The following is a 72,089-nucleotide window of genomic DNA, read 5'->3' as shown; positions in this document are numbered from 1 at the left end:
TGGTGTAGGGAATTTAAGCCTTCATAGCATGCAGTCAATGATACAGACATTGCTGGGTGGACTTAACAAGACTGACCATACGATTCAGGGGATTCTCAAAGCAGAAGGATTCGAGAAACAAGAAAATGAACAAATTGAGAGCTGTGGGCAAGGAGGGTTTGGCTGTCAGAGAGACCCAAACTAACACTTTTTACTGGGACAATAAGAGACCAGCTATGTTAGTTACTTTTTGTTGGTGGAGTAAAGCACCACAGCCCAAAGTGACCTCTGAAGAAAGAGTTTGTTTGGCTTAAATCCTGAAAGGGGTGTCCACAATGGTGGGGGAAGCAAGGCAGCAGGAGACTAGGTCAGGGACTGGGAAATCACATCACATTCATACGCAGAAATCAGAGGGAGCACATTGGAAGTGGAGCAAAGCTGTGAAGCATCAAAACACATCCCTAATGACTACTTCCTCCAAAAGACTCTACTTCCTAAAGGCTTCATAGTCTTTCTAATTGGTACCACCAACTGGGGAACAATTGTTATATCACCCAATGCTATGGAGGACATTTTTATTTAAACCACCACACTGACTCAGCCCTACCTATCACAAGTACGAGAGTGTTAAACTCTGCACTCATTGTAAAGATTTTTCTTTAAAGCAAGACTACTACCAGGGTGCTCTGCTTGGCACTGGACCACTTATAGAAGCCCTGTTCTTGGATTAGCCACCCAAAAAGGAGAAGCCACTGCAGCCATGGTCATGGAGATCCAGCTATTGCTTAGACTTGGCTCATATTTTAGCATCATACATACTGTTAGCATTTGGCAGTCATGCAGAGTACCAGAGTTATGAGTTCATAGGAGCTTCTACCAAGATTTTAAGGGCTTGCCTTAAAGGGCAGAAAACATGTCGCATAATAGGATTCCCTACAAGGAGCCTCTGAGAAGATAAGCCATGAAGCAATAAGGGCAAACCCTAAGGCATAATAGAGAAATTAGAATGTTAGAGACACCAGAAACATAGAAGCCACAGGCCATGATTGGCATTAATTCAAAAGAGACAGCAAAAAAAGGCAGTCTGGAAATGTCAAGACCAAAGTGGGAAGCCTGCCCATATCAGTAGCAGTTCAAATAATACCCCTTCTCCATTCTCAACCTTTAGGGATTGAGGAAGGAATGACTTAGTCACACAGTCTCATAAGTATAAGAGCTAGAATAGGAACCAATCTAATATGATTCCATTAAACACATCAAACTTCCAGGGAAAGTCCTCCAAAGTCACAGCTAAATCACCAAATACCATGATCAATAGCCCTATGGCCTCTGAAGAACTGGTTGTCTAGAAATGTTGAAAATAAATAGAAACACTGAAGGAGAAGGAGAAATGGACAGATGACCTTGGGGCAGTCAGTTTCCATGTCTCCTTAATGCCTGAGCTGCCCTTGAACATGAAAGCCTGTGGTTATTGACACTGTCCAGATGTTCAGTCAACGCAGCAAACTCTGAGCCAAGGACATACTCATCTCCCAGGTAACAATTCAGGTGCTCTGCCATGACAGGCACATTCCAGAGTCTAAGGAACATGGTGTGTGTGGGGGATGGAGGTAGTGGAGCTGGCACAGGAAGCAGCACTTCTCAGAAAGATGCTCAGAAGTCATGCACAAAAGCTACATTTGCCTGCCTAGGATTTGCAGTTCCAGGATTTCCTTGTCTGCAAACATCAGGGCTGAGGTTACAGCCATAGACACAGGTGAATGCAGGCACCTCCTGTTGTGACTTGTTGTGTTTTTCAGGTACTGTAGAAGTCTGTCTTTCAAGGCTGCTCCCCTCCTTCCTGCCTCCTGACTCTTGTCCTATGCATGTACAAAAATGTCTCTAGGGAGACAATTGGCCGGTTAATATGTACCGAGCACCCACCGTTCTTTAAGCGCTGTCTTTTAGGGATCCGCTGCTTTCCTTTGAGTCTCATGCAGCCTCATGAAAAGGAGGCTAGCGTCCCAATGGAGGGCAAGGATCCCTAAGTCCAAAAAGGTTGAGTTACACGCCTGAAGCAGCACTCTGGTTGAAGCTTGTATCCAGATGTTCTCAGATTCCCACCCTCTCAGATTTAACTTCCCAACAGAAAGGTAAATCAAAAAAAAACAAACATTGGGGAGTACTTCCTCAAGACCAGAACTTGAAGTGAAACCTCTTCTGCCTAAAGCCTTACCTGGGACTTAACTGTGCCACTGTACCCAAGTGACAAGCAGTTTAGGGACAGGCTGGGTCAGGATGACTCCTCCTTTACTCATTCAGGCAGGTGGACCTTTTCTGAGGTCTCGAGAATCATAGAAGTTCAAACTACTAAACTCAGGATAAGGATAGGAGTTTGGTAAAGGAGACAATTCGATTTAATCATTTCTACGAATGCCAATCATGCCTCTTCCATTGTTATGTTAATGAAGATAAAACAATGAACCAGTGGAAGATTTTACTCTCTTTTTACTTAATTTTAAACCATATCAAGACATCGTTAGCATGGCCACCTTGTAGGGGAGACAGCAAGAGTCACAGTCTAGGCAGTCGTCCAGGGACTCAACTGTTATCCATGATTGTAGAGGCTAGGCAGTTCCAATGAGCACCAAGTTCTCACTCCTAATGAGAGATGCTTTCCTGGAACAGGAAGTGGAAAGGTCCTTCATTTAGGACAGCAAAAATCAATTATTAAAAGCCTTGAGGTTTTTCTTTTTTACTATTTTTGTCTCATATCTTAACAGTGAAACAAAATATTCCACTGTCCAGTCAAGCATGTAAGTAATCCGGTTACTAAGGGTTAAGACATACACAGAAGCTTTAAACCAGCACATTTGAATTATGTCTTTATAAATGACTTATTTGTCACAAAAATTAGCTCTAAGCTTTTCCAGTATGTAACTGGTGCCCAGTTCCTAAGGACTTGGCTAAATATCTCTGATTCAAGAATGAATTAGCAATCTTTGAGCTTGCTGCAGAGGCCGTTGCCACCTCCGCCCTCCTCCGCTGGAGCAATTGGTGATTGCTGAGTATCGCTGTGGGCAGGTACTGTGCCAGCCATGGAGAGTCTGTGCTTTAGAAGGTGTGATGATTAATTTTAGGTGTCAACTAGACTGTGTTCATGGGTGCCCGGAGAGCTGCTAAAAGACTTCTGGATGTGTCTGTGAAGAGTTTCCCAAGGTTAGTGTTGGAACCGGGAGACTGAGCAAATGAGAGCTGTTCACACCAAAGTGGGCAGATATCATCCATCTCCAGGCCCAGCAGTGGAGAGCAGGGCACAACTCAGATTCTCTCTGTGAACTTCTTCAGCGCCTCCCCCTGCTCTTGAGCACCAGAGCCTTTGCAAGCTTCCAGAATTTGACTGAAGAACAGTCGTTAGCTTCCTAGATTCTCCATCTTGCAGGCATCCTACCTGGAACTTCTTGGGCCTGGCAGTAATTATATTCTCCATTTCCCATGAGAAATCCCTCCTATGTTCGTATACACAGCCTTTGCTGCTCTGGAGAAATGTAGCGAGTGCAGGAGACAGAGAAGAGGAGAAAGAAGTGAAACACAAAATTATTTCAAATACTAAAATACTCTTCTAAGACAGTAAATAGCGGGTTTGATGGGAGGAGAGTGTGTGTATTGGGGTGAAAGGAGCCCATGTTCCGCAGGCTAGCCAGGAGCTTTTACTGGCAGAGGCATCTTAAAAGCAAGAGGAATGAGTGAGAATTAATGGAGAGTCATGTCCCAAAGAGACAGGAGAGGAGGATCCTGAGGGATGGGAGGAGGCATGGGGAGACTTTGGAGAAGGGAGATAGACTTTCTGTGTACAACAGCTTGAGGGGACGTGCATGTTGTTGGCTTTCCAGGCTGCTCACCGTGCAAACTTTTAAGGTGAGAAGGAATATATTCCGATTGACTTTTTATAATAGATTATTTCTTACTGCCACATTGGGAAGATAGTGGTCAGAAAGGATTAGTGGGATGTCCTTGAAAATGCCTGGAAGGGGCAATTACCAGGTGTAATCTTATAGGCAAGACTTTAGAGGTGGGGGTTGGGGAGGGAGAAAAGAGTCAAGGCATCTTCTGTCTGTTGTTGAGAATAGACGATGCAACTGTTTACTAGAACAAGGAAAAGTGCTGTTGAGAAATACTAGAGATGGAGTCTGTTTCTCTGTGCGTCAGTGTATGTACGTTTATGTGCCTATGTGCATAAATGTGCATATGTCTGCAAGTACATGTATTCATATACATGCATATATGTGTACTGTGTGAGCATGTGTGAACAAGCATCTGTGTGTATGAACACATACATATGTGTATGTATGTGTGTTTGAACAATGTAACATTTTCATTTAAGATAAATTTTAAAATGACAAGGTAAAAAACGTTGCTTCCGCTCCCACAGCCCAACAATGTCATGGAAACATTGCTTATCCTTCTATTCTTTTTTCTTAATACTTACGTTCTATTTGAATAATAGTAGGCAGTTATGTGCAACATGACAAAGTGTGTCTTACTACTTAAGATTTAAACAAGCCGAGCAGAGGTGGTTCATGCCTCTAATCCCAGTATTTGGGAGGCAGAGGCAGGCAGATCTCTATGAGTTTGAGACCAGCCTGGTCTACAATAGCTAGTTCCAGGAAAGGCTTCAAAGCTACAGAGGAATGCTGTCTGGAAAAAACAAAACAAGCAAACAAAAAAGATTTAGACAAGCTGAAATTCCTTCTTACTGGTCCTACTGTGTAGCCTTGGGAATCTGTTCCTGACCTTTGCAAACCCCATTCTTTCATCTGTAAAACAAAGGTAACACGGATGTACAATTCTAGACCTCACTGTGGAGATGCAGGCAACGTCTCCAGCTTAAACCCTGGCACAAGCTAGGCATAGGAGCTGTTAATTATCATTACAGTTATATGATTCATATAGCAGTTTCTCTGTAATAGACTTTTAGAAGTGAAATTGCTACCCTCAACTACTGGTTAACTAACAAAAAAGAGATATTAAAAAGAAAATAAATTTCCAAGCTCTGAAGTGATTCCCTAAAATTTTCCTTGAAATTCCCTGAATTTTTGTTGTAGTTCAAAAAGATTCATGGAGAGTATTTTTAAAAGAAAATAAAACATTTATATAATAAAATAAATATCTGCGTTTTTTTTCAGAATCTTCAATTGATGGAAACTGTATGTTAGGACTATCTTCAGTTCTTAAGTTAATCTAGTTATTTCATTCAAATTTCATCAGAAGTTTTTTATTTCCACAAATATATGTCATGTTATTGTTCCATGAAGTGATATCCTATCTGAAATAGACAAACTAACAGCCATCTCAAGTTGGTTGGGATGTTTGCTGGCAATAATAAACACACACAAAGGCAAAGCGGGCCTGAGGCCACTGCAGGGAGACAGCCTCTCTATAGCCCACACCACAATGATGCTTCTTATCCCGCTGGCAGCTAGTTGAAGGACAGGCGACCAATCACAGAACAGGTGACTGACTAGACCAGAGGCTGAGCTGGAAAGAAATGAAACTTTCAGTCCTGTACAGGAAGAACTCATGAAGTCTAGTGCAACATCAAAGTGAGCTGTAGGGTCTGCATCAAGGACCAGAAGTGGCTTGTGGAAAGTCGTAGCAACTTCAGGGCATTGGAAAGTCAATGTGAGCCAAAGAACCAGAAAGGTGCTAGGAAGGACTTAGGAACCTAGCTAACACTGGGTCCTGTTCTTGACCAATCAAAGTAAGTAACCTAAAAGCAAAGTCAGTTGCAACATTTGTTTGCTAATAAAATAATGGTGTTAAACAGGCCCCTCTCTGAGGACATTGAAGATGATTTGAGGACAGGCATAGAATCATGGAAGGAGCTAAAGGCAAAGGAAGAATACAGTAGAGATCTAATACGGACACCATCATGGTGTCTTGTTTCATAGGAATTGGGATACACTGTTACGACAACAAAGGGTAACGCAATGTCGGCAACAGGTTGTAACCTGTACAGTGTTCACAAATGTATCACAGATTGTAGCTAAGAGATCTACACATTGTATCTATGGTACCTCTGCAGAACCCCAGAAGACTGGAACTTTACCTGTTAGTCAATTAATGTAAATAAGGGTCTAGTACATTTTGAATTAAAATTAATTGAGCAGTAGAAATATTTTTTTGGTATTCCTCAGAAAATTATCAGTTTAAAGAAAATGGTAGGAAAATGCTTTGATTTTTTTTAAATTCATCTCTCATATAATAAATCCCAACTGCAGTTTTCTCTCCCTCCTCTTCTACCCTCTCTTCACTTCCTCTCCCCACGTCTCCTTTATTTCCATTTAGAAAAGAGCAGGGCTATGAACTGAGCACAACATAACAAGTTACAATAAGACTAGGCACAAACCCTTGTATCAGGGCTGGGCAAGGCAAACCAGTAGGAGGAAAAGAATCCTAAGAGCAGTTAAAAGAGTCAGAGACACCCCCACTCCCACTGTTAAAAGTATCATAAAAACACCAAGCTAACAACAAAACACATTTGCAGTGGACCCAGCACAGTCACATACAGGGTCTACGATTGTCCCTTCAGCCTTTCCTGCTTGCAAGATGTGTTGGGGCAATGGAGATGTAGAACTTGTGGGAGTGGTCAACCAAATAAACATATACATGTAAAGAATTCATGATTTTAAAGTGAGCATAAATAAAATTAAATTTTATTAATAATAAAAATGCTAAAATACACAAGGACTTGAAGTCTTAGTGGTTAGCATGACAGAGTATATTTTAAAATAGCTAATATTATCTCAAAAATAGAACACCAGAAGTTATTGCATTGAATTTGAGGACAACACCAAGCTCTGAACGCTAATTATTTAAGTGTGTGCACATGTGTTAATGTTCAGTGCTAGCCGCCTTCCCCAGTTTTTCTCTCTGCACTGTTGTTGGAAATAGAGTTTCTCTCTGAGCCTGCAGCTCAATGATTCTGAGAGTCTGGCTGGCCAGTGAGCTCCTGGAAACTTCTCACTCTATCCCTGAGGTTATGGGATTACAGCACTGTGCTTGACTTTTGCCATAGGTGTTGAGGATCCAGAGTCAAAGTCCCCTGATTTCATATCAAGCACTTACTTATTGACTAGGCCGTCTCCCTAGCACAGAGGGATTTTCGGCTTACGAAGGGTATGCTGTTGTGTCTTTACCGTCTGTCAAGGCTGGAGTAAAAAATCACCCTGTCCCTACCCAGAAGCCGAGAAGAATCTGATATTAAATATTAACTCAAATGAGAACCATCTTGGAGGGCTTTTCCTCCCATTAGGTATTAGTATCAACAGATGAGAAACCGACCCATGAATCTGTTTGCTGGTCCTAAGTCACGTTAACAGAAGCGATGTTGCTGCATACTAGAGAATTAGCCTAGAGTTTGTCTATTTTTTCAAGGTACAGACACCATGCAATTTTATGTGTGTCCCATGAACCACATACCAATGAGCTAAGTCAAGAATGGCTCCTTGACAGCTTCAGAACAGAGCCTGATCACTAAAGAGATCAGTCACATGACTAGAAGGTTGGGATTCTGAGTCAATCTGAACCCCGGAGAGGGGGGAGTAGCCGGAGAGTAAGTACAGTTGTTTAATGATTTAATCTATCATATGTATTCAATGAATAACAACTCCTATAATAAATAGGATACTTCCTATGTTTTCCTAGGAACCCTGTAATAAACAGGGCATTTTTGAGAAATCTAGGAATAATTCTAGAAATGGTTGGACTGGAAAGGTTACAGGAAATTCTAATTTGAATCAATTTATCTGAAGTGCATATGGCTGACATAACTACTTTTAGCCGGTGTCTAAAGGGAGGATAATGTTGTTAGGTGAGGTTATGCCCTTTAACCCACAGGCCTGCACTAACCCTGGTGATGAATGCCAGGACTGATAAGTACTTATCAGACTGTGTAGAAACCAACTTTCCCTGCATACATCATAATGTTTATTTGTCTTTCCAACAGCTTTACAGTATAACGTAAGTCTTTAGTAATTGTTTACTTATATTTTTAGACTTTTTTTTTATCAGAATTTTAAATTTGTAGCCAAGGGTACACTAAGACTTTTAAAAACACTGGTAATTTCTCACAGCCAGCCACTAATGTTTTTGTAGCGGTACATATGAAAATGTATACTAAGATCATAGCTTGGTAGCCTCGCTTCAGCTAAACTTACACGCTACCATCATGTGAGAGAAATAAAATAGCAGAGCTTTCTGGACTTGGCAATTGTGGGTGAGGCATGCCTATGAAAGTAGGCTGTTTGTCTGCTGGAAGGTTCTGGAATGCAGCCTCCATTACTTGACCATAGAACATGAGCTTTTTGTTTAGGAGCCAGTCCACCCTCCCCCCAAAAGAAGAGATAACAGTATTAGAGACAAAACAAAATGTGGAATGTACAGAGGCAGAGCCGATCCTTGGAGAGATCTGTCACTCTCATCATATAAAATTACCAACAGATGATTCAGCATCCATCAGCTCCTTCTCAGAAATAACTTTTTATGAATTTACCGTAGTCCCATGTCACCATCAAAGGAACTCAGAGGGCCAGGCTCTTAAGCTCTTGAAAACAAAAAGTGTTTTAGGGATAACAGAAGATTGAGACGTGGGATAAAGGTGTGGTGACCCTATACACTAAAGGGTGCATAGGCGTTTCCAGGGACCCCTTGGACACGGGAGGTTTTTAAAGGCAGCAGAAATGGAGGAGGCAGAAGTGTTCCGTAGCAGCCTGGAGCTGGGAGTCTCCACGGGCCCTGGGAAGTGCAGAGAGTGGAAAAGCTCCATTTGTGTCAATTAGCTTCATGGGAATTTGTCAAGTATGCTGCAGAATGTTCTTGGCAGTCTCCACATGTGCACAGCTGGGCACAAATCATCCGCCGACAAGTTGCTACACCCCTCCAAGCCTCAATTACAGAAGTCCCCAGATAGAAAGAAAGATCCTCAAAACACTAGGGACCAAGACTATGACTGGCAGGCTGAGGGGTTCCAGACTGGGGAATTCCTGTACATGCACACACGCGCGTGTGTGCACACCCCCACACCCAAACACAAACACAGAGAGAGATGCATGAGTGTGCGTGTGTGCATATGTGTGTACTATAATATGTATGTGTGGATGGCATAGGTCATGAAACTCAACAAGTGAAGTAGGATGATATATTTAGGAAGGGAGAGTGGTAAGAAAAATAGAAGAGAAATGGATTACATGTGACACCAGGGCTGAGTAGGCCTATTTGGGAAAGAGGATCTGCAAGAGAACCAGAGGGATAGGGAGGTAGCTGAGGGCAGAAGACAAGTGAGAAGATGCTTGGGGGAAGGTAAAGGAAGGACTATGATGGGGGACATCTAGCACGAAAGGCCATTCGAAAAGTTATATGGAAACTCACTCATTACTGTAGAGGCTCCCTAATATGTGAAAAGGATTTAAATGAAGTCACCATAAGGAAGTCACAAAAATTAGGATGCTCATATCTTGTGGGGGGGATGTAGGTTTGGCAGGCTTTGAAAGACAACAAGAATTTGTGACTTGGATAAAAGTGTACCTTTTGATATTATTATTCCACTTGGCAAAGTTCCCTAAGAAAATACTTCCAAATATGTAAAACCCTTTATGCAGGTAGACAGTGAAAAATAAAAATAAATCAAGTTCGCCACAGGTAAGAGGAAGCTAAGTCAGCTACAGCGCCTTTGCTCTCCGCTGGTACAAGTACTAAAAGGGGTGGCTGTGAAGACTGAATGAGTCATGAGGAATATCTATAATTTAGTGTGAAGTGATGATATGGAATCAGATAGCCATAATTATATTCTTGAAAAAATAGCAAATAGTGATAGTGGTGTATGCAAGGAAATGTTATAATTCCCACGCAGTGGAATAGAAATGATGTTGGAACTGAATCAAGGGATCGTTTCTATTCTAAAACTTTTAAAGTGCAGCTAGTATAGTGAATAATTTTTAAAATACTGATTTTTTTTGCTTAAAAATGTAAATGATTTCATCTCACATCACTCAAGTTTCTCTAAAGAATCAGAATTAAGCAGGATCGACAATAAACAAATGATTAATATTCATTTTCTAGACATGGGAAGGTGGCTCAGTGGCTAGACGCTCTTGTTACTCAGGTCTAATAACTCAAGTTTGATCCCCCAAATTCACATAAAACCTGGGACTTCCTAGCACTCACCTGTGCTCCCAGAACTCCTGCAGAGAGAGGAGAGGAGACAGAGATAGGAGGGGCAGCTGGGAGCGTATGTACTAAATCAGGGAAACAAGAGAGACAAGGTCTTGTCTCAAAACAAGGTGGAAGGAGAGAAGTTACTCCTGAAAAATTGGCCTTTCATCTCCACCCATATATCAGGGCACCCATTCATGCACCAAAGCCAAAAAATGAAAAGATGCCTGATGTTGAAAAGCAAAAATATAAAATCGCTTTCTGTTCCTTGGAGATCTCTAAGTGGTGCTGCTTGTTTTGACAATATCTGGAAATATGTGCTCTAAGAAATTCTGTATCCACAGCAATCTTCCAGCCGGGGAAGCATGACGAGAGAGGTCTGGCAGGTGAATGACTTCAGCCCAATTTGACATTTACCAGTTTCACAATCTTGGGAAAGTTACCCTGCCAGTCTGAGCCCTTCCTGATCTGTAGATCAGGGATCCCAAGAGCAGCTGCCTTGGGAAGTTGTTCAAACAAGCAGCCAGCTGACATGTGATAGGGGCTGTTTTCTCACAGCGATCCTGCAGCCCCAGGAGTCTGTCTGTCCATCACTGTCAGCTGCCAACGGTGGCTCCTCTTTTCTCCAGTGGACGTTTGCTTGGTAGACATATCCTGGTGTACACTGAGAAGCCTGGGGAGAGAAAGGGGCACACTTGGCTCTATTTCTCCTCCCTAGCTGTTCCTTGTTCTTCTTCCAAGACGGTTTCTCTAAGAGTCTCATGTGTCTCTTTCAGAGGGAGGCGCTTTTATTCAGTGACCTATTGAATCTGGTCGAAGAAACGTGACAGGACTAGCCACTTCTCAGGTTTCAAGCCGCGACAACGTGAAGCTATTTAGTCATAGTCAGGGCAACAGACGACCCCCAGTTCCGCCGTGGTCCTGGGGAATGCTTCGCAGCACTGTGGAGACTTGTGTGGTAACCTTATTCTGAGTCAGAAAATCAGTTTCTACTGGTAGTCACAACACTTTCAACCTAGAAAACTATCTGTCAAATCCTGAACAACAGGCTCTGTTTTGGGTTTACTACCAGAAAGCCAAACCCAAGGTTCATGGGTCTCTGCATCTCTTTCCACGGCAGCCTGTAGTTTTGGAGCATGTAGCACAAAGCAGCCGTTTGGAAACTTCTGACTCTCCTTCACTTTGTGGTGGAGATTCCCTGTGGTTGAGAAGTTTTCCCTGTTAGTGCCGCTACCTTTAGTTAGTGGACACATTTCTTGCACAACATTTAGGTGCATCCCAGTGCTGTCCTGCAGGCGACCTCGTGAAGGGATTTGTTGTGACTTTCCCAGGGAAAATTGACTTTCTGCCTTTGAACCAGAATGCTCATCAAGGGCCACCATGCAAACCTCCACGGTGCTGCAAAGCTCTTATCAGTACTACCTTGAACTGGTGGCCTCGTGTTGCTTTGTGATTAGGCAAATTTCTCATGCTAAATCCAATAACTTCCTTTTGCTTGGAACTTAAGAATTCACTAGATATATCACCGGTGTTTTTCTCTACCAGACTCGATGGGTCATTGATGAAGAACGGAAGTGTGATGGGTGCAAACTTTTCTTTTCTCGGAAGGGTATCTCATACAGACTAGACCTCAGAGAGGCAGTCACAGACTTTGGGGAAACATTCTAAATATTTGTCACTAGATTCCTTATCAACCCTCCTTTGAGAAGAGAGAGAGAGAGTAGGCAGAGTCAGAGAGAAAAGAGGCAGCTCGGTAGGCCACAACTACGTGGCAATACACAGATGAACAGAAATAAATTTATTTAAGATATAAGAGCTAGCCAATAAGAAACATGAGCTAATAGGCCAAACAATATTGCAAATAATATAGTTTCTGTGTGATTATTTTGGGTCTGGGCAGCTGGGAATGAACAAACAGCCTCCTACTACAGGTGAACTATTCTTTTTTGTTTGTTTTTTTGAGACAGGGTTTCTTTGTAGCTAGTCCTAAAACTAGCTCTATAGACCAGGCTGGTCTTGAACTCACAGAGATCTGCCTGCCTCTGTCTCTGGAATTAAACGTGTGCACTACCACCACCCGGCAGTATTATTATTATGTTTCATTTTTACAAACTATATAAACCTATCTCGATTTTAGGGTTTAAGTTTACGTGTATATTTTATATTTGTATATGTGCATGCATGGGGTAGAGGGAAGGAGGGCTGGAGGCCAGAAGAGGTTGTTGGGTCCCCCAGTGCTGTGCTGAGCTTTCTGATATGTGTGAAGGGAACCCAACTCTAGCCTCAGGAAGAGTATCAAGTGCTTTGAATAGGTGAGCATCTCTCAAGGGGGCCCCCTCTATCTTTAAGTTTCTGTGAATGCTACATATATTATACACATTCAGAGTTTTATATGATCCTCGCCCCATCCATCACCACTTCACTTCCACCCCAAGGTCTGAACCAAGCAATAACTCCCCAGACTTTGGAAAACTCCATTCTGTTGTGTCTGTAAAAGTCACTACTTTTGGTACATTGTATTATGGAATACTTTCTTGGTTTTGAGCAATTGAGTTATTTTTCTTAGTGCAATGTCTTCAACGTTCACCTGTGTTATAGAACGTGTCAGGATGTCCTTCTGAGAAGAGTAACATTCCTTGCACAGTTAATATCCCAAGTGTTTTGCTGATTTTCCATTGACAGACACAAGTAGCTTCCCTTTGTGTACCGTGACTAGTCTGCTATCATCGTACACATAGACTAGGCTGGGTACTCACTTGGAAGAAGCTCCCATTTCCTGGCAAGAGTTTTAAAATACAGTGTGAATTGATGTTGAGTGATATCATACAATTCTAAAAATGAAAGAAGTCTTGAAGATCTGGAATTCAGGTCCTCCTCTAAAAAAAAAATCTGAGACCTGGGTTTCGAATTTCTTCCCCCTCTCTCTTGTCTTATCATCGGAGCAAGCATTTGCTTTTCCATCTTCCTTAAACTACACTTCATTAGCAAGATAGAAAACACGTGGATGTGAGTGGAGAGAAATGCGTCAGGATGCTCACGAGAGGAGCACTGTGGCCTGAGCTGTGCATGCCTGGTACATCTGAGAGGAAAACATGCTGATCATAGGAAGTCAGTCATAACTGAGGGGCTGGGAGACAGCTCAGCTGACTGCACAGTCCTGATGACCTCTGTTTGACCTCAGGAACCCACATGAGCAGAAGTGCAGTGTGACAATGTGTGAACTCCCCATACCTCATACACCACACACACACACACACACACACACACACACACACACACACACTAAAAACAGTATCTTGAACTCAACTGAGCAAGGTAAGTTTGGTCCTTAGTGATGAGGAAGTAAACTATGCAACCATATGAAAGAGGCAGAACCTAAAAGATTAAAGTGGTCACCTAACTGAAATAGAAATTTTACTTTGTAATGATACATTAGATGGCCATCTTTGCCCATGACTGAGACCTAGCACCATCTTTATTTCCTAAATATAACACTTCCTTCTGGCCTTCAAATACACGTTTTTCTTTTAAAAACATTTTTATTTGTGTATGTGGAGAGGGAGGACACATACACACACACAGAGGAGAGAGAGAGAGAGAGAGAGAGAGAGAGAGAGAGAGAATACGTAGGAAGAGGGTATTATATATACCCCTGGAGTTACAGGCACTTAGACCTGACCTGAATGCTGGGAACTGAACTCTGGTCCTCTGGAAGAGCGAGGAGTGTTTTTAACTGCTAAGTCATCTCTCTAGCCCCATATAGATAGTTTAGAAAGGTTTGTTTGGTGTTAAACTTCTCATCCCCCCCCCCCACGGTGTGTGTTGTGTTCATGTATATGTGCAGTTCAGCGGTTAGTCTCAGGTGTCTCCAGCTAATTTTTTGATAGATCTCCAAGTGAACATGGAGCTCACAACTGACTAGACTGTCTGACCAATATGCTCCGGGGTTCCTCCCCATTTCCATTCCACTTCCCACAGAACTATGGTTACAGATGCTTGTCATCATGGCTGGTTTGTACGTGAGTGCTAGGGCTACAGATGCCTGCCATCATAGCTGGTCTGTATGTGAGTGCTAGGGTTATGGATGCCTGCCATCATGGCTGGTCTGTACGTGGGTGCTAGGGTTACGGATGCCTGCCATCATAGCTGGTCTGTACGTGGGTGCTAGGGTTACGGATGCCTGCCATCATGGCTGGTCTGTATGTGAGTGCTAGGGTTACGGATGCCTGCCATCATAGCTGGTCTGTACGTGGGTGCTAGGGTTACGGATGCCTGCCATCATGGCTGGTCTGTACGTGGGTGCTAGGGTTATGGATGCCTGCCATCATGGCTGGTTTGTATGTGGTTGCTAGGGTTACGGATGCCTGCCATCATGGCTGGTTTGTATGTGAATGCTAGGGATCCGAGCTTAGGTATTTATGTTTACACAGCTGGTACTCTACCCTCTGAACCATCTTGGGCCCAACTACATTTTTTAAAAAAATGCAAAAATTTAAGACATATTCTTCAACATGAATTTAATGAAGTCAAATTGTTTCAAGAAGCAGTTCTCTTTCACATCAACCATATTTTCTAACTTGTTTTATCTTCTGTAGTGTATTCCTTTGTGTTTGAACTAAACTGAATTTTCACTTCTACAGAGGGCTATATAAAGGGGAATGGTGGCAAGGATCCTACTTTGTAAGTGTCCAGTCCTTAGGTTGTATTAGAAACGAATTCTTTTGTAGCTGAGTGCCGTGGCTCACACTTGTAATTGAAGCTCCTTGGAGGCTGATTTCTAAGACAGCCTGATTTGGGGAAACTGTCTCAAAAAGACCAAACAATTCTTTTGTTAAGTGAAAGAGGAGCCTAGCAAGTTAGATGATGTGTCAGCATCAGAGAAGCCGAGACAATGTAACACTTGCTATAATTTAAAATACCACAGAATAGATGAGAATCTTTGGATTTTATGAGATTTCAAATAGAAAAACCAGTAGCCTGTGTTGAGATAGAACTAAGTGCAAATCCATGTTTTATTCGGGAGGCTATGGCAATGGTGTAGGCTATGGGTGATGGTGGTGATGATGATGTAGGGGCCATAATGCTGACTAACCCATTTAGGGGGATTGATCATATTGTAGAATATGGGAAAATGTTAACTTTTACATCTTAAAAAACATATGTATGGAGATTTTGTCACATGTATGTATGTGCATTTATTGCATGCCTGGTGCCTTTGGAAGCCAGAAGAGGATGAAGGATACCGAGGCCAGAATTACATATGGTTATGAGTAGCCAGGCTTGGAATGAATATGGGTCTTCTAGAAGAGCAGCCAGTGCTCTTAACCATTGAGCCAGTTCTCCAGCCCAATTTTATTTTTAAATATAACCATTATTTTTGAATATCCATACATGTATGCAATGCATTTTGGATCATATTCACCCCTACACTCCCCTCCAACTTGTCTTGGATCACCCTCCATTCCCTTTTTCTTTTTTCTTTTTTTTTTTTTTTTTTTGTAACCCACTGAGTCCAGCCAGTTCTGCCTCTATGTACATGATGTAGCCATGGAGTATAAAGTATGGGCAACCTACCAGGACCACAACCTTGAACTGATATTCCCTCCCCCTCCTTGTGCTGGGTGGGAGACTGTGTGCATGGCCCCTCCCACTGGAAATCTGACTGGCTTGATCTTGTGCAGGGCTTGTGCCTTCAGCAGCAGGCCCTAAGGGTTCATGAGTCCAAGAGTCCTGTCTCCGAAAGACAGTTGGTCCCCAGTCCTCTCAAACCTCTGGCTCTTACAGATTTCCAAAATATATTTTCATTTTTATTCGTGTGTGTCTGTGTGTTCCACATGTGTTCAGGTACCTGCAGAGTACAGAATCCCCTAGGATTATAGCTACAGGGAGGCAGTTAGGAGGCCTGGGTTCCTTATCCTACATGGGTTCTGGGAACCAAACTTGGGTTCTCTGGAAGAGCAGCGAGTGCTACAAACCACTGAGTCACCTGTTCATCCATTTATAGTCTTGTTGCCCCCTCTTCCATGATAACCCCTGAGCCCTGGGAAAGAGGCAGGCTATTGACGCCCTGAAAATAAAAAATTTTGTTTTGAAATGCCTATTATTCTCTCTAGGAGCTGTATGCTCACAGACAAAAAAAAATCTTCACTATAATCAGTTTTCTAACAAAAGCAATGGATTCTTCCTTTCTCTCTTCCCAGAACCACATGTTGGCTTCATGATGGAACTTCAACTTTAGGATAAGGGACCCAGGCCTCAGGTTGCTCAGTCTATGCATCTGTTCCTGTTCCTCCGCTACCCACAGGATGTATAGAGATAGGGGAGAAAGTGACAAGTGGGTGCACACACAGTGAATCACTAAAGCGGCATCATTAGACCTACTTTCCATTAATTAACTTTGTTTTTAAACATTGATTTACAGGTCTGGTTTTAAATGCATGTGCATGCCAGTGTCCCAGCTCCTGTGGATCTGGAATTACAGGCAGTTGTTAGCTGCCCAACTTGATGTTGGGAGCCAAACTGGAGTCCTCTGGAAGAACATCAGTGTTCTTGACCTTTGCACTGTCTAGGCAGCCTTGAGTACTGCATCAAGTCAGATAAGGTGACACTTCTGGGGGCACTGTGAGAGATTTCTAAGGTGTGCTAGGGCTAGGTGCAGGAAAGGGCATAAATGCAAAGGGGCTTCCAGGCTTAAATACCGAGGAATTCTGCATAGTTAGTCCCTGGGGCTTCTCCCAGCTGTATGCGACACTGTGGAGTGGCCTCTGAGAAAACCACCACTTTCCCTGCCCCCGGCAGTGTGTAAGGTGCAAACTATAAAATAAGGTTCCACAGCTATGCCAATAACTTAATAGTTTATTAGTCAGTCAACAATATTACAAATATTTAAAAATTACTTAATATAAATAGTTGGCAGCAAACTATTCCATTACAGAGTTAAATTACCAGTACAACAGACAGACTGGAGATTTAGACACCTGGAAGATAACAATAAAATAAACTAAATTACTTAACAAAAATTTTAAGCTGAAGGCGTTTTACCTAGTGTCCATAAAAGCATGGGTTCTCTTTTTATTTAGAAAAAAATAAAAAACGGCTTTAACACCCCATTAGGAATATAAAATAAAATCAACTGAAAATATTAATTTGCATATCAAAGAACCATTTATAGTTACAATCCAAACACTCCATAAACCACTTGTGCGATTCTATACAGAAACTGGGAATTAGAAACTAGTTGCTTTAATATTACAAAGATTTCAGCTCCAAAAATAATTCAACATAAAATAAACTTTAGCAATTAGTGTCATAAAATTATATATTTTCACATAAAAATACAAAATAATATTAATGACAAGAATATGAAAAATTATTCCAAGTATTTTACTACTATTAAAATAAAATAAAACCCAAAAAAACAAAATAGAAATATGCATGAAAAAAGTCTCTCCTTTTGTTAGCAAAACACTATCCAAAATAACTACAATCATTTACATCAGTACAAAGATTTCTGGGTTTAAAAAATAGTTGCAATGACAAAAGGGGCATCTTTTCTGACAGTAAAAAATGACACTGTGGATAAAGTCTGCAAAATATGCAATGAAAAAAATAAATTTGCATTAAAAAGGTTTACACTGTATCTTTATACAAACATTAGAAACAGTATTGCACATCACAACACAGAATCGAGGTTAGTCAGCCTTCCAAAGTGTGTTATATTCAAGTTTTGCGGCATCTGTGAGGAGAGGCTCGTGCAGCCAGATGCAACAGGGATAAAATATCAAGTGTTTTCCATACACAAATATATAAATGCTAAATGTCTCCTTCTTAACAAAAAGGGTGGACTTTTAAAGTACTTTTTCCTCCACAGTCATTCATACTTTTGGGCAGCAATATGAACATTTAGGGAACACAAATGAAGAAGCTTTGAAATACAAAAATACAATCAAAATTAATAATTTTCTACAAAAATAGTAAAATAAATATGATCTGTAAATTAAAAAAACTCTAATACAGTGTTCAACAGTTAGAAAATAAGAATGTAGTACATAAAAGGAAAAATAATCCCCAAACAGAAAAAGAAACAAATTAGAGGTAGGGGTGAGGCAGGGGGAACAAAATATTAGACCAATAAGCTCTGTCCTAACAGAAACGAAGGTGACACAAACCAGCATTTCTGTCGCGGTCACCCTGGTGGGAAAGGGCACCATTTCGTTTCCCTTCATTTCAAAGTTGATTCTGTTTAAGAAGGGAAAATGATTTTCGGTGTCTCCAATTATCACACAATTTATTTTAGAGTTCATTATTTAATACATGAAAAGGCTCTTCAATTTTAAACATTAAGCAGAAATTATGAAAATAAAGTTTAAAAATCTGCGAAATTAAATATCTAAATAATTAACATTGCAAAACTACTGATTTCTTTTCTAAATTCCAAAAATTGAGGTATAGCAAAGGAGATGTCATCAGTCAAAAAAAGTGTGCCATAAAATAGCTGACTGTTGGAAAAATCTCTCACAGAGATATAAAAATAGTGCATAACAAATGTCAAAATGGATCAAGGTCTGGCAGGGCGAGGGTAGAAAAGAATGCTCCAGACACTCTGGAGGGTCATGGGAGTAACAAGTAGGGACACTGACAAATAAACTAGTAAAGAGCTCCTCTGAAAACAGCGTCAACTTCAAACATTAAAAACTTGAGCCACAACCACAATAAAACAGCAGAGTTAGACATGAACCACGTATTTTTACAGTACAAAAAAGCATACCATTGACAACCAATGTTGAGATCAGCACTTTGCTCATGTGAAGGATTGTCCCAAGGGCTTGCTGCACAGGCTATACCCTTGTAATTTTCTCTCTTTAGAGTCAAAAATCTTAGTTCTGCATTAAAATAAAAACAAAACCAAAACCAAAACCATTTACCATTGTGGGGTGCTTTGCTTCCACTGCAGAGTAACCTCCTACATCATCAACACAGAGCTAGCTGTGGCTAGGATGCTCTAAAGAGGAAAACCACCATGAACCATGTTCTAGGTCAGAACTGTGCATGTTTCCACGCAACTCCCTCAACAAAGAAAAAAGAAAAAAACTGCAAGCAAAGTCATTACTGAAATTCCTTCATCAAAGTTTTAAAAAAGCAATTCTTAACCATTAAGAATAACAATGCTCCATGCAACAGTGACCCCAGTTTAGACAGAAGACCCCATATACATAGGTCAAACATATAAGCAAATTTAAGCCAGATTTCACCATTGTCTTAAAGGTAAATTTTCTGCAACTAGCCATCTGTTATATTTTCCCATCTCCATTTCGACTTCACTAGAGTTCTGTGTTCTTCTATAAAACCCTCTCTTTAAGTATGGGCTTCTCATGGTCTCACATTCGGTGACTGGTTAGCAGTGTGCTGGCCATCTTTGGTTTTTAAAGGATATCTTAACCATGAACTATCAAAGGGGCTAAAATCAACTTTCTTTAAAATTCCTGTGTTTTTCTTTTATTCAATCTTTAATCTATACTATATCACTGCACATGAATTAGAACCGCACATCACAAAATTGCACAGGGATTACAAATATTACATCCAGTCTGCATAAAATCGAATTCCACTACTGACCAGATCACAAAATGGCTGCACTCTCTAATCTAAAACTAATTTGCATATTGTACACAAGTAGGACAACATTTTTAACTTGAAGTCACAAGAATGCATGCAAGTTTGCTGTTTTGTAAAGAAACAAATTTTATAATTTGTCCATGCTACCTAGATTCAAGAGAGCTTTTTGAACATTTGCAATACCTCACCTCATTAGTTAATGTCCTAGTGCATGCATATGGTGGACACAGGTTAAGTAAACATGCATTGTTTCACATTCTAAACTATGGCAGTTTCGGCCATATTGTGCTGCCTGCATTTCATCCGCAATGCAGTGTGTCTCTAACGTTTTCAATCCCGTATTAATAGGTGACATTTACACATAACACCTATATAGCAGCAAAGCTAATACAGCTTGTGATTAAAAATGTTTAAAAATAGCTAATAAATCAGATTATCTTGAGGTATTATTTCTTGCAAGTCAAAATGGAGAGCAACAAAATCAACCCTAATTTTTAGTTTATGTACACACTGAAAACAGCAACAATAAAAATAAGCATTTGTAGCAGACATATTCCATCTTCACTATTATTTTGCTACCTTTGGTAAAGTACTGGGGCAGATCTTGAAGTTAAAAACCCATGTTAAGAAATAAGTGCACGCTTCACCCACTATATAGCAGCAGACTGTGTTGCCCCTACGCAAAACATTCTCATATCTAATTTTAACTTTACATATAAAAATAACTTGGAGAAAATACAAAAAAACATTTTATTTTAACATGAAAATATCACAAAAATTAGTAAGCCTGAGATGTAGGGTTTTGGTGAAAAACAAGAGGCTTGTAGTGTTTGGCTGCTGATAACGATGCATGTATTGAGAGCTGGGTGAGAAGCAGAAGAATGCACTTATCTCTTCTGCAGGTCAGTATCTTCAGCACAGTAAGCCACATGCACCCTTTCTTTCCTTGGTAGATGGAGGCCAGTTTGCTCGACTTAATTCCAGCGGAAGTGGATCTGACGTGGGCGATCAGCACCTTCCTTCACCAATGGCTTATGGAACTCACGTCCTGCACGAGAGTGGATATTTGCCCAACAAAACTCACAGTAATACTGCAGGCAAGTGACATTGGCACAAAAAAAGGGGGCAAATTTTCCACCACAGCGTGCGCCCTGGCATTCATCACACATCTGGTCATCCAGCACATATGGCTTTACCTCCACCTACAAAGACAAGAGGTAAAAAAAAAAAATCTGGCATCTGCTTCAGAAAAAAAAAATTGGAATGATTTTAAATGTTTATAGTGTTTTAGAGAAAAGTAGCAGTGTCTTAGGGAAGCCGCTTTCCCCCACTGGAGGGGAAATGAAAGCCAGCTTGCTTCTGTGCTGAGTACATTTGTGTATCGTGTTTCAGGTTCATAATTGGCTGTGAGCTTAAGTGGTTAAACACTAATTCACTGATTTCAACATGTTTCCCTCAGAGGTCACGAAGAGCTATTTAATCCTATTTTCCAAAGAGAGAAGAACACTTTAAAAACTAAGATTGAAGATATTCTAGTCTCACTTTTGTATCTTTGGAACACCTGTATGCTAGCATTAGTCTTTTCAAATTATGAGCAAAATTCATAAAGGATTATCATGGGAGACAAATTTCTTGCCAGATTTTCCTCTCATTATAGTATCATCTGTAAGCTGGTGAAACTCAATAGCCACCAGGACTGCAGCAGCCTTCTCTTCGCAGGCCAGAGCTGCACTTTGCTTGCAGTAGCTGCTGCAAACAAGTCAGAACTGTGGCTAATCTGATCCAGGGCATATCCAGACCTCATTATAAACTCGTAAGATATAAAGCCCCACTGTGAAGGACTGATTGAGCAGATGATGTCAGGTTTGAGGGGACTCTCTTGACCTGTTTCCACATCTGTGAGAATGCAGACTCTGCTGGAGTTGGGAAGACTGAACACAGGGAAGGTTTAAGACCCGGGAATCGCTACACTGTGGATCAGTGTTGGCTGCTTTACTGCAGCAGCCTTGCCTTCTTGTAACTGAGGAACACCCTAGGCTGTTGTCTCTGGCTGGCTGGCTGGTGTCACTGTTTTAGAATCGTTACTGATGTACAATTCACAGATTTTGGTGTGAAACTGATATGTAAATGAGCAGCTTTTCTCCTATTTTAGATGGCAATCAGAGCTCACAAGTATTCAGGAGGACGGCTTTCAGCTGTCATTCACAGACTTCTATATACAGACCCAGTCTATGCGCTAATAAACCAGTGTTTTCAATTTTAGGTCAAATGACTTACAGAAATACACACAGTTTCTGAATTTTAGTTTTTATAAATGAAAACTAGCTCTTAACTAGCACTTTCTGTGGGCCAACTTCTTCTCCAAGTGTCTCTGCACATGAACTTCACTGAGTCCTCAAAATAACCTAGAGACTAACTAGCACTCCTTCCCACACTTTAAGTCAGGAAAATTGGCAGAGAGGGCCGGTTGCCTGAGATTACAGAGCCAATGGCAGACATGGGCTTGGTCCCAGGCACTCTGTCTTGAGCACAAGGTTGTATAAACTGCTCCACAGCTAGACGGATAGCTGGGACCAATAGGCTGATAAAAACTTCTGACATGGCTTTAAAATCACATCTATACTTAATGGTTCTTATGTAATGCTTCAAGTTTAAAATACATTAAGAAATTTGTATTTCAAGGATATAGTGTAGGAGATAAAGGAAGATAAAAGTGTTTGAGCCATGTTATCAACTCCTTACGATAAAAAGCACCTATACGTATTAAGTGAGACACAGAAGACTTCCCGCTATGTAACTTACGCGTTTATCAATATCACCATGCTGAAGCTGAACAAATCGAGCACTGATGGCAGCAATATAGCTCTGCTGATTGGAGAAAGCAACTCGCCCAGCACCTTTTGGGTATTTTAGTTCTGGATCCGTATCAATTCCTGCGTAACACACACCACCATACAGCCGGTCCATGATCATAGCAAGTTCCACTTCAAAAGAAAAGACACTCAGGTTGAAGGTGAGAAGACAGTAAATCAACAGTGAGTTAAGAGAACACTAACACAAAGCAGCTGTTAAGAGGAAGCCTGGGAGCCAGAGCTTTGCATGGGCTGGCAGGCATTCGACACCTGAGTTACATCTTAACCCTCACAAACAGATTAATAACCCCAAACCACTTCTTACTGTAGAGTTACACGCATTACCACCACACGCACTGTCTAATAATCTGGTGTGAGACAGAGTTTCATGTTTTTTCCTTAAAATCCAGCTGTTTCACCTGCCTATTCATCTCATACACTTTCTTCAGGGAAGGACACTGCTTTGGCACCTCCTCTCTCCCACAGCTCAGCTTTCTTCTCAAACTCATTTCTCTTCCTACAAGAGAATCTTGTTCTCTCTAACAGAGCACTCAGGTTGGAAGGGAAACACAGTATGGTGAGGGAGGACAGACCAGCTCAATCACCCTGGTGACCAATGGGTAACAGATTTTGTAGCCAGATTAACCCCATACCTATCTGTACAACCCTTAACGATTAGATTATCATCCTGTGACTCCACTTTAATTGATCTTTTCAAGATCAACTTTCCCATCTCATAAGTCCAATGCTCAATCTTCTTGCTGGAAGCACTGATCATAGCTAATCTATTACTTTGCCTGGAATTTTTTTTGCATATGAATTGCAAGGCATTTGATTCTGCTGATAATTCACTTCACTGACGACTTCTTAGCCTCACTTTTCAACGTCAGAGCAACGTCAGGCTCTGTACCTTTGTCTACACTTGGGTTTGGGTGATCCCATTCTATGTCACGTGTTTGAATACCACCTGTGGACCTGAAGTTGTATCTGAATTCCATACTCACAAACAACCATCCACCAGACAATTTCAAGTGATACTGCAATACATAGCATGCTAAAAAGAACCACACATGAACACATTCTTCCTCTACTTAATAAAACATGATCTGATGAGTTTTCATTGACTCAACTGGGTAAGCAACAGAGTTTCTGCCTTCATTCTTCATTTTCACTATACAGATAATCTCATAGACTTGCTTTTCAGAACATAGTGACAATCCAATTTGCCCACTTCCATCAGTCAGGTCTGCTTTAAAATCCAGCATTTTTCATTTGGTTAATGGAAACAAGCTTATCTGCTTGTCTTCAATCCTTCCTCTCCCATTTATTTCCAAAACACTAGAAATTTATTTTTTAAACACTTTACTAGATGCCACATTGTTTAGTTGAAATTTCCACTGCAGATTTCTGAATGGGGCCATTCATAGCCCAAATCCCAATCTCCTTTAACTTGCCCCTCCTTGGTTGTTTCCCATAGCTAGTTACAAGCCATCACCAACCACCCAACAGCACTTTCTGCCTAAGGATTCAAATATCAGACCAACTGGTTCTTTCTCTACCCCCACTAGCAATCCCATACAAGAGGCCCGTACATGGCCTACCATTATTTATTTACTCAATCTCTTCTTCTTCATGAATCATCAGCTTATCTGATCTTTCCAAAACAGGCCTATGTGTATCTCTTCGGCTTAAAAAACCCTCATGTTTTAACGATCAACATCAATTAGTCTATTAGACTTGCATGATCTAACTTCTGTTGATTTCTTCCAATATCATTCTGTATCTCCTCCATAACTCTATGCACCCTAGGTCATCCAGCTATGCCTTATGCAGTCCCCCCATGAATATCCTCTGCTGCTCTGCACTTGACTTCCATATGTGCTGTTCACTCTGTCATTGAAACACACTCTTCACAATGCTCCCGTTGTCCAAACTCTCTTTAGTTTTTAAAATCAGCTTAAATATTTTTAAGATATCACATCATAGTATATTCTAAATATGGACATACCACATTCATATATTTATAAATATACGAATATATAAACACACACATACATGCATTCCTACTCCAATCATCTTTCTTTGCAGCAGGTATCACATTCTTCATCAAGCGTTTACTCGTGTAACGTTAATTTGTATCTCCCTGACTTGAGGAGGCTGCTTTCAGAGACAGCAATCACTAGCTCCTTCAGATGGTGTGACACTACACAGCAGGCACATTCAGAAAATACTCACACATATAATTATACCCCACCTGACAGTCTGCAGAGTTTTGGTTACTAGCTACTGAGAAACAGAACTTTGTAACTCATTCTTTTAAAATACTAAGTTCAGTTAATAACTCAAATGCAGAAAAATGCATACTTCCTTAGATACCAAAATCAACAAAAAGAGAAGACAAATTTGTATGACTTAGGGAGTCTACTTACCAGCCCTTAATGGCCTGGGAACACCTCCAACAAAAATTGTTTTTCTGGGATCCAAAGGCTGAGAACCATCCATGACGAAATCACTATCACTTAAATTCCAAGGACGGATTTGAACCTGTGAAGAAAATTATTTATTTTACTGTTTAAAATTGTTAGTGCAGTCTTAATTTTTAAAGCAGTAATTTAAAAATACTGTTTGAACAGCCGTCTTTATAGGCCACAGTTCATGTGCTGTTTACTTACAGGCTTGTCCTTGATCGTAGGGCTGGAAACACACAAGTAGAGCTTTCCATCTTCTTCAATGCAAGCATCAATGAGTGCCTGAACTGAGCTCTCTTCTTGAAAGAGGAGGAATGCATAGCCTGGAATAACCATAAAAAATGATGCATGTCAAGTTAAGTGACTTTACCTCAATATAAGTACTGTTAAGATACATAAAGCCAATCAAATAGGTTTGAATCATTCTGTTTTCCAGAGAACATAATATCCCCTCTCTCTCTCTCTCTCCTCCCCTCCCTCTCTCTGTCTCTTTCTCCTTCCCCCTCTTTAACACACACACACACACACACACACACACACACACACACACACACACACCCCAATATTGCAGGGCAGAGGCACAAAAACTTCATGACGACAGAACACTGTACAGAGAGGTCCTGGAGCAGACAGTACTGTGGGACTGGGAAGAGGATGAGGACTAACAAGCAGCGAGAGAGATGCGAGATCAGGTGGGACAGATGCAGGTTGGCCTTTACCCCAGCAGTGAAGTGTTTAGGAACTGGTTGTGCTTTCAGAGACTGCTGTGTCCAGACCACGGCAAGAAGTGAGAGAACACAGCATGTAGATGCAGAAGAGTGGCGGGAGCAATGCAGGTGGGGATGGGTGGGAGCTCAGAGGTGCCTTATCCAGACTTGTTAATCCTCCCAGCCATGAGACTTTTTCTAGACCTGTTTTAATGATATTAAACTAAAAGTTCTTCAATGTATCCCTCTTTACTATGGCTAATTTGCTGTTTGTAGTTCTGAATGAGCAATAACATCAGCTCTTCTTTACCCTTTCTTCCTATTGTTGGGAACACAACCTCCTTTCCCCAGGAAACGTATCCTTGATGACATGACTTGTACAGGAGCATAAGCATGGCAGGGACTTCTGTGTAGTGATGAGCCACAGAATTATCCTCGCAGTAAGTGGTCCAAGCAACTACATTTATTCCTCACATTTTTTACCCTTTTAAAAAATTATTTTTAGCTAGTTGACTAAGAAACAGGTTTCCTTAGGACAATTCATACACATTTGGGCATTGCTGACCGCTATGCCTCCAAAGCCCTTACTACTCTCTCTGCTCTCACCCCACTCCAGCCCTTCCACCAGGGCTCCTCCTTTCACCCCACATGCGCTCTACCATCCTTTCCCTTAGCTCCCGACGCCTCTTTCCCTTTCCCGTCTCATGGCCCCTTTCTAGTTTTCTGACTGCGATACGCACTCGTTCCACATAAATACAGAGATACTAAAAATCAGAAACTAGATCTACATATGAAGGAGACAGTGGCATTTGTCTTTCTTGCTGAGTAACCTCACTTAATATATTTTTTACTTCCACATATTTTTCCAAAATTTTCTTAATTTAACTTTTCTTTCTGGTTGAATAAAAGTCTACTGTGTACTTGAATGTCATTTTCATTATCTCTCCGCCAGGTGAGAGGGAGCCAGACTAATTCCCTTTCTCAGCCCTCATAAAGAGCAGCAGTAAACAAGAACGTGCAAGCTGTCTGAGGTTTAGACAAAGCCCTCTGGGTGCATGCCAGGCAGTGGCACAACTGGATCAAATGATAACTCTACTTTTTATATTTTGAGAAATCTCTGCACTCATTTCCTTGGTGGCTGCCCTGAATGTGCTCTGTCACCAACATGAGTGGGCTCTTCTTTCCCACATCCCTACAAGCATTTGCTTCTTTTCTTGAAGATAGTCGTTCTTTATTAGAGTGAGATGAGATCTCAAAGTGGTTTTAATTTGCATTTCTCTGATGATTAAACTGCTGCATGCTTTGTAAGTTACTTATTGTTCATTTGTACTTTTTTTTTTTAAATCTATTCACTTCCTAAGTCCATATTTTGGTTTGGTCATGTGCTTTCTTGTTGGTCTGTTGAGTTCTCTGTGTATTTATTCATGATATTAATCCCACACCACAGGTAAAGTGGTGAAGATTTTCCTTCCATTCTCTAGCTGAAGGCCATCCCTTCACTTGGTTATTTCCTTCACCGTACAGGATTTTTTTTTTTTAATTTCATTAGGATGGTGGCCTATTTCCTGAGCAACTGAAGTCTCATTGACAAAGTCTGCACCCACGCTCCTAGGCCGATGTGTTTTGCTCCTTCTTCCTCTGGTGGTTTACTCTTTTATAAACACTTGACAGTGAGTTACAAATGCTCCCAGTGCTGCGTCACATCATCACCTGCTTGTGTATTTCTTGGAAATTATGTAAACGGTTTTATCTTATAAAATGTAAATGAATCACTTCATGTGTATCTTGATCTCATAGAATGGAAAATAAGTTTGAATCCATGTGACTTTAGACTAATGCTTTAGGCAGAGACATATCCAAACATATACTCATTTGAATTTATTAAATCATTAGAAAGTTTTGAGGAAAGTGTATCAAATCTTATGACTCCTTAACAGCTTCAAATGAAACTGGAGCAGTTCTTAAAATCGCTCTGCCTCACTCCACTCAGACTGATGGTCTCTGCAAAGATTAATTTTAAAACAGCTTTTATTGATTATCTGTATGGAGGTCAGAAAAAAACTTTCAGGAGCCCGTTCTCTCCTTCTCCTTTCTACGGGATCTAGGGTAGAACTTAGGGTTGTGTGGTGAAAGCCCTCACTGGATAAGCCATCTGCTCAGTCCATAAATCATTAGTATTTATAGAAAGGTACTTATGCTCAATTCTAAAAGAAGACCCCAAATAAGAAATTGATATTATTTCTTTTGTTCTCATACAACTTCGCAAATATTAGTAATAAACCTCTTACCTTTTGGTGGAAAGTAGGATTTGCTTTCTGCTTTATGGGGCCAGTCTACTACCAAAGGTCCAAATCTTCTGAAGCTGGCAGTGATCTCATCTTAGAAAAGTATAGAATGTGCATCACAAGTTAGTCCTTATGATTCATTCCAAGAAACCCTGTTTCTAAGTACCTGGAAGACTTATGTCTAAAGAGTCAAATACCTTAAGATTAACTCTAATGTAAAAAGAAAACAGATCTTTACTAAAACACTATATAAAATTTCACTGTTGTAGTCAAAATAAATTCATTTTTAAGCAGCACACTAGCTAGACTAAGGTATTCAATGTGAATTCTATTATTTCATACATCACCTGAATACTAACAACTTTATAGTATACCCAATCAGACTAGCGCTGGGCTGAAACATGCCATTATTATCAAGTTAATTAAAACAGCTATTGGTGTTCACAAGTGAAACCATGTTCATGTTAGGATAAGGTCTACTGAAACAAGACTAGCTATAATGTCAGTAAAACATACCACTGCTAATATAACCCAGGCAATTTCATTGACATTCAAATACTGTACGTTCAATTTCAATGATACAGTCTATGTTAAGCTGATGAATATGCAGAATATATTTGCAAATATATGAACAATAACTGAAAATATTCTCTAAATGTATCAATATCTTCTCTGTAGGCTATTAACAAATGGGTAGATTTCTCATGACATTAAAAGCATAGTTTAAATATTTTTTAACCTCTACCTTAAGTTATTTTTCTGTATTATTACATATTAACTAACATTTGCATAGTACTAATTTCCTATTTTATGTTTTATTTCCACTTCCTTATTGGATTTCACACTGTGTTTCTGTATCTTTAAGTAAATTGATAAATTTCAAGAAATTTAACCTTTGATTTTTGCATACTACAGATAGAGATTCATACCTGGTTCCATCTATTGCACTGTGTATGTGTGCATAGGAATGCCATGTGTGTGTTACAGTCACACAGATATTGGCATGTGTGTTCTGCATTAAACATTAGGATATGGGCTAGAACATAGAGACCTTCAAAAAATGCTCACAGTGATGATGCATATGCTAAAAATATCATTAGAACTTCAAAGTACTTGTTCAAATAATTGATCTCAAAAATTCCTTTTTATTACATTTTGTTTTTAAGGTTGGATGAACTTACCTTCATCAATATCTGGAGGAAGCCCACCAACAAAAACTTTTCGAGAGAAGCGTTCTATTCGTTCTCCATTTTGATGAGCTGAATAACATGTGGGTGAATTTAAAACACCAACTTGATCACTGTGACCATCGTCCAACAAGCTATCGTCTATTGGAAACAGGGACGATCGACCTAAAATACAAGGACAGATATAAACTCAATCTCTTATAGTAAAAATGACAAAACAAAGGCAAGCAAACAGATGCCAAATGTAAGGGGTTAGACACTAAGCTGACAGTGTCATAGAAATGACTGGAAATACAGACAGCAGAACAGCAAGGTTCAAGAGAGAAGTGACTCAAGTAAGGCCTAGAGATAAACAGTCACTGAGCTGAGGAAGTGGGTCAGGAACAGAGGCTTGTCCACCCCCGGCAACAAAAGCAAAAGAAATAGAGTCACATGACAATCACTACAGCACAAAAGAGATAATAAAGTTGCTAGCTCATTTCAGATGTTTATGGATAGCAGAAAGAGCCTAATGTATGGGAAATAGGCCTGATGTCTAACTAAATTCTTTAGACACTCGTGGTAAAAAGGAAACAGTGTAAGTTAAATAGGCAAGAGGACAGTACGAAAGAAAAAAATCACCACCACCAACAAAATAACTCCAAAAAAACCACTTAAGATGCTATAGTAAGCAGCAAGCCCTATGTGTCTATAGGTCTTGAAGTAATTTAATTCATCACATATGACAATCATATGACTATGCAGAGGGGACTTATGCACATGTGGGAGGTAAAGAACAGCATCTAAGTTCCTATCTGAGCCCACTCTTCAGGAGTGCATCCTTTTAAGGGCATGTCTTGTTTAACCCTATTAATTAACGCTGACGCCCTGTATGCTCACACACAATAAAATATCGTACCTTGCCCTCAAGAAATGCACACATAGGCAAGGCAAGATCTATACATGTAAGGATGGCATCTATCTCTAAGAAGAACTCTACATGTAAGGATGGCCTCTATCTCTAAGAAATCCTACAAATACTTCAAAGGCAGTAGACTAGGCAGAAGCAGTAGTGTACTGAACACCATGGTAAGTTCTTCAATCTCCAAGGGTACTAGGTAACAACTGACTGAAACATGCCAGACATAATAAAGGAAAAGCCCTTAGAGGTTAGCAGAATTTACCCTTTTAAGACGATATTTTATTGAGTAGGTGGGAAAAAAAAACCAGCAAACAAACATCTAGGTGCAGAAGCCCCAGCAAGAATGTGACATGCTGACTGAGGACTGAGGAAGACAAATAAGCAGCTGAGATTAGGGGAGGCAAGGAAGGCAAGAAAACAAGGATGAGAAATGAAAGAGAAACAACAGTGGACAGGAAGTAGCCAAAGAAAGTCCCACATTGACTGAATATAAAGAAGTAAATGTCAGATACAGGTACAAGGAAAGGACATGGGTGAAACCACATATAAAGCTTCAAATGCTTCAGAGTGGAGAAAAAAGGGAACTGTCTTTCAAGTAAACAGCTTTCCAAGGAAGAGAATGGAAATATCAGTGATGAAAATTCTAGGAAAAAATGAGGAGGGCAGCTCCTTGGCAAATACAGAAGGCATGGAACTTCCACTACAGAAAGGATGAGAAAAAAAGCCAGAAGCCCAAACAGGACCATGACATAAGCATCAGAGAGGTCAAGAGGGAAAAAGGAAAAGGTAAGCAAATTGATATGATAATTTCAAGAAATAAAAACTGTTTGAGAGTATCCCAACATTTGTTGGTAGCAATCTTAAGAAGCTGGGTGGCTGCCACATGTAGTGATATGTTATATTGTACATGTTCAGTACAATACAGATATCAAATGAGATTTCAAATGTCTTTAGAAATGTATTAGAGAAGGGAAAAGGCTAACAATGCAGACAAACTGTTCTTTGAAGATTAAATCAAGGATATATTTTTAGAACAAAGAGACAAGTGTACACTCTAATAACATATACCTAAATCTAGAAATATATGCTTAATTAAAATATGATTAACAAGTTACCATCTTGAAATATCTGACTCAGGATGATGTGATATAAATAAACAAGTTAGGATTATGGCATCTTGTGGAGAATTGGATGGGGAAGAAGGGGAGAGCTACATACCTATAAAAATAAACAAGCCAGTCTAAAATGGAGTCACCAGAGGGAAAAGCCACACAGGCTAAAGATTCTACAAAGCTGACTGACTGAGTATGGAGAGCTGGAATAGGCTCTACAAACCTAAACTAATTATATGCATCAGATAGCATCTGATGCTGTCTACAGCAGACATCTCTCACTTTGCTGTAAAATACCTTTTGACACAGCAATAGTAAAGGCCCACTAAGGAAAACTAGTTTCTTCTTGTCAAGAAGATGGAATCTCTGGCCTGGGTGAAAAACTACCTCCAAGATACCCAAAACATAAACAAGTTAATCCAATTGTGCCACCTGTCTAAAGTTCACCCCTCAGTAGGTGAACATTCCTGTACCCCTACAAAATACCACTGCCTGATTACTGCCACCAATTTACTTGACTTCCTTAGTTCTGTGACTATGAAAGCCATATAAGGTCTCCCACACTAGCCCATACCAGTCGAGGCAATCTCAATTAGTGTTCCTGGGCTTTGCCCATTCATATTTGGTTCCTAAATAAACTATCTCATTCTCCTTTTGAGGTGAGAACTGTATTTGCTGCAGACACTAACTAGAAATATGTTGGATATAACTATGTAAAATTTATAAGCTATAACAACAGGAAGAAAGAACCTCCAGGAAACAGGAACTACTCCACAGATGATTTCAATTGAAACAAGACGTTCTGAAAGAGACCTACTTGGGCAAGGAATGGTTCTTGTTTTGTTATTTCTTAGAATTTGAATTTTCTGACTAAGAGTACTCATCTTGTCTGTCTCCCTCCCTCCCTTTCTTCCCTCTCTCCATCTGCCCTTTTTTCCTCCCTCCTTCCCTTCATCCTTCCTTTTTTTCCCTCAATAAAATGACCACCAACAATATCCATTAAATATTAATAAACTGTGAATTAATCACTCAACTTACCTTACTTTAATTGAATAATTTTATATGTTAAAAAGAGTTAGATGAGTAGGGGAACAATTGCTTAGATTTTAGGGAAATTAAGATGACTGTCCAAATGCTGGACTGAACTTAAGACATGCTAATATTTTGCACACAGTATCATTTTGAAGTATTTTTATACAAAATTAGCAATCCATAAATATAATAAAAAATTATAAAAGAATTTTCTTGGGAAAAAACACAGATCACAAATATTTAGAATCTAAACAGTAATAAGAGGTGACCCAAAGTGACTTAAGATATTTCCTAACTATAACATGGTACATATACTTCATGGTAAATGCGCTGCAACCTTACCATTCACTCAGTAACTAAGTGTTGTGTTGCTCTAACTGTGTACAGAATGTACAATCCATTAACTAAAGCTCCAATGAACAAAGGAAGCAACAGAATGGCTGAGAATATTTCACATACTGGCCACACTCATAAGAATCTTCATTTTTAGAAAACAATGATTGCTTTCTCTCAAAAGGTCATAAAACAATGAATTTTAATACTTACTTGAAAGAGTAATAATATATAGATCATTGATTTAAAAATATAAGTATATGAAAATATACTCCAAGTTTATCATTCTTATTAGGAAAATGCAAGCTGGATGCTCAATGATATTGGTACTAATGTTGATGGCCGTCTCCCTGCTCCCATCTCATCCACCTGTGTGGGCAGTGTGTGCGCAACACATATGCGCACGGCAGGGAAGCTGATGCTGATGCTTTGCTAACATACTCAGGTTTGGTTCTACTTGATTTTTCAGATTTTGAATTTATTCTAGAATGTAAGAATAGACATTTCTCAACATATCAATGAGGAGATAGCTGTACAAATCAATCAATTTATAGATTGACTCTAAGCACGATTCTTTGACTTTTATAGATTGTTCCATAATCTTATTTATAGAATGTTGTGAAATTTTAAAAATACGAAAGCACAGAAATTTAAAATTAATGGGAATCTGAATATTCTTTCTATCTTCTAGGATGGCAGCAGTAAATACCCTCTAGTGTGATGCAAGTTTCCTTTTTTTAAAAAAAAATTATTTATTTATTAAAGATTTCTGTCTCTTCCCCGCCACCGCCTCCCATTTCCCTCCCCCTCTCCCAATTAAGTCCCTCCCCAGCCCGAAAAGCAATCAGGGGTCCCTGTCCTGTGGGAAGTCCAAGGAACCCCCCACCTCCATCCAGGTCTAGTAAGTTGAGCATCCTTTTATCAGTACTTTTGAGTACTGCCAATTCGAGCAACCAGTCCTTTAACTGGTATGTTTCTTCAAAGAAGGACAAAAATCTACTACTTAATGTACAATGATTATTTTAAGATATTTTGCCCCAATAATAGTTTGCCCCCTTTCTTACTTGCCTTAAAATTAAGTACACTAGAATTTTGTTTTCTTTAAAAATTGGTTTGGCAGGGTACAGCTTGTAGAACAGCCTCTTTGGAGCTGTAAATTACATTTTACAGACAGTATACTCTACTACAATTCAACTCCACTATCATGTAGCTCCAGGGTGACCAAAGTAGGAAACAAACTAAACAAGACAAACAAACAAAAATAGTAGATAATGCCAGTGCTGCTGTCAAATCTAAACACTGCAGAAACACAGGAGGCTGTGCCCTCAGGCCAAGGCAGGGCATCCTTCTAGACAGCTACTACAGGGATGTTTTTTCATGCTTTAGGGACTCCTGTCCTTTCTCTGATAACTATTATAATTACTTATCAAAGATGTGGGAAGGTAGGGCATGAACACACACATTTTCCATTCCAGTTCAACTTTAAATAAGCAATGCCTTCTATATTAAACTGTCAGTTATGAACAGTGGCACCGGATTGGCTCCACACTGTGAACATACCAAACCTCAGCAACTTCCAAAACTCACTCCCTCTAACATTATTTCTTATATCCTCTCATTCCATATGCAAGCTACCAACTTTGGGATTAATTTCTAAAGAAAAAAATGCTTCCTGAAGCTTAGTAAATTAATTAAAATAAGTTCTTTATTTCTACTATTCAAACTATCCTATATCGTTTTTTTTTCTTTCTGGAAAACAATAGCTGTTTATTCTTCTATTAGAAAGAGGAATTGTCCTAACTCTTTGGCTGGTTTCCAGGAACCTATTCTTATACTGGGTTGCCTTGCCAAGCAAGGCAAGGAGCTTAGTCCTACCTCAACTTGATATGCCATGCTTTGTTGACACCCATGGGAGGTCTGCCCCTTTATGAGCAGAAACGAGGAGGAGTGGACTGGGGGGGGGGGTCTTGGAGGAGGGAATAGGGGGGAAACTGCGGTAGGGGTTTAGGATGCAAAATAAATGAATAAATTTAATTAATAATAATAAAAAGGAGGGATTATGACAGAAGTAGAAAATTCTGAATGACAGAGTTTAACTAGTCCTATACATGTTTAGCACAATCCCGACCATATTCCATCCCAGACCAGTATGCTCATTCTCAGAGGGGGATGGAAAAAACACTGAAGAGAATAGTAACTACAAAAGAAAAGCAATTTTCCTGATGTCAAGTAGTTTCCATGTGCCCTGCTCTTTCTTAATGCTGCAGAGCTTCCCATGGCCCCAGGCTCCTGACATTCAGAGAAAGGAATCTTGGTTTTGCTAGATTACTTCTGGTATAATTATACTTTGATCATCTCTAAGGCTTATTTCATAAATCAATATCTAGAGCCGGCTTGATGTAAAGTTCTTATTGACACTATTAAGGAACTGGAAATATATCAAAGACATTTGGTAGTAATTTAGCTTTACTATAGTCAAGTGGGAAGTCTTTAAAATAAAAAGTGCTGCCCTATGCTTCACTAGAAGGTCAATCAAAGGTGGAAGGAAGAAACCAGTTCTTTCTAAAATCAAATGGCTACTGGAAGCCAGACTGCCCTCTGACATTTGATGCTGCCCCACCCCCAATGTGCTGGTGCCAACCAGGACTTGGTTTTGGCCAATCGTGCCAACTCATTTTGACACATCCCTCAAGAACAGAGACGCTTTATTTATTCTAACAAAAAAGAAAGACCAAAATGAACATACACCATTTTACTAGCCCATCAAATCCACAGCACAAGTTCATAATAGGGGATTCCTGGTTGGCTAGGTTTAGAGATTGGTCCTGTATCAGCATGAGGGGAAAATGAAGAGAAAATAGAAAGACAGCTAGGGAAGCATCTCTACTTCTTTCTGTGCTGTTCTTCTGATATGTAGGTTTTTCTTGTAAAATATTTCTATTATTTACCAAGCTAGCTATTACCAAATACAAATAAAATCTTACAGCAGCTAGACTTCAAGACTAAACCTTTCTATCTGGCCATTCAAACTGAACTGTGGCAGCAGATTTATGCTCTATTACAGCTGTGATCACAACCTGAGGGAAAAGGCTGCAGCTCCCTTTCTACTGCACCAGCTGTATGCAGAGGCTGCCAGCTCAGGACAAGGAGAGGACATGAAGTTTACACCTGCCTGTGGTGTGCCTAGGTGGCTCTGAAATGGGGCACCTCTCTTCACAGCTCCCTAAGGAGACACACATCTAGGCAGGTCTCTATCAGAGCAGCAAGGAATTAAATGTCCGTTTTCCTTCTTTGGGTCATAGTCTGCAGTTACTGAGATGAGTTATAATAAGAAAATCCCTGACCCTGATACCTTGCCTTTAAAAATTTAGCATATGATATTTATACAGAGTATGCCCAACTGACAAGTTACTAGAGATAAAGGAAAAATGTTTCAGACATGAAAGGAATTACTGAAAAATCACAGATTGGTAGATAGTTATTTTCAAGACAATCAAAGTTCCACACTTGATTGTGAAGTGAACTAGGTCACAGATGTAAAAATTGTTATGAACACTGTAACCTTCCCACTTTCTTCTCAGCTCCCTATGAACAGCCTTTAGAAAGTAAATCAGCCTCACTCTCTTCCAGTTTTTTGAAAAGTGAAGAATCCAGAGATTCAGTCAAGTATTTGGAGAGTCAAGACTCTAGCAATAAAATTGAAATGTGGAATTTGAATTACTGCTTGTGAACATGAAGTATTAGCATTGGTTATCAGTGATGGTAATGGGTTTTCCTTTTGTGTTTTTAGGGAAGGTGCTGGTCAACAGATAAGGACACTACCACACACGTGTAAATTATAACCAAGGACACAGCTATTACTGTCTATCTTCCTTGGCTTCAGGAAAATTCTAGAGGTGAGAGCAAATACTTTTTATTCAGTGTGCAGAACTATAGAAATATCAGGTAATTTTGCTTCTTTACATATTGGCTTGGGCAAAGTTTCCGTCACAGAAGGTGTTCCTGTGTTCTGAGCGAGTTCAGTGGTAGCCCCATACTATAGTCTCGTCCCTTGGCCCCCAAAAAAATGCTCAAGGAAATCCTGTTATGACGGAGGAGGTGGAAAAGGACAGTGGTGTGCAGGCTAGACAAAGGGGATGACAGGATCACAGCTTCACGGAAACATTGGCTATGTGGTTTCTGCCAATGACAGTATCTACTTACACAGGTGTCATTTCCAACTGGATCAAACAAAAATCACAATGACTGATAAGACAATTGGTTATACAGTAGAAAAATCACATCACATGTCACTCTGGTTAATACTAAAAAACTTATTTCTTAGGCAGATAAAACAACTTTATTTTAGAAGATATAGATATAATTTTTAATAAGAGTTAAAAATTTTGACAGTTTAAGGAGGATAAATTTTATTTAATGACCATTAGTATGAAAATACACCATTGTAGGTTAAGAGTTAGAATCTGAAAAGTTGGTAAGTTCTCACAACAATATGTGATTCTTCTAGGAGATTTCAGACATTGCATAAAGAATTCTGAAATCAGTAATTATGACATTGATCAATACAGCTCGATTAAAAACAGATGAACTATAGCAAACAGAAATGAATTACCTCGTCTTCGCCCATAACTCCTTGCTGCATGCAAACAAAGGACAAATTGTAAAATGTTAGAACTAAAAATAAGCCCACACATACAAATACCATGATATGAAAAGTCATGTGGGCATTTAGATACTCTATTTTAAGACATGAGAATGTCAGCAATTAAAATGTGCATATTTTATCATTATAATTATACATAAATACAGACATACATGTGATATGTCAGATATATCCTTTTATAAATATTTTGTACACATGCAATCTGAGTCATCCAAAGCTGTAAAATTTATCCTAGTTCACATTTAAAACTCACAAGTACTTGTTTCATCTCATCATTACAGAAAGGCATAACAATTTACAGCTAAATTCCCAAATCACTTTCTCAATGAATGAAACTATCTTGAATTAAATTCCCATTTTCTTTTGATAAAAAGTTGTATGATACATATTGTTCATCACCTATGTAGAATCCACCTGCTGCACCCTGATTGAGGGAGGACCAGAAGATATAGATTGTTAAGAGTCATAATTACTGAGATAGAAGTCTAAGTCCTGTAATCAAAACTGAGTTCAAAGATGCTTAGGGAAGCAGTAAGAGACTGCAGCAAATGACATAAATGACACTTTCTAGTCTTCTGACAAATTTTATAAGAGCAACTGACTATGTGCCTGCCTCTGCGTAAAAGGAATTCTAGTGCTAATTAAGAATACGACCCTCACAGAATGATAAATACTAGCAATATGAAGTAGAAAGGAACTGATAGTTTACATTATCCCTGTGGATAGTGTACAAATATGATTTCTCTTTCATAAGAAATTACCAATGTTGAGAAAATCTTTCCCTTCAATCAGTGCATACAATGAATGTTTTACTTAATAATTTATATAAAGCAAACAATAAACAAAATAAAATGAATGCTATAAGACTGAAGTTTTAATTTATGTTTATAGATTAGGAAGCAAGAAAATTTCAATACTGAAAAAAAAACATACCTCAATTCACAATTTTTATTAGAAATTGCCAGAAATATCCTCTCTCTAAAGTATAAAACTTAAAGGTCAAAAGTTGTATTTGACACACTAAGTATGTACTGTGTTGTATAAAGTTTAAAAGAATATATCTTGAACTTTGCTATAAAGAAATGCTACCATATGCCAATATGACATAAATTCTCTAATAATGAATAGTGCAGGCCAAACATGTCAGCTATTATCATTTCTATTTCTAAGAAATAAGTCAATAAGCAGAAGGCATCTACCATTCTTTTAAGGAAGCTAACGAGCTTTATCTCTGTCATTATGGTGTACACTCAATCTGCTGTTGAGTGCACATGGACTCAAAGTCTACAGATTTGCTGCACACCTTATGTGCACACCTTATGTGCACACCTTATGACATATGTGTCATTTTACTGTGAGAGTAAAGGTAGACAACACTTTTAGAATTTTATTATCAATTCTTAAGATGGAAACAGGCTTCTAAAATAGCTTCATCCTAATGAGAAACTAAATGTAGAAGATCAGGTTGAAAAACAGAATTTAAACAGAGCTATTAAGTGAAGGAGAATGAAATTCTTTAATTCTTAACAGTTATATTAAGCCTTCAAGTGATCAATGGGCCCCACAACATAGCATAGATGTTGCACAGCAAAATCTCGGGAGCTGGGTTTTTTTGCTTTTTCTCGGGGTGGGCCAATAATATTAATCAAGTTAAGTTTACTTTGGAGAATTTCAACAATGATTCAGAAATCCAAGATTCATAAAACAAATGAAACTATTTTCAACAAGTTTGAAATCAAACTATAAATTGTGATGAAGTCAGAATGTGGAAAATAATTCCCAACCTAGTAATGCAACACTAATCCTGCTAATGTTTTTAACTTTCACACTCTTAGATGGGGCTTCTCAATACTAAAATAGTGAAAACATAAAAATATTTATAGCAGCTTAAGTTTCATGCCATTCCTGGATTTGAGCTTAGTCATTTAGAAAAATTTCCCAATTATCTCACACCAAAGGAATTTCTGAATCTGGACAACTCTCAGATTTGAAGTTTCTATATCACTATAACCAGAAGTCTGTCTAGTGGGTTAAGGCACTTGCCATGTAAGCCAGAAGGCCTGGGTTCAATCCTGGGAACCCAACCTGGAAGAGAACACCTCCTGGCCTTTGTCCTGACTTCCACAGGGACAATATGGCATACACAGAGCCCCCACACCCTGACACTCACATGCATGGTGTGGGGAGATGAATAAGAGAGAATTGACTACAAATGAAGTTAAACTATGCAAAACATTTTCTACCCTATCATGGAAATCACCATTTTGCTACCGCTGTACTGAACATGATGTGTCTAACACACGTTTCTAATAATGTTTCTCTGTGGAGTTCTGGGGTTTGTTTCAGCATAACTCTGCAGCAGAATAGTCAAGTAACTCTACCAAAAACAGTCCACATGAATATTATGATTTAAAAAAGCCTTCTTTGGTTGTGAGCCTAGCCTTTAACGAGTGAGCCAAGATGCAGATATACATCCACAAGTAAGCACTGGGCTGAGCTCCAGGAGCACAATCGAAGTGAGGGAGGAGCAATAATAACAAAGAGGTCAAAATCACGAAGAGGAAATCCACAGAATCAACTGACAAGAGCTACTGGAAGATTACTGAACCCCGACTAACAACTAGGCCCCCTGAATACAGGTGTCAATGGTGTGTCTTGGATAGTATATGAGACAACTGGCAGTGGGATCAGGATCTAACTCTAATGCATAAATGGACTTTCTGGAGCCCATTCTCTATGGAGAGATCTTGCTCAGCCTAGGTACTGGAGGTGGGGGAGGGAGCTGGTCCTCCCTCAATGAGGTGATGGTACATATTTAGTTGACTTCCTCAGGGGAGGCCTTATCCTCACTTTTGAGAAGATGGGTGGGGTGGGGTGGGGGGGAAAGTGGGGAAAACAGGAGGAGTGGAGGGAGGGGAAACTGGGATTGGTATGTAAAAAGAATACTATCAAAATAACAAACAAAAAAGCCTTCACTGAACAGTCAGAACCTCAAAATAAAAATGGTTTAAAATGGGAAAGGGTAATGATTTACTCTTTTAATTTTTTTATAAAAATAATTTATATTGTGAAAGGTGAAGCTTCTCTGATTTCCCTCTCTGCTTCCATATCCTTTGTGTATAAGAGGGCGACTGATTTTTTGGAGTTTATCTTGTATCCTGCCACATTACTAAAGGTGTTTATCAGCTGTAAAAGTTCTTTGGTGGAGTTTTTGGGGTCGCTTATGTACACTATCATATCATCTGCAAATAACGAAAGTTTAACTTCTTCCTTTCCAATTCGAATCCCTTTGATCCCCTTATGTTGTCTTATTGCTATTGCTAGAACTTCAAGTACTATATTGAAGAGGTATGGCGAGAGTGGACAGCCTTGTCGTGTTCCTGAGTTTAGTGGGATGGCTTTAAGTTTCTCTCCATTTAATTTAATGTTAGCTGTCGGCTTGCTGTATATAGCTTTTATTATATTTAGGTATGACCCTTGTATCCCTAATCTCTCCAATACTTTTATCATAAAGGGGTGTTGAATTTTGTCAAATGCTTTTTCAGCATCTAATGAAATGATCATATGGTTTTTTTCTTTCAGTTTATTTATATGCTGGATTACATTGATAGATTTTCGTATGTTGAACCAGCCCTGCATCCCTGGGATGAAGCCTACTTGATCATAATGGATAATTTTCCTAATGTGTTCTTGGATTCGGTTTGCCAGTATTTTGTTGAGGATTTTTGCATCGATGTTCATGAGTGAGATTGGTCTATAATTTTCTTTCTTGGTTGAGTCTTTGTGCGGTTTTGGTATCAGAGTAACTGTAGCTTCATAAAAGGAATTTGGCAATGACTCTTCTGTTTCTATATTGTGAAATACATTAAGGAGTATAGGTATTAGGTCTTCTTGGAAGTTCTGGTAGAATTCCGCATTGAAACCATCTGGTCCTGGGCTTTTTTTGGTAGGGAGGTTTTTGATAACCTCTTCTAATTCTTCGCGACTAAAAATGTAACAGATTAAAAAGCGAAGAATTGCCTATTTTGTCATGTAGGAACATTTAATACAAACATATACCTATATTACTGATGCTTTCTCAATGTATAAAGGAGGCTCAGAAGTAGCTTGAAGTCATCTATACAAGTGACTGTAAAATTTAGGAAGGATTAGCAATGATCTAATTCAGGTTCTAGCCACAGTAATGGTTTTTATACTCTGTTTAGGGATGTCTGTTCTTAAGTACTGGTTCTCAACTCTATAGCTAAATTACTTTAGCTAAAAGGTAGCATAGGAAAAAAAGACAAAATCAACTAGAAATATGTTAATGTTCTTTTTGGTGAGAAACAAAAGTATCATTTCTCCAGCATAAAGAAGGCAAAACTAAATGCACACACACACAAAACCTATGACTCAAATAACAGTCCTTTCAAAACCCCACATCTTCATCCACTCCCTTCATCCTCCTTGGTTTCCTAGCTCCATAAATTGATACAGCATATTTGGAGCATCTGTCTTTAGAAGTATAGGATCAATAACAGTCTTGTCTTTTGAGATGGGGTCTCATCTAGCCCAAGCTGGCTTCAAATTCACTACACAGTTGAGGAAGGATTCTCCAGCCTCAACCTCCCAAGTGCTAGGATGATGGGCATGCACCAGCATGCCAACCTTGGGTACATTTCCTTAATTAAAAGATACCCAATAATTCATTTCACTCCAAAAATAAAACAAACTCTGATCACATAGGTGGTTGTATATATGATAACACATGCAAATTTAAAGTCCAAACTAGTTTGCTAATACCTTTTCCCTCACATGATACTTTACTCTGTTGGTTCCCCCCTCTTGTGAGAGGGTACTAATAAAAATATGTTATTTTCTTTGGGAAAAGTGGGGAAAATGCAATTCAATCCAAATAGAGACAAATATTTGACATACAGAACCTTGTATTTTTCATTATACTGCAGAAAACACACAGATTTCTGGCACTGACTTTACTTTTTTCTCCTGATACTATATGTGCTAGGTTTATACACTCAGATATGTAAACGAACTATCATTCTAATGATTTAAAATTGGGTTTTTAAACAGTCTATACCTGCATATAATGTGACTTTCTTAAAAAGCCGATGAACACTAACTGTGGGCACATATCAGAGACTTACAATAACAGTGACTTACAATAACCAATAACTGCAGTCTCTACATCAAGTCCACTTGATTCCAAACATACCTGAGGAATATGGTTTATTTAGGAACAGGAGCCCCTCTGTGGTTACATTTATATTCCGTGTTTTTTTGTTTTTTCTTTTGAGGCAAGGTCTCACTATGCAGTCCTGGTTAGGTGGAAGTTGCTATGTAGACCAGGCTGATCTCCAGCTGACAGATCTGCTACTCTCTACCTCTTGAGTGCCACAATTAATGTTCCACCTTATATGGCATTTTATGTTAAAATTTTTTTTTAGTCCATATAACTCCATGAGCTAAGTGGGTGTGCATGTGTAGCTGTATCTTATATTAAGGGGCATCTGAATAGCAGAAGCTTAGAGTTATAAGTTCAGCAGAGGCTCTCCCGAATGCTAGGCCATGTGATCACCATCCTGGTTGACTTCCTACCCCCAGATTTATTTAAACCTTTATCTGAAAGCTTTAACTACAACTCATAAGGAGGAATTATAAGGCCTTTCTAATGTTAGTATATCTTATTGGCATTATGTTACTATTATTTATATCATAACTATGCTTAATTAAAGATATTCAGGCCTAATATCACTGTAATCATTTATTTCTGTCAGATATATAGATTTTCTCAAAAATGCTCTTAACTGCAACAGTCATGCATTTGCTTAGTTATAATATGTCTGCATCACTGAACTTTATTCTGTGTACTCCATGGAAGAAAGATCCTACACTGCAGAAAACAAGGGACCCAAACTTTTCCCTTACAATTTCTTTTTCTTTTTCTTTTTTTTTTTTTTTTTTTTTTTGGTTTTTCGAGACAGGGTTTCTCTGTGGTTTTGGAGTCTGTCCTGGAACTAGCTCTTGTAGACCAGGCTGGTCTCGAACTCACAGAGATCTGCCTGCCTCTGCCTCCCAAGTGCTGGGATTAAAGGCGTGCGCCACCACCGCCCGGCTTCCCTTACAATTTCTAATGCAGCGTCTTTCCTATTGGTTTCCTGCAATAATAAAACAAGTTTCCTGCTCATCATATGCAATAGCTGAAAACATCACGTATGTGGTCTCTTCCTGTCATGCTATCTGAAGCACTTGCCCAGCTAGCTCCTCCTCTGTTTGAAGGACCCGACTTTAACTGATGATCTTTGCACTGATTTCCACTACTCACTCTCTCCAGCTAATACTTACTCACAGAAGCTGTTCTAAATACGTGCATGAATTCACTCACTCCTCTCAACAGTCCCCTGCGGCAAGAAGTATGCTCTGGCTTAGGTATTAAGAAATAAAGTCAGGGTCAAGTTTGGCATGTTGTTCCAGGTTGTACAGAAAGGTAAGCTAGCTTTAGAGTCTGTGAGGATACCCACACACCTCACATAGCACAGTGATGTAAAATGTAGTACTCAAAACTGATCTTGAAAGTGAACAGTATTAGTTATGCTTACAACAATAATAATGGTGAAGCAACCTACTTAACAGACTACCCCACAGTGAGTTCAATCTATGACATAAGATGTTCCACCAGCAGTCAGTAATGTTTAAAAACTACTTACTGTAGGAAGAACCTTGTATTGCCATCACTTAATTCTTTGGATTCCAGGGAACATACCATGCTAAACGTATCTAAGCTGCATTTCTCCTTATCAAGTGCTGTTAACTGCCTTTGTTCAGTATCCTTAGTATCCTTGATGCCTCACTCTATAAGACTTCCTTACCTCACCCCATGGATGTACCCAATTAAGTGCATCTTCTTTCACCTCTTAACTGTCTGTCCCCAGGGAATAAAAAAGGACATGCTTCTCACTGGAGTAAAGCTCTTGTCCTGACCTGAGTATTTGTTGACACCCTAGAGTCAATACCTTCTTTTGGCTTCCCTCATTCCTTACTAAAAAAGTATAAAACCCCCAAGTTGTCTTTCTTTGCCAAGTAGGCACCATCACCGCAAATGCAGACAATTAAAGAGTGCTCATATTGAAGAATAAAATAAATATATTTTCTACTAGATGTAACTTGCCTGAAATAAAATATTTTCATATCTTATTTATGAAGAAGCATAATTTAGTCAACATTTATAAAACTTCAGGCAGTTTACAAAAGCAACTGATTAATAACCTAGCAAAACAACAACAACAACATCATAAACTGCAAAACCATTGTGCCTTTCTAAGTTCCTTGCTTACATGACTGGCATTCTATCATAACCACCTGGGTTACTCTTCAGTCAACAACGTAAGACGAGCTGTAAATAATACAACTTACACATTTTTGCAGGGTACTTCTTTCAAATGTATTTTGACACATGAAAAATGGGAAACTTCAGTGATTTTTTCAGACATTAGAATAAAAAAGTTATTTATGTTTATTTTCTACATAGAACATTTAAGTGGAGTGAATCCATATATAGTTTACTGTTACCTAAGCCTATCCTATTTCACAAATCAAATGTGAACATTAACAATAAGCTATTTTGTAATGACATTCAGTTTCAACAGCACCATGTTGGCCATAGACTGAGAACCAAGGACTAGAAGTGGTCTTTGAATAACATTTCCAACATCATCGCTCTACTCAAAGTCCCAGTGCTTAGACCAGTCGGCTACATGTTTAGACTAGGTTAGACCCGGCCTGCCATGTGTCTGGCAACCCAAGGCATTATACTCAGGTTGTGATCAACCATCGCCTTCCCTATCACTGTGTTTCAGTATTTTCTCATTCCAAAATCCTGACTCCCCTGACACTCCTCAGGCAACAGGCTTCCTTTCTACCCTCTGTCTTTTCAGTGATTGTGTACACGGCCTGACTTCACAGTGACCTCACTTTCAGATTTGCTCACACACCTTTATTACATCCTATTTCAATAAAGCTCTAAGTGGAAAGGACCCAAGCCAACGTAATGATGCAATTTTGAGCATGTATTATTTACAGGTATCCCTCTTCTTTGCCTCTCCTTGATTGTTATTCAAGATTCCTCTTTAAAAGGACTTTCCCCCTCATCTCCACTCCCATAATCATGCTTATGCTAATCTTGTGACTATAAACATATTTATATTTGTCCAATGTCAAGATAAACATTTTAATCAAAGTTTTACTTTTCTGACTGATGAACTTCTAATTGGAAAGTTACAATAAGTTAAATCAGCGTGATTACTACATTTATAAATTCACCGTTATATTCCTTAAAACAAACACAAGTGCTTATACTGAGTACTTTGCAAACTTTATCTTATTTAGTCCTTAGAAGTTGTCTTTATCTCCAGTTTACAGAGTAAGAAACAGGAAACTAAGAACTTGGTCTTAGGTCACAACTTGAAATAGAACCCCATCATCCCAACAAGGATTGCTCCCGAGGATGGAGTGGTTGAATTATACTGTCACAATACACTTCTCAATGACTACTGTCTTCTGGGACAAAACATGCAGATTCTTAATCCTGCAGCTTCATGTTTTTATAAGATGTGCCTCCACTCTGCTACCCAGGATGGTCTGTATTTGATGGGTCACATGATGCTCATTCCAGCATCCCACAGAGCTGGGGCTACAGGTGAGTATAGCCATACCTGAACACTGTTTTATTTTTACGACACAACTGAACTATCTACATGGAGGAAGGTTCAGGAGAATACATATTAAATCATCTTCATTTGTATGAACCAAATGGAAACATAAAATTTTTGGTAAAACTTACCATTTAACATCAACAGATTGTCAGTTCCTGGATGTGGATAGCTCAAACGACCTTTAAATAGACAAGAAAAGAAGAATTTAAAGATTATGAAGCTATTTGACAAGAAAAAAGGGCAGGGGTAAGTAGGGTAAAGAAAAAAATTTTTAAGCACTGTATAGTTTTTAAAACTAAAAAGTTTATCTTTAACTCAAAGCATATTATCTCTGAAACCTGAAAAAAACTTTGAAAGTTCATCTTAGTTCCCATGCCGTAAGATCACAATGATGAGAGCAAATGCAAACACGTGTGATTCTATCTGTACTGTAAAGGCATCATGGGAACTCTGGTTCTGAAAACATATTAAATGAGTTTTTAAAGTGTAGTCAAACAGTTGGAATTTTTCTCTAGACTTTTGTCAAAAATAAAACTTTGAGGAAATAGATTTAACTTTGAATCCAACAATAACTAAAATTTTATAATGTAAAATTAGTACAAGCCTTTTCATTTTTTAAAAATTTAAGTCAATGTGGTTTTATACTGTCATATTTAAATAAAGAAATTCAAAGAAGACATCCTAGGCTATTATTATTACTAATATCATTCTAATTGTACTTCATTTAGAGTTTAAAAATTATTTATGAATAGAAAGGGAAAATACTAAGGCTTGTGAGAACAGTAACAAATTGTCTGCTCTAAGTTGCTCTCCTTGAAGGCTTTGCATTTAAAAAATTTGAAGACAACAGTATCATACATGCTACAAAGACCATGCAGAAAACACGCTATAGTTCAGTTACAATTTTCACACCAGAGTGTGTGTTTGGCTACAGTGGCCATTATTGGAGCTCACTGAAAGACAGGAATGCATTCATTTAACTCTGATACTTCATTTTTAAGGCTACATTCAAATGTAATACTGGGATTGAATGCATTCTAGTCACCATTGACGTAGTTTCTCTTTAAAAGGACAATAACCCTACATGAAATTCACTGCCATCAGAAGGATAAGCATACACACACACAGATTAATGAAGTAGAGATTCACATATAAACATGCATAATATGATCTCTGGCACACTGTCATTTAGAAAAGTAAGCACTTGTCCTTAAAAGGACAATTTATCACCTCATTTTACTCCCAAGTTTCATGAATTAACTAAATGAGCTGCTCAATAGAGCTTCCATAATCCAGAAACACACAATTACGTCTACTGCTCTGAAGAGTGAGAATCAGGAAAACACACAGAGAAGGTACAAACTTGAGAGACCTAGGAAACTCAGCTTTTAAGCGGCGTTTTAGCAGCATGTCTCAAAACTTTCAAGGAGTCACAGTTTATTTTGGAAATTAGGACTTTCCTAACATTTTGTTGCAGCTGACCAAATTTAGAGAATAATGTAAAGCCATCATCAAAAATTGCTGATTTTCTGACATGATATTTAAAATAGAAATTTCTTCAATATTGTTGTTGAGTGCGACAGTCCTTCTCTTCTGATAGAATGTAGAACACAGAAGGTAAAAAGAGAAACAAGACACGCTTTCCCTGCAGTGTAGTCAGAGACACAAACACAAAACTTCAGTAATGCCTGCCCACTGCTTTAAGAATTATGTGTGTACAGTATCTCACAAAACAAAACACAAAGAAGCACTTAGCTAAACTCAGGAATGGAGGCCTGCATACTAGAATGTTACATTAAGTAAGCAGAGCTTTGTCCAGAGGTCTTGCTTAAAGACAGGTAACTTTATGTGGATACAAATTTATTCTCTAATAGTTTCACTATTCCCTTGACTGCAAAACAGTCCTTTTACACTCTGGCATTTGAATGGACTTTAAAAGGCAACAGAAGAAAATGAATTGGTGAATGAGTGTATATTTAAATATATATTCTAACACTCCACAAATAAATGAGCAAATTTAGACTCAAATGATCCCATTACTTATCATCTACTACAGTGAAAGTGTTAATATTAATTAGTAAGTTAACTTTCACAGTTAATGCTTTACTTATATCAAAACCACTTTGATTAAGAATCTGCCAACTGAAAGTAATGATGACCAACATTTGTGGGCTTATTATATACAAAGGGCTTTTATAGATTCATCTGTCAATTATTTACTCCTAGTAACAATCCTTTGAATTTGATTCTTTTTTTCATTTTAATGTGAATATACATTATCACAAGAAAGATGTCACTTCATCATTGGTAGGAATGACTGCCAGAATGGGAACCTGACTGGCTTGATTCTCTTATATTGCTTTGATACTGACCCTATTGATAACAGGATATAGGAAAAAGAATGCAACACTTAAACTGCAATAAAAAATATGTATAAAAGAACACATGGCTATGAAAGTAATTCCTCGCTATAAGTCTAAAAGGCTGGCTGTACATAAACCGACACTAAGGCCTACCTATCAACAAGAGAACCCCAATTTCTTTTATGGAGTGGGGGGAAGGCCCAGAGCATAAAAAACTCCACTTCTCAGTTTTTGTCATACTGTGTAAGATCTGGCCAGAAGATAAAGATAAAAGTGGTATGTACAATTTTTGGAAAATATGCTTTAAAAGGGAATGACTAATTTTCTTCTGCTTGCTGAGATGCAGATAGATGGGTAAACTAAGGAAATTTTAGGTCAGGAGGCAGAAACAGGATTTTCCAGATAACAGAAAGGTGAAAAGGAACGTAGATATCTGTCTTGGTCATTGTTCTACTGCTGTGAAGAGACACCATGATCAAGGCACCTCTTCTAAAAGAAAGCATTTAATTGCAATCTTGTTTACAGTTTTCAGAAGGTTGGTTCCTTATTATCTTGGGGGGAACATGGAAGCCTATGCATGATGCTGGAGAAGTAGTTAAGAGCTACATCTTGATGAGCAGGAAGAGAGGAGGCACTAGGCCTGGTGTGGGCTTTTGAAAGCTTACAGTCCACTCCTAGTGATATCCTCCTCCAAGGCAACACCTGCCCCAACAAGGTAACACCTCCTCCTCCTTCCCAGTTTACCAACTGATGACAAAGCATTCATACATGAGCCGGCAGGGGCCATTCTTATTCAAACCCCCACACTCCATCTCCCCGAAGCTGACTTTCCTGATAACCCAAAGGATCTAAGTATACAAAGTCTTGAGGCAAGTCATTCATTATAATTGTAATCAAGTTTGTGAAATGAACGTTTCACCAAGATTTTAAAATATCCATAATGCACATGTGCTACTTTTAGGCAAGTCTATTTTAACATTAACACGGGGTTAGTGGGATGACTTAGTGGGTAAAGGTACTTGCTGTCAGCCTGAAGGCCTGAGGTGAGCCCTGTGACCATTGTGGTAGAAGGAGGGAACTAACTCTTACAACTTGTTCTGTCTTCCAAATGTGTACTGCGCTATGTGTGCACATATGTTTCATGCACAAATGCAAATAATTAACTGTAAAAACGACAATATTAAGTAATTTAAAATATTTTCAAGAATGTTCCTCATCAATAATGAGAAAATTGCTAAAGTACAATGTGATGCATTTTGTCAACATTTTTTAAAGAGAAAACTAAATGACAACATATATAATAATCATAAAGAACCTAGATTAGAAACACACAAAAAGGTGCAATGGTTAAAAGCACCAACTCAACAACTATCAAGTTCTAATACTTATTAGCAGTTGATACTTGGTAGTAACCATTAATAATAAGCTACTGGTGTCCAAACATAAAGTTTGGACAACATGCTGGTTGTGAGGAAAAATAAGCCTGATGTGTGATCACTGTATGGGCATTTTAACACCCACAACTGTGAATTCTTAACTGCTTATGTGCTTTCAATAAAGCTTCATTCTCACTGTTTATCCAATAGTTTTTTGCAATCTACATTTCACCTTTACTTCCATGTCTAAAGATCTGTCATGAAGTTCTGAAAATCCGCTTAAATGTAGTCAGTACTAACACTGAATAATTTCAATTTTTAATCAGTTCCAGTGTACATGACAGTCATTTTTGACTCCACTCTCAAAGCTTCACAAATTCCCCCGAAGCCCTAGGAATAAGATCATAAAATGTAGAAAGGACCCTTAAATGGAAAGAGTAGACTCCATGAAAGCAACACAACCACGTTTGACATCTAGCTTATAAAAGTTAATGTCCTCTGAGTTCAACTGCTCACTCTTAAACCAAGGTCCTATCATATCATTTTTGTCCAATTATACTATGCTTTATTTCTTTGTCCTATTATCACTTTATACTATGAAATACAAAAAGTAACACCAAGAATCATGTAATATAACTGTTTGTTTCAAGCAAAGTATAACTAAGAGAGAGAAGAAAACACTAAATTGGCTATCTAGTAAAATAATGGATTATAGTTACTACATTAAAATGAATATGAAAATATTAAAGTCAAGTTGATCTGACGGCTGTAAACTTTCTATTATAAATTTGTTGAAATAAAAATATTCTGATGGCTACTAAAAATAACAAATGGGAGACCAAATATTTTAAGTGGCAATGATAAACCGGTATAGTTGGCAATGAGGACATCCATGATTTATAATGGTGGAAAAAGCTACCATATTAGCACTCCAGGTTTTGCTTTAAGTATAGTATTCAAGGAGGGATATTCAATAGTTCATTTTTCTGCCATGATGGGGATGAGTCCAGGACCTTGGGCATGCTAGGTAATATGGGACCCCTGAGCTCCATCCCTCAGTCTTACACACTTTATAAAATACTGTGTGGTAAATGCTCTGCACACACTTGGTGGATTAGGTGTGGTAAATACATTTTTGAATGATAATATTTTCAAATTATAAGTCAAGGTGCATGTATGTATGTATGTATGTATGTATATATGTATGTATGTATGTCTTCAGTCACAAAACTAAACATTTAGTATAGCCCATGGAAATAAATATAGATAAAAATGCACGAGATTTTAATTTAACAGTTAACTGTAGTGAGGCCTGCTGTTATACATGCACAGATACCATACATGATGATTCTAGACATTCTGAACAAATATTTGTGAAGAATAAGAATTAAAATACAACATGTTCACTTATATAAACAATAGTGCCTATGCCTCTATTTGCTCGGCATTTTCATCAATATTACTGCAAAGTATAAACAGATATATGGTCACTGTTCCCATGACATAGTATCCTTTGAAAGATACTTAAACTAAGAAGTTGATAGAGCTCAAATAAATGAGCTACTCTGAAAGGAACCTGATTCTTGGAGTCTTTTATACAATTTAATCTACCCTGGGCAGGGATGCAGGGGCCTCTTCACTCAGGAAGTACAAGTTGACTAGGGACCAAAGAATCTTCCAGTTAAATGTGAAGGAACCAATACTTTTATTTACTTCTTTAGCTTTTTGAATCACCTAGCATGGCCTCTGTTAACAGAGAAGTATTTCACTAGGGCAAAGATAAATGGAACAGAGCGCAAAAGAACCACATTAGCATGTTTCTGGAAGCTGAAACTTTTAAAGTGTCACTGACTAAACCATAACTCCCTGAAGGCACAACCCCAAGCCCCTCTGTGCACGGGAACGTCATCTGGAAACAAGCAGACCCCCGGTGAGAATCAGCACCAAGAAGCTCTGGCTAACCCTGAAGGTGGAGGAGAGGTAGAACTGAAAACAGGAAGGCCATTAAATGCCTGTTCATTTTAAAAAGCACCAGGGATACATGGCTACCTTTTTGGTTCTTCAAAGAGAGCTGCAAAGCTAGACTCAACAAGGTCTCACAAAAACAAGTGGAAGATACCAAGGTGGGCTTCCCAGACCACAGTGAAATACTGAGAAAAAGACCTTGTCAGTGTCTCATATCATTTGCTTATTGAAGTCACTATTAGTTACACCTAACTGCATGCACAGAGCTTCTCATTTCCATATTAGTATTTTACTTCTAAGCATGGATAGTAAGCAGTCTCTATCTGACAAAAGCATCCAGCATGAGATCAAAACAGGAAGAAAAAAAGGATGTTGAGAAAGTATAGACAACACTATAACAGAATATCAATCAGACAGCTAAGATGCGATAAAATTAAATGGCATATTAATAAAGTTATAAAAATGTTCTCTAAGAGGGTCTTAAAACTGCAGTCATGTGACCTGAGAACATCTTGCGAAGAGTTCAGGAGTGAACCAGTGACAGCACACTGCTCTGTTCTCATCCCACCACACAAATCAAAACAATGGGAACTGTTTCTTTCCAAACCAACAGATTATGAGTGTAGGAAGCTTAACAATTAAAAAATTCCCACAATGGTAGAAGGGGTTGAATTATAAAAGAAATCAAGCCCCAACTTTCTATGAAGTAAAGAAGGCTGTTTGTGGATCCAAAGGAATATGCAACTCAAAAAGTAAGAGAAATAGAGGCAAGTGCATATGCATGTTTGTAACCTATAATAAACCATTACTGTGGAACTTCTGAACTACAGGCATGACAAATAAAACAGGGCCCAAAAAGGACAAAAAAATGTTAAGACAAACATAGCATCGTGCTTGACAGCCACCCAGGAACTAAAAGAAAACAAATTGGACGTTTTAACTCTACACTGCTCTATGATCTTATAAAAAAATCAGTACAAACAAGTGTTCAAAATGGATGTCCCATCGTGGGAGGGTAATGTAAAGCAGGCCCAACAAAACAAGATCTCTATACCATTAAGACAAAGGCATGGCCTCTGAGGAGATATAAATGGCTTCCAGTTTAGTGTTTTTATGGGATTCCTAAGTGTGTAGATGAGTGGGTCTGTGATTCTTGTGCCTTCTCTTGGCTCTTTTCCTTCTGTTTTTTGTCTTGTCCAACTCTGATATGTTAGTTTTTCTTTTACTATATTATATCATATTCTATTTATATAATTATGTTCCCTTAGAAGCCTGTTTGTTTTCTAATGAGAGCTAGAAAGCTGATGGATCTGGATGGGAGGGGAGATGGGGAATAACTAGGAGGAGTAGAAGGAGAGGAAACCGCAATCAGGATATAGTCTATGTGTGAAAAGAATCTATTTTCATTAAGAGGAATATTGCTTTTAAAAAGTCAATATTTTTAAAAAAAGGAATAAAGGACATGAAAATCATACGACAGTGACCAGTGACAACACAGGGCTAAAAATAAAATATACAATTGTGGGAGTGGATCTGACACAAGCTTGAGAACCTCTGCCCACCCACAAGTTCCTAAGTCCTAGAATATGATTTCTCCACAGGAGGCTTACAAACTCATCTAAGTTGCTTTGTGGCTTTGGACTTTATTTCCTTTCATAAAGTCAATGAGAGAAACAGAGGGCAAAATAGGGCGACAGCAAGAATCTGGTACTGCACAGGCAGCGTCAAGCGGCTCCTATCTCTCGGGGCAGGTACCCTAATGTCACCAGGGTTTCTTGCTTCTAGAGTCATAAACACAGGCGTTTATCAGTGAGGAATAAAGCTGATACTAGGTAATAGAGACTCAGGTTCTTAGAGCCTTTGAAAAGTATGCACTTCAAAATGTTTATTGGCATAAAATCCCATTCTAAGCCCTTGTTTCTGGACTTTCTTGAACTATTCAGGGAACACTGGAAAAATCATTATGACCAGCTGATCATCTCAAGAACTGTTACACAAACTGTATTTCTCCCTATTGTCTTTAGGTCAATTTTTATGAGCTGAAATTCAATTTTTTGTCCTTACAGTTTGAGGGAGGGCGCAGTGTTTAAATCTTACACAGTAAGACCCTTTTCACAAATTGTTGTGGGCAGGAGGGAGGGCGGCTTAACAATGATCTGTCTTGTTCTTTTGTTTAAAGGGAAAGAATGAACCAACTCATACAAACATAAAAAGATCACAGATTATTTTAAGTACATATGCAAATATAAAATTGCAAAATTATGAAACTGAACTTGGCAAAGCATGATTTTTCTTTAGCTATTTAAAATTCCACACTTATTCTTCCTTTGAAAGGAAAGCAGAGTGTGCCTAGAATCAAGACAGCCATTAGAAAGAGTGTACACACAGAGAACACACGCAGAAGGACACAGCGGCTCCATCAGTGGTACTCGGACTGAGGAAGGCACACCCAGTGTGCTCGTGTTTCTGATGACAGACCATGCCTCACAATACTGAATGAGCGGGGTATAACAACGGTGCCATGTGGCACTAACCAACGGACTGGGACCAGTCTTTCAGTTCTTCAGAAGCGCCAATCTCAGGTTTGCTTTCTCACGCAATGACACTTCCTCTCAGGAATTCTTCATCAATGTTCTACTCCAGCTTCATATCAGAATTCCCTTTATTCCATATATAAATTAGGAATAACTTTCCATTTACCATATTTCTAAACATTCTCTCCTCTACAGTAGTTCTAGCTTCTGTAGATACATGGAAAGTTTTGGTATATGATCCTTCTGTCTTTCCCCAGCAGGTTATACCTTCCTCAGGGATAAAGAACTTGGCTTTCCTCAGTGTCTATCCTCACAGTGCACAGTGAGCAAAGGGTACAGAGTTGGCACATGGTACAAAGTTCCGTGTCTGGCCACCACTTGCTATCTGTCCATCTCCAATAAGCTGAGAGCTTCCCGTTTGCTACACAAGACCATAAAAACCTCCTTCTTAAAACATGGAGGTGGGTGCTGGAAAAAGTGAGTAACTAGAGCAAAGAATTTTAGATGACAGTGGGAGGAGAGGTGGCTTCTATGAGTGAAGTCGCTTAGTTCCTAGCCAGATCAGTAATCATTTACTCTTTCCACATTCAATACATCTACTCGACTGTTTCCTCCCTGCTGACACCCACTGTGAGAAGTTTATCTTTTGCTTTAATCTTATGAGTGGAAGTAAATATAAATGTATAGATCTGCCTTTGACTCCTGAACTAATAAACCTTCACAATGGTCCCCTCCAGCCCCCGTCTCTTCATATTTACATATCTTGAGCCATACTGTGGAAACAGCAGTGTGATGCTTCTGAGGCCAGGCTGTAGAGCGCCCGGGCATTTGCACTGATCTGTGCCATTTACTCTGGGCAGCAGGGCTAGGCAGACATGGTATTAGCAGTCATGCTGTAACTTTCCTACCATATGGAAAGGAATTCTTTAGCCTAATAAGGTTTCAGGCTGTAGGATCAACCAATTTCTTGGCTGCTACCTCATGAAACCCTTAGCCAGAAATAATCAAGTTGCTACCCAATTCTAAGCTTGACAAATTATATAAGGTAAATGTTTTAAGCTCTTGAGTTATTTTTGCAGCAATATATAAGTAATACAATCTCTTGTGACAATAGAAAGAGACCAGGGAACTCATGTTAAAATTTTGCATTCTCCCTCTCCTGTCTATTGGTAGATCTTATGAGGAAGATGAAGCAAATGATGATTGAAGAAGATATTTTAAGAGGATAAAATAAGCTTCATCTTGCTCCTATGAGAAACATGTTGGTTGTTTGTGTATTAAACAAGGGAAAGATTTTCTGAGATAAGAAGACAACGTGCTTTCCTGAAGGAAGGAAAGGAAAGATGGGAAGACAATATATGCCTTGGTTAACCCTGGCATCACCTTGCTTAGACAGATTGGATAGAGGTCCAGCAACCCCACTCCCAGTAGTGTAATGATCAGAGTGTGTGGAGGAAGAAAATGTGTCATGATAAAGCAGGAAGAGGTGTAATGAGCCAGTAAGAAAGAGAAGAAAATCTAGTGCTGAAATGCTCAGGTCACAGTGCTGATAGCTGTTTTCACCATGGCAGTAGATGTAGCCCTATTTCTTTACAGTATATGGAAATGTTCTCCCAAATGCTCAGTTTTCTTTTCCCTTTTCTGCCATAATACATGTGGAAAATGAAACGTTCCAGTTAGAAACTGGCCAACATGGCGATCCATACAAGTCGCTGAAGGCTTAGGTTTTCCTTTCGTTTTCAGAGCCAAGGTTAATTTTTTTCTATCAAGAGATATGGCGATGGATGGAGATAGAGACAGAGACCCACACTGGAGCACTGGACTGAGCTCCCAAGGTCCCAATGAGGAGCAGAAGGAGGGAGAACATGAGCAAAGAAGTCAGGACCACAAGGGGTGCACCCACCCACTGAGACAGTGGAGCTGATCTATTGGGAACTCACCAAGGCCAGCTGCACTGGGACTGAAAAAGCATGGGATAAAACCGGACTCTCTGAACATGGCGAACAATGAGGGCTGATGAGACGCCAAGGACAATGGCACTGGGTTTTGATCCTACTTCATGTTCTGGCTTTGTGGGAGCCTAGCCAGTTTGAATGTTCTCCTTCCTAGACCAGGATGGAGTGGGGAGGACTTTGGACTTTCCACAGGGCAGGGAACCCTGACTGCTCTTCAGACTGGAGAGGGAGGGGGAGAGGAGTGGGGGGAGGGGGAGAGGAGTGGAGGGAGGGGCAGAGAAATGGGGGGAGGAGGGGATGAGTGGGAGGCTGGGAGGAGGTGGAAATTTTTTTTTCTCAATAAAAAAATAAATATAAAAAAAAGAGATATGAATTTCTCATAACTTTTAACTCATTACTCTTAGCATCATTCTGTTGGTACAATTCCTTTTAGGTCCCCCCTCGAGATGCCCCTCTACCGTAAACTGCCTAGGCTTGAAAACAGATGAGTAGTGTTGGTAAGAAACATTTCCTCTAGCATCTTCAAGAAGCTTTATCAACAAAGACCAGGAGAAATAAGGAAAGCTTTTCATATGCATTGGTAACAGTGAACTAGCTTGATTTTACTTTATAATTCCTAGGAGTTTTCTTCCTAGAGAAGACATAATTCAATACAGAAATTCTTAGTTGTAAACTATTAACAATTCTCTTCTTTCTTATATGTGTGTGTGTTTACTTTTGAGACAGTGTTGCTACCCAGTCTCATGAGTGCTAGTATACAGTCAAATGCCTGGATTTTATTCTGAAAGGGAAGATCCAAGGTAAATTGTGAAATAGAACAGGACCTCAAACAGAGAACCTTACAATAGAGGCAAAAGATCAACAACACCCACAAGAAAACAAAAGACATAACCATATTAGTTTGAGGACTAGCCACCAGTGTACATCAACAATCATAACATGCTCCTTAAAATGTGAGGATTAGAGAGACAAAAAAACCCTATGTATAAAACTCAGAAGCTGAGAAAGACTCTGATTATTGTTATGAATTTAGCTGCCAACAAAACCGTTTTGGAGTTTTTAGGACAAAATTTTCTAAAAGAATTACATTTGCCAGGCAGTGGGGGCACACACCTTTAATCCCAGCACTCAGGAGGCAGAGGTTGGTGGATGTGTGCTAGCCTGATCTAAAGAGCTAGTTCCAGGATAGCTAGGGCTGTTACACAGAGAAACTCTGTCTCAAAAAACATTATATTTGTAGGATAAAAACTGGAGAACTTATAAAGAATTCCACGATTCTGACTCAATGAGAAGTACAGATCTAGAAATAGCAATTATTATTCTGGTGAATTCACAATACACTAACTGTGCTGGCTACTGATTTGTCAGCTTGACACAAACTAGAGTCACTTGGGAAGAGGGAGTCAATCGAGAAAATGTATTCATAAAACTGATGATAGATATGGGAAGGCCCGGCCCATTATCTGTAGTGCCACCCTTGGGCAGCAGGTCCTGGATGGTATAAGAAAGCAGGCTCAGCAAGTGACGAGAAGCAAGTAAACAGTGTCACTCCGAAGTCTCTGCTGCTGTTCATGCCTCCAGGTTCCTGTCTTGTGCTCTTGTCCTGATTTTCCTCCCCAATGGACTAAAAGCTCTAAGCTGAAACCCTTTTCTCTCCAAACCTTTGCTCTTGGTTATTGTGATTTACCACAGCAACATAAACCCTAAGATATTCACATGGTGTGGCAACAACTACTTACTGATGCTTTGAGTGGCTAAAGTTTGCATGACCTGTTACCCGCATTAGGTAACTAGTACTCCTGTTTCCTCAAGGTGGTAAGATTGCAATATAAAGGGCACTAATATAAAGGACAACAAGAGACAGAAAATAATGCATATGAAATAATGTTGATATTTCTTTACATATCAGAAAGTTGGTTTATATAAGTACTAAGTTTTCCTAAGCAGACAAACCAATATATGTATGAAACTGATGCTGTAAATTGCCGCGTACCTTTGAGAGGATCATGCTCTGCTCTCATGATATCAATAAGGGAATTTTCCAGAGAGTGCATATTCAAGCTATCATACATTCTACTTCGATCCTGGAAGACAGAAAAAGAAAAGATATAAGATCTATGTAATTTTAAAAGTAAAAGTTAAAAACATATAATCTTTCTTATATAAAGTAGGACACTTGATCAATGTATTACTACTTAACTTGTATCCCAAGAAAATACTGATATTTAAGTATCATGTCAACTACAATGTCTCTTGTTAAGGGACAATATTTTTAGCACATTCATTTCTAAAATATATAAAAATTAATGTAATTTTATTGGAGTATTAGCTGAATGCAGTGAAATAATCTCTCTGATCATTTTTACACATATTACACACAGAAAACATTTTCAGTTGCTTAATGTTTCTTTCATATATCTAGGAAGACAGACATTGGCACTTAAAAATGAGCATCTTGAGAAGAATTTAACAGTTGCACCACACTTTAAACATCTATCACACACTTAAAACTTGACTTAGTCTTCAGAATTGCAAAACAGTGAATATGTAAGCATTCTATACACAAAAATTAAATGTAGGATACTAATATTAGAAAAGAATGTCTCATATATTTACATTCAAATCTCACTCTCCAAAGTGCTTCCACTTTTTGTAATCCTCCCTCTCTGAACTCCACTCCAAATGAAGGCAGCAGAGAGGGGAGTGGGGAGGCACTTCAGTTCACATCCCCTTCCCCAACTCTGAGAAATTCCTTCTGTGTTGACAGCAGCTTTTTTTTTTTTTTTTTTTGCTGATAATACAATCCCCTTGCTTTATAGAAAACATTTAGGTCTTTAATGTCTAAGGATTGATATTATGTTCTACTCAACACAAACACAATGAATAAGCAATTAACAAGGGAAACGAGACAAACAAGCTATGATCCATGCCCTCCAAAGAGTCTGATGTCTTTTCTAAAATATGTCAAAGCCATCCCCACACACTTGTTAGATGCATGAATGTACAAATTCGAAGCAGGGATAGGTCATCTAAACTCTCAAAATGACCAGCACAGGAAACCAGAAAAGGATCAGAAAAGTAAACCGACAGTTTCCACAGAAATCCTAGTAAAGCATTAACCTGGAGCCACATGATTCAAGTTACACCAGAAGTCTCTAGGATCATATGCACCCGGGCACATTTACATAGATTATTTCATTAAGTAATGGCTTATAGCCCTCATGATTTCCCAAAGGAACCAACAACCAGAAAATATTCAGAACTAGGTCTTTGGAGAGCTAAAGAAAAACATAAGGTTTGTTTATTTCTTCTTCTTTGATGTCTAACTAGGGTTGTATGCTTTTTAAAGCCAGGGGCCAGGATCAGCACTGTAGACTAAACAAGGCGCTATCAAGGAATTAGGAAGGGTGAGTAGTAACACCGAAAGAAGCAAAGCTGCTAGAGAGGAGGCTCTTGCTCCAATTAATCACCAACTACCTACAGAGGTCCGATTCACTGATCTTCAAGGGAAAGATCCTGAACACACAACATACCTATCCGTACTGCTTCACTAGAACAGATGAACCTGGTAGGGGAGTGGGAGAGAATCAATGAAAAGGAGCGGTGCTTCCCAAACTCGACATGCTGCAGAATTATGTGAAAAGCAGGTTAGTACACACTGGTGCCACATTTTAACTCCTCTGACTAAGGAGATGTTAGGTGGACCATGAAGCTGCTGGCCAGCACAGTATAAACAGCACCAAGCTTTGGGATCTTCTACACCACCGAACCTCTTTATACTCTGCCTCCATCTTCTGGAAAATAGCCAAGTCAGACGGAACAATGCCTATAGACCACTTGAACACACAGATAAAGTATTGTTACAGCAAATGACATAAGATGGACGTGAGAAGAGGATGGCCTTTGTGCAAACAAGACCTACATGCTTACTAATGCCTCCATTTCTACCATCTCTCCTTCTGCTCGACAGTGTGCGCATTTCCTGGACTCGTCCACTATCTTCTAAAGTAATTAAGGCTAGGGTCCTTCTAATCACACCCATCTAGCTTTCAAATGTCTGTAAAATGAATACCCCTTTATCATTACCATAAAACTCTCTATAAAACGTGTAAGTTGAGCTGTATGATGAGTGTAAAGACTACTATTAAGACGGTAATTATAAAGGACTAAATCTTAGACTTTTCTATAGAATCTGCTAATTGACTAAACTGGAACAAGTATAAGATACTAAAATAGATTTGTTATCAGATGAATTTCTAGCTACTGAATGGAAGAATATTGTAATATTCAAGTTCTTAAGTATATTTAAGTTAGGATTAATAAACTATCAAAGCAAACATTAATATTCTTATGATGTACTGTGTAGGCTCTAAAAGTATAAGTACTTAAAATATTTTATGTTCTACACCCTAAATAATTAGAAGAAAACATTCTACAGTTCATAACTATCTTTTAAAGGCAATAGTTTAAAACAAATTGTATTTAATTATTCATATTGTGCTATAAAACAAATGTGTTCTTCTAAAGTAAGGATACTAGGAACAGATTTACTCATCTAAATTGTTATCTGTTTAAATCTATAAGGAAGACTTGAGGCAATTTAGAAATAAAGATGTACACACAGTCCTGACATACTAACAAATACAGAAGATCATGTTAGTTTTACTATTACATGGCTGCTTGAAAATTACTAAGACATTTCAGAAAAACTGAGGAAAAGTTCATATACCATAGTCTAAAATATTAAAGCCATCTGGTAATCAGTTAATTGGAGTTTTACAGAAATGAGATGATAAGAGTCCTACAGTAACAAGACAAAAACAGAAGAAATGGAAAACGATAGTAGCCTCTGAAAGTCTACTGCTTATGTGACTATTTTTCTGTACCCATATGTTAGCCATAAGCACTTATGAAAGGGTAGACAGATAATATTCCAAAGACACTTAAAGGACTGAGGCTAAGACACTAAATACCCAGGGAAAGCACCTACTTACTGCTAAACAAAAGAGCTTCTTGACTTTTAGCTGTGTGTGAGTTTAAAGACTCCTACACTCTCGAAGTTCAGGCTCATAAAATGCTGGCATTGCTTTTCTACCACACACTACTTCTGAGGGAGACCCATGAAAGTGTCAAGTGACAGACTTCCCCTAAAGAAGATCTCCAAAATGTGATTTATTACTTTATATTAGTTTGGATGGTTGATTGATAGAAAATATCTTTAACTAGCTCAAGGCCGTTTCCATAATATACAGCAAATATCCTGCATTGAAAACATTGAAAACTGCCCAGAGAGAAGATAACATGTACTGATAGGTTTCTCAGGGCATACTGCAGAGGTGCCACATATAAAAACATGTAAGTGGTAAACAACCTAAGTTAAAAGGAAATTTACATTGATTTAAAACCTCTAAGTATCCACAAATAAACACATTGTGATTTTTTAAATGTCTCATGGAAAATTCTATTTTGAGGAAATCAATAACAGTTTTGAGTATTAGTTCTTACTAAATGCTAAAAGCATTTTCAGATAATAAATTCTGGACACACCTAATAGTTTCAGTTCTCAAGTGATAGAGACAGGGATCTGTCTAAGCTATAAATAAGATCCTAGTCCCAACGGCAAAGAAAAAAACAAAAAGGAAAACGTAGTTATGAGAGATTAGTGGAACATTAGGGGTTGGGCAGGCAGTTCAATGGTAAGGTGCATGCCTCACAAGCATGGGGCAATGACCTCAAAAGCCATGCATGGTGAATTGGGACAGAAGGAGAAAGAGACTAGAAAGGGATGAGTGGGAAGCTTACATTAACAAGATAAGAAGCTAAACACAAGATAACTACCATTTTATGTGAGATCCTGGAGGGACAACTTTGATAAATAGTCAGGATTTTTCTAAAACAACAGCTAATGACTGATCATTCAAGGTAGTGCTAGTTCCCCAGATTAGAATGCTATTTATAAAATGTGCTGTTATTAATCTGCCTATACAGTCTTTGTAAAAAATCAGTTCATGCTGATAAATTACTTGAGGAAGTGCCTTAGCTATGGATTATATAGCGCCACTCACTTACAAAATCTCAAAACAAAGGTCAAACTTGAGATCTCTAAGACCTCCTCATATAAAAGGACCTATGTTTTTATGTCCTCATATAATAATCCTCATGATCTCGTACCAGAATACATTCAAATTCAGTCTGCAGATAAACAGCATCTTTAAATCACAAAGATCTTGAAGATATTTTAGAACAAAATTTAGAATAAAATACTACACCACAAAACTTTATTTTTATAAAGGTAAAAAACCCCTAAATTAAAACAGGAGTTATTCAGAGGCATATCTGACAAACATTTACAGGAAGATTCCTTAAAACACGAAATGTAAAGCTGGATGGTAAACACACATATGAGTTTGCATCTTCATTGCGGATAATTCTGAAAGGAAGACAGTACCTATTCAGTTTGACTGATGTTTAAAGTCGGGTGCTCTTAGATACATGATTAATTCATTGTAATCAAAGCCAATGTTTTTATGATTTCAAAATATGAATACAAATCTTCTAAATTTGAAAATAAATGGATTAAGAATTTAAATCGAGATATTTAAAACTAAATTGTATTAATAATCTCTGGCATATGCTTATATAATTGAAAAGCAAATGATGACTCGCATTCATACTGTAAACACTGCACTCCTGGCCAGGACCCTGAGAAGCACACACTGTGCAGCCTACCTGGTCTATTCTGGATGTTCCGGCTGCAGTGCACCAACTATCTTGGAGTGAATCTGAGCCCCAAGCTGGCAACTGCAAACTAGATCTCACCTTCAATAGCATAGAAGTTTGCATCAGAAATGAGCAGTTCTCTTCCCCATCCCACCCAAGAAAAACCAAAAACCAAAAAACAGAGATAGAAATGAAAAACAATCAAAGTTCTTTCTTAAATTTCTGTTCCATCCTTTAAAGGTTTTCATGAAAATTAAACTTCATTTACTAGAGTCACAAAATATTAAACAGGCCTGGAAAAAATATCTCCTCCATTAATATTAGGCCACAGTTAGTGGGGAATATTATACATCCATATGTATATATTTATAGACACTGAACCCATTGGAGGCAATGTGAATTATATTCAAAGGGTCTTAACATTACTGTGGCACGATCATAGCTGCATGAAGAACATTCTAATATGTGAACAGTTTGCCACAGACAAACCTATCTGCAACTAGTTACAGAAGGTTTTAGCTTATACTACCAGAAAGGCAAAATTTGGTTGTCTATTAAGAAATAACTAACTTAGACATTTTTAATTGCCAATTAAAGGCTTCAAACTGTAATGGTAGAAACTTTTTTTTAAATGTTTGGAAGCTTATTTCCATTCATTGCGTGTTTACAGATAAATTCTTTTATCTCCATTTTCTCTGTGTTTTACCCTTTAATAATTAAATGATATGCTTAAATTTTATCTTTAATTCTGTTAATCTTCCTATACTGCCATTGCTGCCTCCACCACCCCACTTCCTATTCAAAAGATAAGCATTAGGAATAAGGACAATTACATACCATTCTTACCTGTAAGGGTAAGAGTGTGTTACTATTGTTGTCTGTCCTGAACACATTATCTTCAATCCAAGACTTTGGAGTCAGTGATGGTGTAGAGCGAGTAAATTTCGGTGGTGCTATAACATTACCAGAAAATGGTTTCTTCAGTGGAGATATCTGATTCATAGTCCCTGGAATTCCCATGTTTCCACTTCTACGGTGATCTCTGCCATGCATTGCTCCCCAGGACATGCTTGCAGTGCCCCAACCACTGCTCTGATGGTTGCTCCAAGGAGATTGTTTCAGAAGAGGCTGAGGAAAACACAGCTATTTCAATGACAGGCCTTGGAGAGCTTAGCATTCAGATTCAAATTTTAGAACTAAGCTAAGAATTTAATAAAAAATAAAAGAAAAAAATCATTAAAAATAAAACACAAAAGCCAACAGACTATTTCCTAAGGGTTTACAAAAGAAGCGCTCCTAGTTGAGATCCTATTTACTTAGTGTTCGGGAAGTTTTTATCCCCTATGTACAATAAATAGTGATGTCTCAAGACAATTACTAAAATACTCTTCAAAGCTTAAGTTAACTTTGAAGAACCTCAAAGCAACATATCTTCTACTAGGACTAGTTAAATTAGTATTAGTTAAATGGTCTTAATTATCTCAGCTATGAAAGCAAAATTTTTAGATCTTAGGCTTCCCAAACAGCTCGGGCTACTCTGAACAAACCAACAGAGGTAACCATTCAGTGTGGACTGAAGATGCATTTCAAGGTCAGGTCAGTCCAGGAAGAAATTCATTTTCCTGAACTGTTAATTCAACGTTTATGGTATTTTATTTTGTTTTCTTTCAATATTTCTTTAATTAAGTTAAATTATCCTTGAACTGTTAAAGCAATTATCGGATGCTACCTATAGGTGGATCCACTGAGATATACAATAAACCACAGGCTTTGCTGATTCTTAATAATCTTAATGTAAGTCTCTTAAGGTAACTGACATTCAAAAGCAAAATATATTCCCATCTAGAACCTATGGTGAGAAAAGTCATCAAAAAATGAAAAATTCACAAGACATCATTCACTTTTTAAAAAAAGGAAACTATGAATTGCTAGTATTTCTGTTAATAAGCCAACACTAACGATTTTTCTGCTAAGATTTAGACAGTGAAAACACAGACCATGTCATTTCTAAAACTCAGTAAATACTGTAATCCTAAAATTAAACGTTTTTCTTTTACGAAAAATTTAAAAACTTGATATCCAATACCTATGGGTGTTACTGCAGGATTTGAAATGCTGAAAATCGTGAACATAAAGCCTCTTCTCCTTCCACACAGTTGAGAAGCACAACCAAGGAGTCACAGCAGAATTACCCCATGCAGTAGCCTTGTTTTGCCTACCAAATGACTCACAGTTCAAAGTTCTTTTCCAATGACCTAAAATTCCATTTGAAAGCCATGTGACCTCTTACACTCCGAGGTAAGACCCATTTCTTTTTGTTTATTGGCGCATATTGTAGTTAAAATATGAATCACAACATACATCCTGATAACGTTCTATTTTGACTTTGTAAATTCAAAATTGCGTATAAATTTCCGCGGCAAACTTCAAGTTAAAAATGAAGAGCCTGACACACTAGACAGTTGCTCAAGATCATATAAACCATGGGAAATGGAGCATTACTTCAAAAGTCGGTATTTTTCTTCCTTATAGGTCACATTTCCCATTCTTGGGGAGAAAACAGCGATCAGACAAAACTGTTAACTTCTACTTGGGTTAATTTCGATTATCTGTTGGCTGATACTTTGGTTAATTAAACAGCATTCACTTTTGAAAACTTAGGTCAACAGAAGTTTGAGAAGTAAGGACCGGTTAAAGTCAAATTTTGGTTCCATGACAATCCTTTATCTTGACATTGAACTTCGAATGATCACCATAACAAATGCTAATTCCATTAAATAGCAACAAAACTCTCAACACCAAGAACTCAGCGGCAACCCAAAATCTGCACTGGGCGGGGGTCGGGTGGGGGGAGAACAATAACAGAAAAGACCCTGAGTCTAGGGCACGGACTAGCGAAGAGTCTGCCTGGGTGTCATTTCCCAAAGCCACATACCCCCATGATCCCGGTACACCACCCCATGTGGAGACGTCTAGGAGAAAACGCGTTAATCCTAGTTTCAAGGGTGCCTTGGTCTTCAAACCCACAAGATGAGACAAATACTAAAAAGAGCAGACACCTAGGGCACCCCCAACCCCGCAGCCGAGAGCCGCGCGCCGCCTGACAGTTCCTCCTTGTCGGTGACAGTCCCGGGGTGCGGCTGCAGGTGCCGCCTGGGCTTTCCCAGTGCTGCACCGAACAAACTCCAGAAGGGAACAGCCTCGGCTCCCGTCCGCCCCGGGCATGCCGGGGACGGAGCAGCCCCAGCCCACCTCTCTCTGCTTGCCCACCCGAGCCCACTGTCCCGGGACCGCCGCCGTACCCCGGCGCTGGCCGCTCGAGGGGGCGGCGGGGTCCTGCCCCACCGCCGCCCACCGGACCGTACCTGGTGGTGGTTGTACGAGTTCCTCTGCTGCAGGAAGGCGGCTGCGGCCGCCTGGTGCTGCTGCTGCAGCTGCGGGCTGACGGGCGACCTCCGGCTCTGCGGCTGCTGCGGCGCCGCCGGTGGCGGCTGCTGTTGAGGTAAATTCATGGCGGGCGGCGCGGGCACCGCGGGCGCCGAGAACGGGCCGCCAAAGCCACCACCGCCACCTCCGCCGCCAGCCGGCACGCTGAGCCCCGCGCAGCCGTGCGGCGACACCGGCGAGAAACTCGGAAAGAAGGCCGGGTTGATGGACGACGGCAGCCCGGGGTAGAAGCCGTTCTCCGAGTCCGGGCTGGGCGGCGGCATGGCGCTCAGAGAGCCGCCCGCGCCGCCGCCGCCACCGCCGCCCGGGGTGGCGGCCGAGGAGCCCGGAGGCTGTGACTGCGGCGGCTGCTGGGGTGGCTGCGGCGGCTGCTGGGGTGGCTGCTGCTGGGACGCCGGCGGAGGCTGGGGCGGCGGCGGCGATGCGGTCTGCACCGACCAGGGGGTGCCGAAACCGGGCAGCGGTGGCGGAGACGCGGAGCCGCCTCCCCCTCCGCCTCCGGGGGGTCCCCCGCCCCCGCCGCCGCCGCCCGGGTGCGGCAGGTCCGAGCTCTGCAGGCTGCTGAAGGCGCTGGTGCCGAGCGCCGCGCCGGGCAGGAGGGTGCTGGGGCTGTTGAGCAGTGGGTGGTTGGGCGACTCCATGGAGCCCGGCGCGGGGTTCACCGGCGGCGTCGAGGGGGGCAAGCCCGCATTGGGGGGCTCGGCGGCGCTGCCCTCGCCCGCGCCCGGGGTCTGGCGAGGGCTTCCCGCGCCTCCGTGGCGGCGCCGCGGGGCTGCGGACGGTGAGGGTGGGAGCTGCGGGAGCGGGGGCAGCTCGGCCGGTCGCTGCCGCGGGGCGAAGTCCTGCGGCGGGAGGTGCTGCGTGTGAGGGAGGCTGAACGGCTGCGGGCGCTGGGCGAGCGGCGCCGACTGCAGGAGCGGCCCGGGCGGCGGCGGCGTTGGCGGCGGCGAGCTGAAGCGACCGGGGCAGTGGAGCGGCGGCGGCGGTGGCTTCGCGTCCGGAGGGTGGGGACGGTGTGGCGGGCTCAACTCTTTCCTCTTCTGGCTGCTCAGCTGCTGCTGCTGCCGCTTACTGAAGTCCTGCGGGGAGGAGGTGCGGCAGCAGCAGCAGGAGGAGGCGGAGGAGGAGGAGGGGTGGTGCAGACTCGGTTTGAAGTCCTGGGAGGGGAGGAGGTGGGTCACACCCGCGTTCGTGCCGCCGCCGGGGTGGTGGCTGGGGAGCTGCTCCGCCGCCGCCGCCCCCGAGAGCGGCCTCGCCGGCTGCTGGGTCAGCCCGAGCAGCAGCTCATCCTGCACGGCCTGCTGCTGACGCGCCACGAGCGGGGAGGAAGAGGAAGCTGCGGCCGGGCTGGCCGCGCCGCCGCCCGAGGGGATGGCGAAGGGGGAGGCGGCCTCCGAGAAGCCGGTGACAGGCAACGGCGGTGGCGACAGCGGGCCGAAGGGCGTGGTGGACGGCCCGGCGGCGAAGGGCCGGTATGAGCCGCCGCCGGGCGAGGACCGGGGGCTGCCGCTGCGCAGCAGGGCAGTGTGCAGCACCCCGAACCCGAAGTCCCGCATTTATCAGGCCGGCGGCCGCGGCAGGAGACGCACCCCGTCCCCTGCCCCGCCTAGGAAGACCCGGGAGCCGTGGCGGCGCGGCCGTGGTGGAAGGAGTGGGGGGGGTCAGTGGGAATGGGACACTGTGACTGAGCCAGGGCACACCGACTTGGGCCCCGCCGCCCCTCACGGAGGCCACCGCCACCTCCCGGAACCGGCTCCGGCACCGCCGCTGCCTCGGCCGCCGCCGCCCTCGCCGCTTAAGAACGCCGGAACGTGCGTCAGCAGCCACCTCACAATCGCCCCGCCCACCGCCGCGCGCCCCGGCACGCGGGAGCGCGCCGCCGCCGGCCTCGCCCCGCCCCTCATTAGCATGCGTCCTGGAGGCTGCCAGGCGGCGGGCGCGCGCAGCGTGTCCCTCGGGCCCGGAGCTTGCCAAGGGCGGAATGGAGAAGAGGCCGGTGGAGGTTGGAAGAGGCGTGCGCGCGCGCGTGCGCACGGAGGCGAGCACGCGCGGGCGTTGCGGACAGTTCCTGGGCAACCGCCCCTCCTGCCCCGGTTGCACGCGCCCTCCAGCTCAGGTCCCGCCCTCTCTCAGCCCCTGGGGTCACGTGAGGGACCGCTGTCGGGGAGCTGCACCGAGGGCACCGGCGCTGGGCTGCTGGAATCTGGGAAGGTCCCGCGCTCGGTGTTCTGGTGCACCCCCAAGCGAGTTGTCACTGACTGTCACTGACATCAAGTTGCCACCGCGGGAAAGCTTTTATTTTTTTCCAGGGTAAACCGCGGAGCACCAGCGCACTGTGTAGCAAATGTGTTCACTGCAGAAAGGGGAACAAAGTTTGGCGCTGTCCCGGCTGTGCATGGTTATTTGCACACGCCTGCGCTGAGTAGGTTCTCAGCCTTGCTGCAGCATGCCTTGGGTGCGTTGTCACTGTGATCCGGGTGTGCCGGACTCCTCCTCTACAAGTTCATTCTGGCGTCCCTCCCTCCTTCCCCCGGGAGACTCGAATCAGAACATTTCCGAAGCTTTATTAATTTCCAAGGGAGAAAGATTTCTCACATCAGGGGGGAAAGGAGATTGTGACTCAGCAGCGGACTTGTTGAGGCTTGCAAAATAGAAAAGAGCTTTCCGTGCAGAGCTCCGAGGAGCGCTGGAAGGGGACTTAATCCTGTGTAATTCCTTCCCGCAGGAACATCTCACATAGAGAAAAGCATGATTAACTGTAGTTCAGTAATAACGGATCCACACAACGAAATAAAGTAAGACTAGTATGTTCTTGGTTTTCAATTTTAAGTGCTCTTGATGTCTAGAAAGTGAAACTACTGAATCAATTCCAGAAATAATGTCTAACCTCAAGAGTATACAGAATGTTGATTCTGAGGGGACTAATACTATAGTTCCTCTTAGGGGTGCAGAGAAACTTAATTCTGAATCCTCATTCGCTGTCAGTTAAATTAGCTCCCCCATCTTGTCTCAAATGTAAGTCAAATAAGCAGATGACAACAGCATTGCAGGAAGATTATTTATAATGTTTATGTGTGATATACTAATAAATTTTCTAAAAACATGTTTTGTAGAATTTACAAATGCTTGACAAATTAAGCCGGTAAACAGAAAGTTATTTGAAGTTAACCTCAAGGTCCTATTTAACAACTAAGGTAAATATGAATCTGTAGAAGTGGTTCCTTTACATTACAATATGAAAAAACCGGCATACATTAGGATTAAAAGTATATCAATAAATGTCAGTGAGGCTCGTGCCTTGTAATCCCAGCATTTAGAAGAAGGGGGTAGGGGGATTGCTGAGGGGTCAAGGTAAGTCCCAGGCCGGTCTGTCGAACTCCCCTCCCCCAAGTCTATTTCTAACCCACCTATTGAAAGATTTTAGATATTATTAATATATTTTTCAGGGAGAAAGTAGACAACTAAAATCAAAGAAGTCCTAAAAACAGATTTTTTTTTTCCTGAAGTAAAACTGTATTTGTCTTCAAAGAAAAGAGCATGGATCCTCTAAGAGCAGAGAGAGCACTGCACAGTGCCCTTCTATACCAGGGTTTGAACACAAGGCTTCTCAGTGCTAAGTGTGCGTGTGCAGTGGGGGGTTGTTTTAAAGGGCAAACGTCCACGGAATGGGCAAGGACCATCACCTTTGTTGTTATTCATGAGGTCAAATTTCATTTTCAGTACAACAAATTCTAAACCCTATAGGCCATGTCCTCCGCTTATTAATACCTTGCAGAGTTTTGTAAAGGCCCCGTTTTTTATAGCAGGGAAAGTTACCTTCTGACTGCTAAAGCTTTCAAGCTGCTAAACTTCTCCTGTGTGAAAATGTTCAGAGAGAAAGGTTTCCTGTAATGTGTAGGTGGGTGATGGTGGTAGGAGGGGCTTGTGGTCTTACAGCAGGTTCCAAACTCAGACTGCATGAGTCTGTATTGTGTTCTAGAAGGATCTGCTGGAGTGGGTGTTGGAAGGTGGGGTCATGGGGGCCTGTGGTCTCTGACAAGTTCCAACCCCAGATAATATGAGTGCATATTATGTTCTTGTTTTCATCTGAAAACATGTTTACTTTATGACCATTAAGGAGATAGATTCAGACTAGAAAGACTAGATGCTATAAGGGACCATTGTCTTCTGGGTGTATATGACTTCATTCTCTGTTAGCTAAATGTGACATTCACTTCTTGGTATCTCCAATGTATGTAAATCAAAGTAGGCAGTTCATTCATCCACTCCCACCATCCTGGGCAAGCACTGAAAAGTATATTTTTGCTTCCGCTTTATATGCACTCAAACCCACATATGTTCATGGAGCGAAAAGATTTTATTAAGCAATTCTTAATCTTGGCAGGTGTGAAGAACTCCCTTTTTAGCTTAAATTTATCTAAATGATCTCAAATCACAAATCTTAAGATTCATAAATATATCTCGAGACAGAATCTAAAAGCCAGAGTCCCAAAGTACCTCATCAGGCTTTCTGCTCTGTCTTCAAACCCTCTCCTCCCGCCTTCTCACCTAGTGTCAGCTTCGCTGCTTGCCTGATGGCTTGTTTCCCTGAGAAAGGAAGACAGTCCTCAGAGGAATTCCAGTCCGGGGACACCTTACTTTCCTCCCTTGCTGCAATGCCTGTTTATGGGCCTAAGGGCAGTATTGGCTCATCTCCCCCCACCTATTCAGGTCCTAGTTCCAATAGTTCTCCCGTACTTTTCTCATTATCTCTCTCCTTGCTTGGAATGACTTCCAGGTGCACTAATGTATACCAATGACCACTTCCCATCTTTGAAAAACAAAACCCAAGCTGCTTGACTTTTGATTCTTTCTCTTTAAGTTACTGCTCCCCTTTTGCTTTAACTGACCAGAGCAAGTACCTGTTTGAATATCTCTAAGTAAATGTCTCATCAAAGACGTCTCAAATTGTTGTCCCGTTTGCTTAGGTCAAAAGCCTTGAAGTCAACCTTGACATCCATATTTGTAGCATGTCCAAGCTGTCAGAACATACTGCTTCTCCTAAAGTTATAGCCAGAGTTCAGTCACTTCTCAACATCCCAACCACACACAATCTGGTCCAGGCCAACACTCTCTCTCCCCTGGATTGTTATTCTCATTGTCTAAGTCTCCAGTCAGAAGAATGTGTCGTAAGGAGCTCTGGCGTGTAATATTCCTGATTCTATAATCTATTCTAAACATGATAGTCACAATGCCCTGTCCAGAATGGAAGACAGAACATTTCCATTTATTAAATATACTTTTTCAGAATAAAGGAACAGTTTCAATAACCCAAGGTTCTTCCTGATTCTGAACATTCCAGCCAAGCCAGCTCAGCTCACTGCCTTTTCAGCCTCCACTGTCTGCAATCTGTCTTACGAACACCAATAGGTTCGGTCCATCACATTGTTCTACTTCTCTCTCTTGCTTTCTGTAGGTCTCTGCTCCTGATGACTAATCTTGGTTGTCAACTTGATTGGACCTAGAATCAACTAAGAGACAGACCTCTAGACAGGCCTATGAGAGCATTTCCTAGAAAGAGTAACTTAAGGGAAAGACCCTTTCCCATAGTAGGCAGAACCTTCTAGCAGCGTCCTAGATATAAAGAGTTCTGAAGGAAATGCAGGGAGGGTTTCACCGGCCTGCCTTGCTTGTGTGTGCACCTGCTCTGTTCCTGC

General features: G+C 40.2%; 1 protein-coding gene across 5 annotated transcripts; it reads right to left on the bottom strand.

Moving 5' to 3' along the window:
- Positions 1-17,007: 17,007 nt before the first annotated feature.
- Positions 17,008-68,287, bottom strand: Cpeb2 (cytoplasmic polyadenylation element binding protein 2). Of its 5 annotated transcripts, none has more exons than XM_041636244.1 (12): positions 66,312-68,287; positions 63,793-64,074; positions 62,956-63,045; positions 58,220-58,310; positions 46,162-46,212; positions 37,275-37,298; positions 29,279-29,449; positions 28,101-28,190; positions 25,310-25,428; positions 25,067-25,181; positions 22,588-22,769; positions 17,008-20,987 (listed from the first exon to the last, which is right to left on the bottom strand). In XM_041636244.1, exons 1-12 carry the CDS (start codon positions 67,947-67,949, stop codon positions 20,760-20,762), a joined length of 3,081 nt encoding a protein of 1,026 aa, XP_041492178.1. In that variant the 5' UTR covers positions 67,950-68,287; the 3' UTR covers positions 17,008-20,759. The 5 variants fall into 5 exon arrangements, with proteins under 5 accessions (XP_041492178.1, XP_041492182.1, XP_041492179.1 ...); XM_041636248.1 differs by lacking the exon at positions 66,312-68,287 and adding an exon at positions 65,033-65,067; XM_041636245.1 differs by lacking the exon at positions 37,275-37,298.
- Positions 68,288-72,089: the final 3,802 nt, after the last annotated feature.

The sequence above is a fragment of the Microtus oregoni genome, unplaced genomic scaffold, assembly GCF_018167655.1.
Source record: "Microtus oregoni isolate MIOR12 unplaced genomic scaffold, Mior012 000049F_ref0000343, whole genome shotgun sequence".
In the NCBI taxonomy this organism is placed as follows: domain Eukaryota; kingdom Metazoa; phylum Chordata; class Mammalia; order Rodentia; family Cricetidae; genus Microtus; species Microtus oregoni.
The sequence above is the reverse complement of the archived record's forward strand: the minus strand, read 5'-3'. Positions and strand labels throughout refer to the sequence as shown.

Excerpts from the sequence above, each read along its gene's own strand:
- Cpeb2 (XM_041636244.1), bottom strand. The coding sequence starts at position 67,949 with ATGCGGGACTTCGGGTTCGGGGTGCTGCACACTGCCCTGCTGCGCAGC. Across the intron at positions 63,046-63,792 it reads ACACACTCTTACCCTTACAG|GTGAGATCTAGTTTGCAGTT; the intron begins GTAAGAATGGTA and ends ATGCTATTGAAG. Across the intron at positions 58,311-62,955 it reads GAACATCCAGAATAGACCAG|GATCGAAGTAGAATGTATGA; the intron begins GTAGGCTGCACA and ends TCTGTCTTCCAG.